Source organism: Podarcis liolepis, assembly GCF_965112155.1.
Source record: "Podarcis liolepis genome assembly, chromosome: 6".
Taxonomy (NCBI): domain Eukaryota; kingdom Metazoa; phylum Chordata; class Lepidosauria; order Squamata; family Lacertidae; genus Podarcis; species Podarcis liolepis.
Window position 1 is genome coordinate 96,042,653 of NC_139559.1, and position 60,948 is coordinate 96,103,600.

Sequence of the window (60,948 nt, forward strand, 5' to 3'; positions counted from 1 at the left end):
TCTTTAATAAAAAGTTTGTTCTCTTGCTCCTAGAAACGGTCAGCATGTGACAGAGGCCACATCCTGGGAACGGTTTGACTGGCCACCTAAACCAGGTGAGAGCAGCCAAAGAGTCTCAAATGCTCAGGAACTTCCCCTGTGTGCCAAGACAGGCTCCAGAAGATTGAGCGGACAAGACCAAGCGTGGGCCCAGTGGTCAAGAAGGTGGTTTCTGCAATGCTGTGGAGGGAAGTGAGGGGCAGATGGGGCTCATCCACCTATGAAGATAGCCCATCGAGGAGAAGGAAAACTCTGATCCTAATTTGCCTTGTGGGATATCTTTGGGAGCTGAAAAGGCTAAGGAGTAAACCCTACACAAATCTGGAGTGGAGTCCCTCAGGCGGGTGGATGGCGCCGTTTACAACCCCTTCTGACAACTCCTGCAGCCCAACTGGTGCCTAACTCTGCTTTCCTTGGAGACACATCTGCAAAGCCAAGAGGGAGTCTTGTCATCTGGGAAGCCCAGGACCTCCAGACACACTGCCCAGTCTTGCTCCCTGGAGAGGTCACTTTGGGACTGCTGACACCGTTGCTTGACTTTTGACCTCACCCCTGGAGGCGTACTCCATTGCTTCTCAAGACAGACAAATGCCAACATTAAAAAACTATTTGAAAGAATTTTATTTCATTCACAAAAGACAATCTGGCATGTGATTAGGACAGTGGTTTTCAGACAACGGGTGACACGTTTATTGATCCAGTTTGGAAGTCTCTGTCTTGTCTTCGCACATGCGCAGTTCCATCTAGGAGCAACAACAAGGGAAGGAGCCAAACTGTCGACTCCTGCAGCCAGACTCAGGATTTCCACTCATGCTCACAAACATAGGAAAAAGCACCGCCTAGGATAAAAGGATGATCACAGAATAGCATGTTTGTAAAGGAACTTGATTAGAATAATAATGATGATGATGATTTTTATTTTATTTTTCTATTTGGGTTTGTGGGGAAGGGGGGGACTGGGTCTTGGTGGGGAGGGAGCTCTGTGCTGGAGTTGCTGGTCTCACTGCTGTCGCTGCCCGGAAGAGAGAAGAAGAGAAAATATTTTTAATCTTTCCATTTCTTATTCTGTTGACAACCCATCTTTCCTTCAAGGATCTCCAGGTGGCTTACGCTATTCTCCCATTCTTTAATTACATTTACTTCCTCATTCCATTTCTCTTCCAATATCTCTTCCTCCTCCTCCTCGCAGACCAGGGGGTGGATTTTAGGGGCACGACAGCAGGAGGCCAGCAGCTCGCACAGCCTACCACACTGGCCATTCTCTCTTTCAACAGCCTTGGAGAACAACTGAGTAGGCATCTAGAGTGTCAACTGAACAGGCATGTGGATCAGCTAGTCACTGGACACAGTCTATTCTTTTGGAGGGGGCTTTCCCCAGTTTCCATTTATAAGAAGTTTGAAAGGTTGCCTCTTTATAAAGTCTGTTTCCTTGTGACGAGAGACCACACTGGAGACTCATAGTGTTTTTGAAATATAAAAAGGTAAAGGGACTCCTGACCATTAAGTCCAGTCGTGGCCGACTCTGGGGTTGCAGCGCTCATCTTGCTTTATTGGCGGACCGGTCATGAACAGCTTCCGGGTCATGTGGCCAGCATGACTAAGCTGCTTCTGAACCAGAGCAGCGCACGGAAACACCCTTTACCTTCCCGCCGTAGCGGTACCTATTTATCTACTTGCACATTGACGTGCTTTCGAACTGCTAGGTTGGCAGGAGCAGGGACCAAGCAACGGGAGTTCACTCCGTCATGGGGATTCGAACTGCCAGCCTTCTGATAGGCAAGTCCTAGGCTCTGTGGTTTAACCCACAGCGCCACCCGCATCCCTATTATTTATTTATTTAGATACTTGGGTTTGGAGCGAAGGGAGAACTGGGTCTTGGAGAGGCGTAGAGCTGTACTGGAGCTGATGGCCTCACTGATATCGCTGCCTGGAAGAGAAATGAAGAGAAATAATTCTTAATTTTTTCATTGATTACTACATTGATGACCCATCTTTCCTGCAATGATCTCCAGGTGGCTTGCGTTATTCTCCCTTCCTCCCTTCCTCATCCCATCCCTGAACTCTTCTTGAATCAGGGAGCTGCCTCCCCCCATCCCAGTGATCCAGATTCTCTCTGGCCTCCCTGTTCCTCAAGAACAAAGATCAACACTCCCCATCTATATATCGGTGGCATCCATCCCCTGGTCGCTTGGTCTTACATAAATTGTTTTCACCTTCACTAAAGATTCCTTCTGATCTTCATAACCATCACTTCATCCTCCCATTTCTTTTCCAATATCTCTTCCTCCTCCTCCTCACAGACCAGGGGATGGATCTTTGGCACGTGACAGCAGGAGACCAGCAGCTCATGCAGCCAATCTTTATAAACTAATCTAACCATGACTTGGTTCCCTATGTTTCTGAATCTTGAGGGATAGTAAAAGAAACAGAATGCAGAAGGAATTAGGAATCCTACTTATACTTTAGATGAAGAAAGTCTCTTCATTACACCATAAAACGTATTTCCTTTCTCACAAACTACCTCCTCAAACGAAAGATGCTCATCTTTAATTTTATAGTCCCTTTCCTCTTTTGTGCAGTTCTGCCCCTCCTTTCGCCACTTTTCTTCTCTTCCCGATTCTCCAATTAGTCCAGCCGTTTCTCCTAGACCACGCTATGCCATCTTTGCCATCTTTATAGGTTAGTGTTTAATATAAGTTCAATATTAAAAGTGTTGCCTTCTCTTTTACCTTTGTTTTCCAGTAACTTCCACTCTTTTACCGCAAACAGCGCTGAGAATCCAAGTCTTTTAACTCAGTCTCTTTTGCTGGGCTCATGCCACTTCAAAGTAAAAAACAAGTTAAGTCCTTGAATTCCGCTTCTTTTAATGGGCTAGTACTGCTGCTGCAGAGTGAAATTTGAATCTGTCTTCCTTTTCTTACTGGTACTTGTTAGAGAAATCTTTGCTTATGCTTACGTATAATGAGAAAGATTTCCAATATGTTTAAGATAAAATCTCCCGTTCTTTACTCTTTATGTGCTAGTCTTTCGGGTCTGTTTCTGAGCAGTTCAGTTTGTATAAATAAGTCTCACAGACCCTCTTCTCCTCAAGCTCTCCTTGTTAGCTGCCGTTCTTACCCTTTGGGACTTTGAGGCTTGCTGCTGAGGATTGCTCGTGTCCTTGAGTCTAGGTACTCTCTGTCGACTCACCTCCTGGTTAGGACGTGGGCTTCGAAGGGTTCCTTTTTTGACGCTGCTGGACAATGTCAACCCTGGGCCACGCCCAGAGCCTTTTTGGGGGTCGTGTAGCCTCCGCGTTGCCCCCCCCAAAGTTCCCTCTAACAGCTGCTAGGCGCGGAGAACCCGTGAAGCACATCCACAACGGAGGGCGGAAAAACCGGAAGCCCTTACATACCAGGTTTGGGAGGGGGATTTGGTCTGTGATAGGCTTTTTCCGTAGGGACACCGGTGGCCACAGAGCCTAGGGCTTGCTGATCAGAAGGTCGGCAGCTCGAATCCCCGTGACGGGGTGAGCTCCCGCTGCTCGGTCCCAGCTCCTGCCAACCTAGCAGTTCGAAAGCACAAAGTGGAAGTAGATAAATACCGTATTTTTCGCTTTATAGGACGCAATTTCCCCCCTCCAAAAATTAAGGGGAAATGATCAAAGCAGCAGAAATAAGAGATGATTGGATCCCTTTAAGAGCTCAAAGCATGGGTACCCCCAACAAAAATTTAAAATTCGGTTTTGTAATTTGGAACTAATGTGATTTGATTGGTTTGCTAATAAAAAATATATTATAAAAAAAACAAAAATTAAGGGAAAATTTGTGTGCACCCTATGGAGTGAATGCAGGCTGCGCAGCTAAGCCCAAAGCCAGAGCAGGCAAAAGGAGCGCTGTGCAGCGCTCCATCTCGCTGTTCTAGCTTGGGGTTAGCTGTGCAAAGCCTCCGCAGGGCACCCTGCCGCCCTGCGGAGTCTTCAAAGGCCGTCCCCGAAGCCAGAACAATGAGGCGGAGCTCACTGCGCGGTGCTCCGTCTCACTGTTCTAGCTTGGGGGTGGCTGCACAAAGCCTCCGCAGGGCAGCGGGGTGCCTTCACCCCGCTGCTCTGCGGAGGCTTCAAAGGCTGCACTCTGGGGGCTTCAGGCAGCTATCCGCAAGCCTTCCAAGCGCAGCAGGAGTTCCCGCTGCACTCAGAAGGCTTGCGGATAGCCGCCTGAAGCCTGGAGAGCGAGAGGGGTCGGTGCACACCGATCCCTCTTGCTCTCCAGGCTACGCTTCGCTGGAGAGGCGCTGCACAGTTTTCCCTCTCTGCGCAGCGCCCCTTCAGTGAAGCGGGAGGAGAGATCGAAGGGGCTCCGTTTCTCCTGCCGCTTCGCTGAAGGGACACTGAGCAGAGAGGGAGAGAATTCCCCCCCCGGTCTCCCCCTCCTATGATCCGGTGCGTCTTATGGTCCGGTGCGTCCTATAGAGCGAAAAATACGGTAGGTGCCGTTCTGTCGGGAAGGTAAACAGCCTTTCCGTGCACTGCTCTGCTTTTGCCAGAAGCGGCTTCGTCATCCTGGCCACATGACCCAGAAGCTGTACGCCGGCTCCCTCAGCCTATAGAGCGAGATGAGCGCGCAACCCTAGAGTCGTCCGCGACTGGACCTAACGGTCAGGGGTCCCTGTACCTTTACCTAGGCTTTTTCCAGATCTGCCTTACTGCCCTATGTTTCTAAATCTTGAGGGAGAGCAAAAGAAGCAGAATGCAGAAAGAATTAGACATCCTACTTACACTCAAGAAGAAGAAATCTTTATTTTGCCGGAAAACATCATTACTTCTCACAAACCACCTCCTTTCTCCTGAACTATCCTCAAATAGTTGCTCTTCCCAAAGTCCTCAGCCAAGTCACTCAGCAGGGGGACGTGTCACAATGGAGGCCCTGACCCTGTTGCTTTAGCTACCTTGCTTAACAATGTGAATTGTTCCCCTTAACATTAATTTTTCAAATAGATCTTCCAGTGGGTTTTTATTTTATTTATTTAGGAAGGATCTAGAGCTGGCTTCATCCAGCACAGTGCATTTCTGGACAGGACAGGAAACACCTTGCAAACACACACTTTTCAACATGGCGGTGTCACCCAGGAAAAACACTCCTGGCCTAGACTATGGCTGCTGTTTCTCAATTAATAGTAAAAAATGACCCTTCTCAACATCCTGTAATAAACTGTCCAGTATTAGGATGGACAGGAGCAGGACTTCACCCTTAGACCCCCTCATCCCCCTGTTTCTTTCTGTTTCTGCCCAGTGTCTTCTGCCAATCAACAGCTTTCCTTAGCTTGCAAGGAAGTGAAATGTTATGAGTTACTTGGTGCCAGACTCCCCTTTGCCATGAGTTTCTGGGTGCCAGGCACTGAACCCCTGGACACTGAACATCGGGGGAATTGATCTAAGCTGTACCCCAAGCACTACATTTGATTGTTGGTTATTAAAGACTGATTGAAACCATTTTATTTCATTCACAAAAGAAATTTTGACATGTGATTATGATAACAGTTTATATAATAAAGGTGACACGTTTATTGATCCTTTTTGTAAGTTATTATTTGTCTACTTTAATGTATTTTTTATATATATATTAATCAGTAAGGGGGTGGGGTGGGAAGCAGTGTTGCATATGAAACGGGTGGGTGGCTGTCATTAATCCAGATCAATTTCATAGAATCATAGAAACTTATAGCTGGAAGGGACACCAAGGGTCATCTAGTCCAACCCCCTGTGATGCAGCAATCTCAGCAAAAGCATCCATGGCAGACGGCCATCCAACCTCTGCTTAGTAACCTCCAAGGAAGGAGAGTCCACCACCTCTCATGGGAATCTGTTCCAATGCCAAACAGCCCTTACTGTCAGAAAGTTTTTATGAATGTTTAGTTGGAATCTCCTTTCTTATAACTTGAATCCATGGGTTCGAGTCCTACCATCTAGAGCAGGAGAAAAGAAGCTTGTTCCCTCTTCCATGTGACAGCCCTTAAGATATTGGAAGATGGCTGTCAGATCTCCTCTCAGTTTCCTCTTTTCCAGGCCAAACCTCCCCAGCTCCTTCAAGTGTTTCTCTTCAATCTTAGTTTCCAGACCCTTGGTTGTCTTGGTTGCCCTCCTCTGCACACATTCCAGCTTGTCAACATCCTTCTTAAATGATGGTGCCCAGAACTGGACACAGGACTCCAGGTGTGGCCTGACCAAGGTAGGAGAGAGTAGGACTTGGACTTTGTTTCATCAGGACCCTGGACTTCCATAGATGCAATCTAGAACAGCGTTACCATTTTCTGCTGCTGCACATTCCTTGTGGCTGAGGCTCAGGGTAACGCCCCCGGGACCTTTCAGTTCATGGTGTCCATGGAGGCGCAGGTCAATTCTGTGTCCAGGGCAGCTGTTGACCAGCTTCATCTAGTACGCAGGCTGAGACCCTATCTGCCTGCGGATTGCCTCGCCAGAGTGGTGCATGCTCTGGTTATCTCCCGCTTGGACTACTGCAATGCGCTCTACGTGGGGCTACCTTTGAAGGTGACCCGGAAACTACAACTAATCCAGAATGCGGCAGCTAGACTGGTGACTGGGAGTGGCCCCCAAGACCTACATTGGCTCTCAGTATGTTTCCGGGCACAATTCAAAGTGTTGGTGCTGACCTTTAAAGCCCTAAACGGCCTCAAAGGCCCAGTATACCTGAAGGAGCGCCTCCACCCCCATCATTCTGCCTGGACACTGAGGTCCAGCGCTGAGGGCCTTTTGGTGGTTCCCCCCCTGCGAGAAGCCAAGTTACAAGGTAGTGGTGCCTGCCCTGTGGAACCCCCTCCCACCAGATGTCAAAGAGATCAACAGCTACCTGACATTTAGAAGACATCTGAAGGCAGCCCTGTTCTGGGAAGCTTTGAATGTTTGACAGACTATTTTATTTTAATATTTTGTTGGAAGCCGCCCAGAGTGGCTGGGTATAAATATTAAATTATTATTATTATTATTATTATTATTATTATTATTATTATTATTATTATTAATTATGATGACTGTGAGGTGTTACACGTCATTAACTTCAAGCCACACTGCCATGCCTTTGAAGACACAAACCATCCCAGCTTTTCAGAGCTGGCTATCATGGCTTCTTTAATCTTTGTGTATTGCTCCACCATGTGCCTGAATCATATAAAGCACTGACTTTTACATATCTCTTGACCTCTAATTGCAAGAAGATCTTGTTAACTTGGATTATAATCTTTATAAATTGGAGTTGTGGAGCAGGTCCTTGAGAGGGGGGGGCTCCCACCATTCCTCCTCAGTCCCGCCCCTGACAACCATGTCGAGGGCTCATTTTGTGGGGCGATGTGAAACGTAGTGCTTTCACCCCCAAACCTTGCAGGGGGCATTCTCTGGGTGTTTGGTGCCACTTTGGAGTGAATCGGACAACGTCTGACTTTTGGAGAAATTGGGATCCCGTGAGTTAGGGCGCCAAAGGCTCATTTTTGGGGGTGCCATGAAATGTGGGGTTTTCACTGCCAAACATTTCAGGGGGTCTTTAGCAGGTGTTTGCCGTTGCTTTGTTGTGAATCCTAAGACATTGGGTTTTCAGCGAAATCGTGGCCACCATATCTATCCTGACAGATGATTTGGCCTGTCACCCTTGTGTGGAAGTAAAGGATGAGATTCCCCTACTACTTTGCCTGGGGTCTCCAATGTGGTGCACCCAGACTCCACTCACACTATTCCTATGCTGGGGAATTTGGGGGTGGTTTGTGGGGATGTTATGTACTGAGTTGAATAGGATCCAAAATGCTACAGTCTGATTGGTCCTAGAACAATAGGATCCAACATGCAGCAGTCTGATTGGTCCGCAGGAGCCACTCAATCCAGCTCCAGGTGGAAGTGAATCCACAACCTGATTGGCCTACAGGAGAATCCCAGAATTAGCCGATCACGTGCAGCCCATTGTGTAAATAATGTATATAAAGCAGATATTGTGGGGGAACTTTCATTCCTCGCTACCCTGCTTGTGGTTAACGCTTAGCTGGAATGAAATATTCAACGCAGCAACAGAGAAATTAAAAAAATAATTTATTTGTCAGACAAATAAATAAGAGGCACAGTGGTATATGGTTACCAAGCTCTGGCCTGCCCTCCTGCCATTATGGCCAGCACTTATATTTCCTTATTCCAGCCCCCTTTGCTCCTCCTATGGCTGCCTCTGTCCCATCAGCCTGGTTGAAATTCCTATTGGCTGATTGGTATAACCAATCACAAAAATACACTCATATCCTACTGTCCTTATATGGAACACAAAGAGCTATATATTGTTACATCTATAAATGACAAATAAGTATTAATATATCTTACATGCGTCTCAACAAGGAATCTTAATTACCAGCTCACCTCTTGCCTTCCTTGCCCTATTACCTTTTAAAACAAATGGTTAATCTTAAATTTTTATCTTAAACATATGTCAAGGATCTTGAGTTTCACATCAACATTGAAAGATCTCCTTCATTTGAAGGTTTCCAAACAAATATCTGACAACCATATATATCAGGACTGCTCTGATGGCGTCTTCTTGTCTGACAAGAGGCTGGACTGGTGGCTGACTTAATTTCAAGATAAATACAACTCTTCTAGCATTTGTTAAATCCTTTGCATAATTACATTTAAGCCAACATATTTCATACATTGATAGCTTTTTAGAAGGATAAACTTCCTAAAAGTAACAAGGAAGGAACAGTTTACAGCCTCAAAATAAAATAGGGAAAAAAAGCCTCTTCCCCTGTTTACACTCCCCCCCTTCTCCAGCCGGTTTGTTTTCCATGTGCTCTTGGCCTTTTGACCTTAGGCTCAAGTTTTAAGGCACATGGTTTTATTTTACTGTTTACCAAACTCTTAATTATGTAGGGTCTGTGTAACCTTGATCTTCAACCTGTAATTCCAGCTTTTACAACTTTGAGAAACTTGTCTCCTGCTACTGCTATAAATCAGGGAGGCCCTTGTTCAGGAGAGCAGGAAGATAAACAACTGCCAAAGTACTTAGCCAGCTGGTTTCTGCATGGCATGAAACTTTTGAAAGTCTAAGCCCATTTACCTGATCAAGATATAAGCCAATATATGCCTTGATTAAAAATGCAGTCTATATTCAGATGCCACAATCCCCCCTTTCAAGCTCAAGGACCTTGCTACCAAGCGTCCTTGATAGCTTGATCTTCCTGAGTTAAAGCTCTATATAGTGCCATGATATGAGGTAGAGTTTCATTTGAAACCATCTTGCTAATTGTACTCCTAAAACATGAGATGATACATGGCATCATACATAAAACCATCACTACTGTCAAGAAAAACAAGCAAGACAATAGTATCCTTTTGAGTCCTGTGACATTGGGTAACCATCCCATATCCCATCCTTCCCATGTTTGTACTGGGACATGTGCTATATTCTCCATCTTTTGTGGCCAACACACGGATTACCTCACCATTATCAGAAATGTTAAAGCAACAGGCATTCCCTGTCAAGTTCAAGACTCCACACAGGCCTCCCTGCCTGGCAAGTACATAATCCATTCCCATTTTCAGCTGCAAAATGGGGCTCTACTTTCATCCAACTGTTGTGCAATAAGTCTCAAACTCTGGGCCGTTGCATTGGTTACAAGTTCCACTACTGCTTGCAATCGAATTATTCTGTTTAGATTATAAATAGGATCCCGTGCCCCTTGTATGAGCTCACCAGGATTCCAGGAGGCAGGATCATAATAGGCTATAATGCGCTCTGGTGGCCAATCATCAGTATCGCTCCAACTTTGGGTACTTCCTCCTGCTATATGAGAAATATACTAGTGGGCAAAATCCACATTGGTGGTAATACCCATCCCAGGAAACAAGTCCCACTCCATTTGGAAGGGAGTTTCTTGTATGCCCATTCTCCACATATCCACCACAACCATCGGGTCTGAGGGTTTTGGTATGTGGAGTGCATAAGGCGAAATATCACAAGAGGTATAGAGTTCACAGTGCAGTATGTTAGATTGCCTTTCTTCTGTCACAGTTATGTTCCATACCACTTTCCATGCATGAATAAAAGGAAGTGCACAGGGCAAGGTATTCCGAGTTCGATAGGTAGTATCGTGTGCCCAGGTATTCTTAATATAATCCCAAGTATAGTGGCAATGAGAAGAGCCTACCATGGGAGAATCAGCTGCATCTGATGATTTATGTACACAGAATTCCCCTTGTACAGGTATAACTCGTAATGGTTTAGTTGAGTTCCATCCGGGGAAATTCTGTACTTCTGTTTGGTGTGGCATTTCGCTTACCATACCAATGGCATTTAATGGTATTGGTAATAGTGATAGCATAAATATTAGTCCCAATATAATTCCCCCAGTGACAGGAATGGGGAACCACCAAGACCAAAACATATATCCCAAGGATCCCCAATGTGTAATATCTCTGATAATTGTTCCACAAGGGGGCAGTCAATCAATTGTATAAGAGAATCTTCCCTTTCACAGCCGCTGGTTCAGACGCTCCTCAAACTTCAGGCGTGCGCAGGTCAGCCAGCTTCCAGGTTTGTGGCTGCAGCAGGCCGGTCGTCTAATGTTGCCCGTGACCCAGCCCGTTCCCCGTAGGGCTAGATACAGGGGTTTTTGGAGAGAGTCAGTTTAAGAGGATTAGAGGGGTCACCTTTGCACGTCCAACTGCCTTCGGACTTCTTCAAACGGGAGTGATGAATCCAGGGGGTCACCTCAGCTACCTTCACCGCTGTTGGAGTAGAGAGCAAGACGGTGTAAGGTCCACGCCACTTAGGTGCAAGTGGATCACGTTTCCACTCTTTCACCTATATGCTATGCCAGCCTGGAGCTGATGAATTGGCTTGGCAATGCTGCACGGCGTGCGCTCGAGGGCCCACCTGTTAAGATAAAAAACAAAACAAAACAAACAAACACGGGAGAGAGACAAAAACACGGGAGAGAGATTGCACTTGTCCCTGTGTCACATGTTCTCCTATTTGTTTGAGGTCAGTTGGAATATCCTGAACAAAGGAGGGCGGCCTCCCATACAGGAGCTCCAAAGGTGACAACTGAAGTCTTTTTGTGGGTGTGCACCGAACACGAAACAGTGTTATGGGTAACACGTCTACCCTCCTGAGACTTTAGACATATTAGTGGGCTTCTGGCATGCCCTGCAGATACCTTGCACAAGCGTCTGGCGATAGGTGGTAAGCCTGGCCAGGTGAATTGCATTGTTTGGATCCCAATTAGGATCTTCCAAGGGAAAGTTGTCCTGGAGATGACGGTCAATATTATAAATATTTCCCACTCTGGCCTGCTCACGCAAATATATCTGTGCCTTTTCAATTATGTCTCTCCTTTCCTCAGTGGTGAAGAGAGTATTCAGGAGCTGGCGACAACCTGTCCAAGTAGGACTGTTAGTATTTACTATTGAAGTCACCAAGTCCATCATAGCCTGAGGTTTTTCTGCGAAAGATAGGGTGTTTTCCAATTCATCAGATCCGTAGTTGTGAATGGAATGTACTGGACAGGCTCCTCAAGTGCATCAAATACTCTTCTGAGAGGGGCTACTACGTGATCTTTCTCTTCGCTTTGCTCTAGGGGCCTCAAATCATAGGGGATGGTATTTGTCCCAAGGCGTTCTTTCAGCAGCTTTATACGCCTGGCTGTATTGCTTGCTGACCGATTAAGGTCTCCCTGTAACTTCTGTAATAATTCTCTAGGACTTGGATGTACAGGGGTTTGGGGTAGGCAATCAGTTGTTCCACTAAAGGAGACTGTAGATGGAGTTCTACTGGGACTCACAGGTGGAATAACCACTTCTGCTTGGGCTTCATTATAGGACTCCAATGCCTCCTGAAGATATTTATCATAATCTATCAAGGAATCAAGTTCTGTGACTCCACCCCCATTATTCATTCCACTTTCTTGCCTTGGGGTTACAACTGGTGGAGGGTTTGAATTAGGCTCCCTTCAGTTTCTTTGGCGATGTTAGACCAAGGTTTGCTTACTAAATTTATATCAAAGGTTCCTTGAGATGGCCATTCAGTATTTTGCTTCGGCCACTCTAGTTCACATAACGTTCTCAGGCGCTCTGGCGTCATTTTGACTCCATATGCCCCTGAGAAGGCTTTCTTAAAATTATTTAACATACATTCAAGAGGTGTATTTCCCCCCTTTGAACCCCCAACTCCCATTGTATGGCCCTGTGAAGTATCCACTCAGTCACTCACACACACACCTTACTGGTAAACGAAGTAGTACTCACTCCACACTTAGGTCAGCTACACATTGTACTTTCTCACACATGCAATGCACCAGATACTTCAACCATACTCTACCTCCCAATCTTCCCTTTTCCCCCACCAGACCACCATCTGATATACCCAGCCACCTAGCGTACTCAGTTCCCCTTTACTGAGACGCAGAAGTTTGATCAGGACTTCTCTTCCTCCCAATTAATTGGAGGGCCAAAACCCCTTAGTGCACTTACCCTTAGCTGGTTCCCTGTTTATTTCTCTGGTCCCCCCCGGTCCGTCGCCGTCAGTGGGCAGGGTATCAGACAGACGAGACTGCTGCGTTCCCCTGGAAAAATTTTTCCAGTGCGCGCTGGGTAGGCACAGTTGTCCTCTCTCTTGTACCCCGTCCAGTGAGGCGAAGGGACTGCGTTCCAGCAGACCACTTATCCGAGTCGCAGGCACCATAAAATGTAGCACCCTGCTTGTGGTTAACGCTTAGCTGGAATGAAATATTCAACGCAGCAACAGAGAAATTAAAAAAATAATTTATTTGTCAGACAAATAAATAAGAGGCACAGTGGTATATGGTTACCAAGCTCTGGCCTGCCCTCCTGCCATTATGGCCAGCACTTATATTTCCTTATTCCAGCCCCCTTTGCTCCTCCTATGGCTGCCTCTGTCCCATCAGCCTGGTTGAAATTCCTATTGGCTGATTGGTATAACCAATCACAAAAATACACTCATATCCTACTGTCCTTATATGGAACACAAAGAGCTATATATTGTTACATCTATAAATGACAAATAAGTATTAATATATCTTACATGCGTCTCAACAAGGAATCTTAATTACCAGCTCACCTCTTGCCTTCCTTGCCCTATTACCTTTTAAAACAAATGGTTAATCTTAAATTTTTATCTTAAACATATGTCAAGGATCTTGAGTTTCACATCAACATTGAAAGATCTCCTTCATTTGAAGGTTTCCAAACAAATATCTGACAACCATATATATCAGGACTGCTCTGATGGCGTCTTCTTGTCTGACAAGAGGCTGGACTGGTGGCTGACTTAATTTCAAGATAAATACAACTCTTCTAGCATTTGTTAAATCCTTTGCATAATTACATTTAAGCCAACATATTTCATACATTGATAGCTTTTTAGAAGGATAAACTTCCTAAAAGTAACAAGGAAGGAACAGTTTACAGCCTCAAAATAAAATAGGGAAAAAAAGCCTCTTCCCCTGTTTACACTCCCCCCCTTCTCCAGCCGGTTTGTTTTCCATGTGCTCTTGGCCTTTTGACCTTAGGCTCAAGTTTTAAGGCACATGGTTTTATTTTACTGTTTACCAAACTCTTAATTATGTAGGGTCTGTGTAACCTTGATCTTCAACCTGTAATTCCAGCTTTTACAACTTTGAGAAACTTGTCTCCTGCTACTGCTATAAATCAGGGAGGCCCTTGTTCAGGAGAGCAGGAAGATAAACAACTGCCAAAGTACTTAGCCAGCTGGTTTCTGCATGGCATGAAACTTTTGAAAGTCTAAGCCCATTTACCTGATCAAGATATAAGCCAATATATGCCTTGATTAAAAATGCAGTCTATATTCAGATGCCACACTACTATGAGCTGAATATAGAGCATGAAATCCACTCTCGACTCCGAGTATATTTCAGGGGAAGAGCTGTTTGGGATATTTCCTGCTTGTGAATTATTATTTGTGTGTGTGTGTGTGTGTGTGTGTGTGTGTGTGTGTGTGTGTGTTTGTGTGTAAAACACATGCCTAAAGCTTTAAATCTGGGATGGGCATGGGCGTTCCGAGGTGGGCCACCAGGTGGCACTGCAGGCCATGCTCCAGCTGCTGCTGCTGCTACAGGTGCCAGTAAGTCTCGCATTTTCAACCTCTTCCTCCTCCATTGCACTAGCTAAATGATTCCTTGCTGGACTCCCATCGCTGAGGCCAAATGTACCTTTACCGAGCAAAATATCCTTTCGAATTCTACACCCAGCACATGGAACCTGACAAAGGGGCAATACAAGTGGACTCTCTGTGCCCTTACCACAGTAAAAAGACTGATACTGGTGAGCTGGAAAAATAAAAATGTGTCTCCCTTCTATGATTGGATTGAAGACTTCTACAAACTCACCACATATGAATAGATTTTTTTTATTAGGAATTTTTATAACAACAAAGACAAAACAAAACAATACCATAAACACAACAAACATATAACAAGTACAATTTCAAAATCTTATTTTCTTATACCTTACTTCCCCGACTTCCTCATACCTCCCCTTTCTGTATTCCAATTTCTAATCAGCTATTCAGCAAGTCCTTCCCTTATTTTGACTTAAATTTTGATTTTACTCTCTTTAACTTATCCAATACCGCTGATAACCACTTATTTTCAAATCCAACGTCATTTTAACATTCATTAATTTTACAAAATCTACTCCATATAGCATCTGGGGAATCACTTTTCCAACAAAAGCTTTTAGTGCCGGGATCACCAGTTGCCCTCCCCTCGAATAAAAAAAGCTGAGCAGAGCACCGATTGTCCTACGTGTTAGAAGGGCTACAGTCTTGAAGTGGGCAAGCCAGCTAGATGTAGCTTGGAAAGTGATACCAAGATATTTAAAAAAAAGACACTGTTCAATTTTGTGTTCATCTAAAGACCATCTAAATGTGTGGCGAGCTCTAGTAAATACCACAATTTTTGTTTTGTCATAATTGATCTTTAGAGAGTTTTGGGAACAATAAGCTGCGAGCCCCTCCAGCATGCTGTGTAGGCCCCTTCGAGTGACTGCCATGACAGCCATGTCATCCGCATATAGCAATATATTTAGGTGTTTGCCTTCCAGGGCAGGAGCTGATGACTTATACTTTGCCATATGTTGAACAATATCGTTTATATAGAAATTAAAGAGGAACGGTGCTAACAAACAGCCCTGTTTAACCCCTTTCTCCAGTGGCAGTGGATCAGTATAGTAGCCTGACATCCCAGTTCTAATTTTAACTGTGGTGTCTGAATGTAACTCTCTAAGTATTTTGAGAAGTCGTCTGTCAATATCTGTTTCATATAGTTTTTGCCATAATTTGTCCCTACAGATTGAATCAAAAGCGGATGTGAGATCTACAAAAGCCACAAAAAGTTTGCTCTTATGTACCTTTGTATACTTATCTATCATTGTCTGTAGTACCAGACAATGGCCTGTTGTACTATGGCCCTTTCTAAACCCTGCCTGTTCCGGGTTAAACAAGTTAGAGTGGTCAGCCCAGTCAACCAGTTTATTTAGCAGGTAGCGAGTATAAAGTTTATACACAATGTCCAGGAGACTTATGGGGCGATAGTTTGAGGGGTCTTGGGGGTCTCCCTTCTTATAGATGGGGGCTACCAGGCTCAGTTTCCAGTTTTCTGGGATTTTGCATGTGTCATTTATTACCGTAAAAAGTTGGGCCAAAATAGCAGCCCACCACTGGGCATTTAGTTTAAACACCTCAGGAGGAATCATATCCTCACCGGGAGCTTTGCCATTCTTGAGTGTTTTAATTAGCTGTAAGCATTCTGATTCGGTAACAGGATCCCAGCCCATTAATAGATCGTTTTTAAGAGGAGGAAACTGGCTCGGTTTAGCAATGTTTGGAGCTGTATATAGCTGGGAAAAATGTTGGTACCATAAATTAGATGAAATACTGTTGGTTACAATTTTCCCTTTGGGTGAAACTCCCTGAGCAATTATTTCCCAGAACTTTTTGTCGTCCCGCAATTTGATCGCTTTGTCAAGTGCCTCCCATTGTTCCTTTCTGTAGAGGGATTTCTTAAATTTTAGAGTGTTTTTATAATGAGAACGCCACCTGTGCAGGTTTTCCACTGAGGACAGGGTCCCTTCCTGTTTTACCTTATTTTGTAATTTCCTAAGCAAAGATCTTAGGTTCCTACAGTCTTTGTCGAACCAGGCCCTCGAGTTGTTTTGTTGTTTGGGAGGGTTGGAATTCGTGAGTAGTGGGAAGAGCGACTCTGAGACCTGCTGAAATGTCGAAAAGGGGTCAGAATTAGATGAGATACACTGGTCTCTCAAGGCCAGTAAGTCTGGTGAATGCAGGTGTAGTTTGATTTTAGATTCCAGGTCGCTGTTCCATTTACGCCTACGAAGGGCCAGAGTTGGAGGTGGGTCTGCACAGTGATTCCGGTATTGCGGATCCTCCAAACCACGGGGAATTAGTGAAATTGATATAGGAAGATGATCACTCTCAATTCTATTGAAAGTCCTGAAGCCCTGTGACCTCTCCAAGAGTTTTGGGGAGACCAGGATATAATCAATAACGCTTGCACCTCTAGGTCCAAGAAAAGAAAAGAAACCCCCTGACCTGTCCATATGGGTACCATGCAAATTATACAAATTATGTTTGAAGGCAGTCTCCATTAATGTAATACCTGCCTTATTCAAGACCCTATCTTCAGAGGACCAGGGAATAAACCAGTCTGCCTCTGGTAGGAACTGAGATTTAGAGCAGTACGTATTAATGTCATTTCCTATCCTGGCGTTGAAATCACCTGCCAGCAGGATATCCATGCCAGGGAGTTCTAGTTCAGCCTTCTCCAAACATAGCTCTAAATCTTCCCAGATTTGTGACGACTGGGGAGGGGTGCCTATGGGAGGGATATATATATTAAAGCAAAGGAAATCTCCTCCTTCACTGCTAGAAATAAGTAAGATTTGTAAATTGTTACTCTTCACCCACTGCTGTTGCCGGGCCTTGCACTTTAGCTTGGTAGAAACAAAAGTGACTAAACCACCACTAGGTCGGCCTCGGGAATTTGGTTTTATCGCAGGGGTAGCAAAGGCTTCGTATCCCTGTAAAGAAGGGACATGGAGATCTAGACACCATGTCTCCTGTAGACATATAATCTGAAATTTTGTAAGGAAATCCAGAAGGTCGGCGTCACCCTGCTTAGATAGCCATCCCGCCACATTCCAGGATAGAATGTGGAAATAGGGTGATGGTGGAAATAGTGGCAGTCAATCTCTTTTACGGTGGTTTGAGGCTCCTGAGTTAGGCTCCTCCTCTTTCTGCTCTGCTTGGTGGTTCCAGGTTTGAGGTCGCTGGTCCCTAGGTAGGTGTGATAGCTTTAACTGAGGGGCCAATAGGTTGATTTGGCCCAGAGGATCTTCGATGACACCGTTACAAATATCATGTTGTTCAGCTGATGTATCATGATGTTCAGCTGGTTTTTGCAGAGCAAGGGTTTTGCCGACCCGTATAGGCTGTACAGGTAGCAGGTCAACAACTGCATCTTGCGTCGGTACTGCTAGCGGGTCAAAATTTGACAAAAGCTGTGGATCTTGATTGCTTATTGGGCTTAGAATAATGGAAGCCTCCAATTCTGGCATCGAGGCATATGAGGACGAGAGCATTTCAGACTGGTCTTGCTTGGGTAGTCCTATGCCAGGCTCGTTGCACGTAGAGACCAGGGTACCAAGCGGGGGGTGTAGGAAATCAATTAAGTCATTTGCGGGCAGGCTTGCCACTCCCTGTGGGGTAATAGATCCCGGCTCCATTCCCCCGTCTGTTTGTTCTTTATGGCGCACAGGCCCAGCATCAACACGGACAGCACCTATCCTGGTGCATAGCGGTGTACGGGTCAGATTGGTGAATACCCTTGTGAAAAAGATGTACCATTTTCTTGTACGGTTTCTTAATTTTAGAATCTTTGCAACGAAATGGGCAGATCTAAAGTTAATAACCATACGTCTCATATAAGGTCCAGAAGGCAGCCATGAGATGTCCACGATATCTACGGGGCGTAATGTCTGCCCCAGCAGTTGGGTCAGGGAATTTGTGACCGAATGTTTATCCGCCCATTTGTTATAATTCAAGGGGTGGTTTCCCACCAGTACTGCAAGTTTGCTGTTCTGGAGTTGCAGACTTGAGTTATGTACTTGGTTGGGCAGGCATCTCACTTGTTTTTGTGCAAGGTTGGCCTGCACACTTGGGCAGGGGTGAGCGGAGTTTGCAATATTGTTAAGCTGAGGAAGTGAGGGGGGGCAACTGAACAAGCCAAAGACTTTTTCAATCTTCTTTTCGATCCCGTCCAGCCTTTTATATAAGTTGGTGATGGTATGTGTTATCAACTCAGTCTGGCAGATTAGCAGTTCCAGTGCCTCTCGGTCCTTGTTTAACTGGGCTGGTGATTGGGATAATTCAGGTGAAGTTTTTTGCAGGGACTCAAGAGTCTGTTCCATCTGTTCCTTCATACACAGGCTCGAGGCTAGTTGTGGGCCATCCACAATGCCGGCAGGCTCCTCATGAGTAGTACTGGGAGCAAGGACCTCATAGCTGTTTGCTGTGGGGAAGTTTCTACAGATCTCATTTAGGTCATTGTCAGGCAAGAAGTCCCTGATATTTGTCTGTTTTTTGGCAGTGCTCGTAACTTCATTGGAATGGTGCCTGCGGCGTTTCTTCCCTCTCATGTCGGCAAGAAAATAGGGAGAAAATTTCTCAAAATAGCAGGGTCAGGGCAGGTTGTGCTGTTAATGAGCCCTACTCCCTTTAACAGTCTTTATCTGCCGCGTTTTCTTGCAGATTTATGGGAGAAGTAGAAATAATCTGAACCATAAAACCATAAAACTTCTAGAATAAATGCCTTAAGGCATCTTAGATCCCTTAGAACCCATCAAAAAAAAACAAAAATTAAGGGAAAATTTGTGTGCGCCCTATGGAGTGAATGCAGGCTGCGCAGCTAAGCCCAAAGCCAGAGCAGGCAGAAGGAGCACTGCGCAGCGCTCCGTCTCGCTGTTCTAGCTTGGAGTTAGCTGCGCAAAGCCTCCGCAGGGCAGCAGAGTGAAGGCCCCCTGCTGCCCTGCGAAGGCTTCAAAGGCCGTCCCCGAAGCCAGAACAGTGAGGCGGAGCGCTGCGCAGCGCTCCGTCTCACTGTTCTGGCTTGGGGGTGGCTGCGCAAAGCCTCCGCAGGACAGCGGGGTGCCTTCACCCCGCTGCTCTGCAGAGGCTTCAAAGGCTGCACCCGTTGGCTTCAGGCAGCTATCCGCAAGCTTTCGGAGCGCAGCAGGAGTTCCCGCTGTACTTCGAAGGCTTGCGGATAGCCATCTGAAGTCACCTAGCAGTTTGAAAGTGGAAGTAGATAAATACCGTATTTTTCACTCTATAGGACGCACTTTTCCCCCTCCAAAAATTAAGGGAAATGATCAAAGCAGCAGAAATAAGAGATGATTGGATCCCTTTCTGAGCTCGAAGCATGGGTACCCCCAACCAAAATTTAAAATTCGGTTTTGTAATTTGGAACTAATGTGATTTGATTGGTTTGCTAATAAAAAATATATTATAAAAAAAACAAAAATTAAGGGAAAATTTGTGTGCGCCCTATGGAGTGAATGCAGGCTGCGCAGCTAAGCCCAAAGCCAGAGCAGGCAGAAGGAGCACTGCGCGGTGCTCCGGCTCACTGTTCTAGCTTGGGGATGGCTGCACAAAGCCTCCGCAGGGCAGCGGGGTGCCTTCACCCCGCTGCTCTGCGGAGGCTTCAAAGGCTGCGCTCTGGGGGCTTCAGGCAGCTATCCGTAAGCCTTCCAAGTGCAGCAGGAGTTCCCGCTGCACTCAGAAGGCTTGCGGATAGCCGCCTGAAACCTGGAGAGCGAGAGGGGTCGGTGCACAGTTTTCCCTCTCTGCGCAGCGCACCTTCAGTGAAGCGGGAGGAGAGATCGAAGGGGCTCCGTTTCTCCTGCCGCTTCGCTGAAGGGACACTGAGCAGAGAGGGAGAGAATCCCCCCCCCGTTCTCCCCCTCCTATGATCCGGTGCGTCTTATGGTCCGGTGCGTCCTATAGAGCGAAAAATACGGTAGGTGCCGTTCTGTCGGGAAGGTAAACAGCCTTTCCGTGCACTGCTCTGCTTTTGCCAGAAGCGGCTTCGTCATCCTGGCCACATGACCCGGAAGCTGTACGCCGGCTCCCTCAGCCTATAGAGCGAGATGAGCGCGCAACCCTAGAGTCGTCCGCGACTGGACCTAACGGTCAGGGGTCCCTGTACCTTTACCTAGGCTTTTTCCAGATCTGCCTTACTGCCCTATGTTTCTAAATCTTGAGGGAGAGCAAAAGAAGCAGAATGCAGAAAGAATTAGACATCCTACTTACACTCAAGAAGAAGAAATCTTTATTTTGCCGGAAAACATCATTACTTCTCACAAACCACCTCCTTTCTCCTGAACTATCCTCAAGTAGTTGCTCTTCCCAAAGTCCTCAGCCAAGTCACTCAGCAGGGGGACGTGTCACAATGGAGGCCCTGACCCTGTTGCTTTAGCTACCTTGCTTAACAATGTGAATTGTTCCCCTTAACATTAATTTTTCAAATATATCTTCCCGTGGGTTTTTATTTTTTTTATTTAGGAAGGATCTAGAGCTGGCTTCATCCAGCACGGTGCACTTCTGGACAGGACAGGAAACACCTTGCAAACACACACTTTTCAACATGGCGGTGTCACGAAGGAAAAACACTCCTGGCCTAGACTATGGCTGCTGTTTCTCAATTCATAGTAAAAAATGACCCTTCTCAACATCCTGTAATAATCTGTCCAGTATTAGGATGGACAGGAGCAGGACTTCACCCTTAGACCCCCTCATCCCCCTGTTTCTTTCTGTTTCTGCCCAGTGTCTTCTGCCAATCAACAGCTTTCCTTAGCTTGCAAGGAAGTGAAATGTTAAGAGTTACTTGGTGCCAGACTCCCCTTTGCCATGAGTTTCTGGGTGCCAGGCACTGAACCCCTGGACACTGAACATCGGGGGAATTGATCTAAGCTGTACCCCAAGCACTACATTTGATTGTTGGTTATTAAAAACTGATTGAAACCATTTTATTTCATTCACAAAAGAAATTTTGACATGTGATTATGATAACAGTTTATATAATAAAGGTGACACATTTATTGATCCTTTTTGTAAGTTATTATTTGTCTACTTTAATGTATTTTATATATATATATTAATCAGTAAGGGGGTGGGGTGGGAAGCAGTGTTGCATATGAAACGGGTGGGTGGCTGTCATTAATCCAGATCAATTTCATAGAATCATAGAAACTTATAGCTGGAAGGTACACCAAGGGTCATCTAGTCCAACCCCCTGTGATGCAGCAATCTCAGCAAAAGCATCCATGGCAGACGGCCACCCAACCTCTGCTTAGTAACCTCCAAGGAAGGAGAGTCCACCACCTCTCATGGGAATCTGTTCCAATGCCAAACAGCCCTTACTGTCAGAAAGTTTTTATGAATGTTTAGTTGGAATCTCCTTTCTTATAACTTGAATCCATGGGTTCGAGTCCTACCATCTAGAGCAGGAGAAAACAAGCTTGTTCCCTCTTCCATGTGACAGCCCTTAAGATATTTGAAGATGGCTGTCAGATCTCCTCTCAGTTTCCTCTTTTCCAGCCCAAACCTACCCAGCTCCTTCCAGTGTTTCTCTTCAAGCTTAGTTTCCAGACCCTTGGTTGTCTTGGTTGCCCTCCTCTGCACACATTCCAGCTTGTCAACATCCTTCTTGCCCAGGATGATGGTGCCCAGAACTGGACACAGGACTCCAGGTGTGGCCTGACCAAGGTAGGAGAGAGTAGGACTTGGACTTTGTTTCATCAGGACCCTGGACTTCCATAGATGCAATCTAGAACAGCGTTACCATTTTCTGCTGCTGCACATTCCTTGTGGCTGAGGCTCAGGGTAACGCCCCCGGGACCTTTCAGTTCATGGTGTCCATGGAGGCGCAGGTCAATTCTGTGTCCAGGGCAGCTGTTGACCAGCTTCATCTAGTACGCAGGCTGAGACCCTATCTGCCTGCGGATTGCCTCGCCAGAGTGGTGCATGCTCTGGTTTTCTCCCGCTTGGACTACTGCAATGCGCTCTACGTGGGGCTACGTTTGAAGGTGACCTGGAAACTACAACTAATCCAGAATGCGGCAGCTAGACTGGTGACTGGGAGTGGCCCCCAAGACCTACATTGGCTCTCAGTATGTTTCCGGACACAATTCAAAGTGTTGGTGCTGACCTTTAAAGCCCTAAACGGCCTCAAAGGCCACACTATACCTGAAGGAGCGCCTCCACCCCCATCATTCTGCCTGGACACTGAGGTCCAGCGCTGAGGGCCTTTTGGCGGTTCCCTCCCTACGAGAAGCCAAGTTACAGGGTAGTGGTGCCTGCCCTGTGGAACCCCCTCCCACCAGATGTCAGAGAGATAAACAGCTACCTGACATTTAGAAGACATCTGAAGGCAGCCCTGTTCTGGGAAGCTTTGAATGTTTGACAGACTATTTTATTTTAATATTTTGTTGGAAGCCGCCCAGAGTGGCTGGGTATAAATAATAAATTATTATTATTATATTATGATGATGACTGTGAGGTGTTACAAGTCATTAACTTCAAGCCACACTGCCATGCCTTTGAAGACACAAACCATCCCAGCTTTTCAGAGCTGGCTAGCATGGCTTCTTTAATCTTTGTGTATTGCTCCACCATGTGGCTGAATCATATAAAGCACTGACTTTTACATATCTCTTGACCTCTAATTGCAAGAAGATCTCGTTAACTTGGATTATAATCTTTATAAATTGGAGTTGTGGAGCAGGTCCTTGGGGGGGGGGGCTCCCACCATTCCTCCTCAGTCCAGCCCCTGACAACCATGTGGGTTACGGCGTCGAGGGCTCATTTTGTGGGGCGATGTGAAACGTAGTGCTTTCACCCCCAAACCTTGCAGGGGGCATTCTCTGGGTGTTTGGCGCCACTTTGGAGTGAATCGGACAACGTCTGACTTTTGGAGAAATTGGGATCCCATGAGTTAGGGCGCCAAAGGCTCATTTTTGGGGGTGCCATGAAATGTGGGGTTTTCACTGCCAAACATTTCAGGGGGTCTTTAGCAGGTGTTTGCCGTTGCTTTGTTGTGAATCCTAAGACATCAGGTTTTCAGCGAAATCGTGGCCACCATATCTATCCTGACAGATGATTTGGCCTGTCACCCTTGTGTGGAAGTAAAGGATGAGATTCCCCTACTACTCCGCCTGGGGTCTCCAATGTGGTGCCCCCAGCCTCCACTCACATTATTCCTATGCTGGGGAGTGTGGGGCAAGTTAAGATTTATCTGTGAAAGAGGACTTAGTATTTTTCTTGCTTTTTAGTGTAATGTACTATGAAAAGGTCTTAATGGAATTTTCTTTTTTAAATGGAATTTTAATGGAATTTTCTTTTTTCTTTTTTGTTGTTACCCTGTTTGCCAGTGTTTGTCCCTGGTAATTAACTGCCCTGATGTCTTTGTAAAACAGAAAAACAACTAAAAACCCACAATGATTTCACTGTGCACACAAGGTGTGTTTGAAAGTGAATGTGAGTTACAAGAGATGCTAACCCACTTGTTCTAAAGTGAAAGCCTTCTGAGACATAATATACAACGAGGTAAAAACGGTTTTGAAATATAATTTTAATAAAAAACCAGAGGCATTTTAATTAGGCTTAATTGGTGAGTACATAAAAGTGATGTAAACATGTGTATGTATGCCAAAACGGCTGCAAGGACACTTCTGGGTCAGAAATGGAAGCAGCAGGAACTTCCAACACTGGAAGATTGGCAGGTCAAGATGATGGAGTACGGAGAGATGGCCAAGTTGACGGGGAAGATCCGGAATCAGCGTGACGAACTGTTTCGTAAGGACTGGAACAAATTTATATTTTCTATGAAAGAAAATTGTAAACATTTGAAAATGTTTGTAGGCTTGAATTGAAAGGCTCTGTAATGTAAATATAAGGAACTGATTTACCGATAATAAGGTGAAATATTATAATTTGACAAGGGTAAATAAGTGCTTATAGAAATGCGAAGAATATGGAAAGTTATGTGGAAGTCAGAAAGAGGGAGGGAAGGAGGTCGATGCTCTTACAGAGTAATATATTAAGTCATAGAATTATGTAACAAAATGTGAATATGTGGAAAACTCAATAAAAAATATTTTTTTAAAAAATACAAGAGATGCTAGCCCTTTCTCCCTGCCTCTAGTATAGGAGCCAACTCCTAGGGACCAAGGTCCCTTCAGCCCACCCCCCCATAAAATATTTGAGGGGGCCCGCCTTCCCCCAAAGTTGATGGGCATTGCCATTCAAATGGTATGTGTGCACCATGTCATGTGATCGATTACACAGGACGGGGTTTACCTGGTCCCCCCACCTGATATTTTATTCAACTTGCCACCCCCTGGTCTCTAGGCCTTCACAGCACAATCCTACGCCTGCTTGCTGAGTCCCGTGAGCCTCACTCCCAATGCAAAAAGGCAGAGACACCCCTGGATTACTCAGTAGAACATATACATGGGGGAAAACAGAACTTCACTAGACTCCCTTACACCCCCACTGCACGTTCTTCCCCTATTTATTTTGAATTGCTTAGGGGGAGGCAACCTAATATTTTGACTGCTTTAGGGCCTCTAAAGGTCTTCATCTTCATGAAAGGAAGAAGTGAAATACTAAGGGCTGCCTATTTCAGGGAAAGGGCAAGGGAAGGGGGTGCTTCTACAAGTTTCACTGGGACCCAGAGGTGTGGATTGTAGTTCTGCGTAGGGATTCTAGCTGCAGCTAGCAGCAACTGACAAATTGGTCCATTTCAGTGTCCATCCATTTCTCATTTTCCCAGTCTTAGATTTGATCCTCCACATTTCTGCAGTACTTTCCATTTTTAAAGAGGAGTCCTCATGCAAATCCAGTGCTGCATGCAATTTTCGTAATGTTCGCATTTATGCAAGCACCTTTCCTGAATATAATGCATGCTTGTATGTTCTGTTTCTACACACACGCATTGTAGAGGTGCTTGGCTGCTTAACATGGCGGACTCAGAGACTACTTCGATGATGGAGGGCTTAACACCCAGCGCCTCACACACACACACCCCGCTTCCATGGAGGCAATAATGGACTCGGGAGATGATTGCGGGTCTCCTTTCTAATCGATACCCCTCAACAAGGTATGGAAGGCAATTCAGCCTCAGGCTACCCCCCTCCCCTCTTCCAGAGTCTCCTGCGAATGGGTGAGATGCTGCCATTGCCACAGACTGGAACAAGAAGCCCACTCCGCCACTGTTAGTGAGTGAAGCAAGCAGGGGCGTAAGCCCTGGTATTATAATATAATTGCAGTATTGGATCAGCACAGCTACCCAGATTATTGGACTCTCCTTGTTAGCATGGCTATATGACAGCTGTCCTGATGAGATTCTGTCCTTTAAAATATACTGTACTACAGCACCAGTGGTTATAGCGACAGTTCAAATCAAACTGATAATGGCTACAGTTTAATATGCAGAAGCACATATAAGCATATTCAGGATGGAACATAAAAAGGAGGAAGAATATGCCTCTTTTAGAAAGGATTTCCTCATAAACAAAACTTGCTGCTCCAAAATGTTTCAACATGGAATGCTTCTTTTCTGGAATTCAGACTCTTGGGGCTTATCCAGTTACCTTCCTCTGCCTTTTCCAGGAACAGTCCAAGCTTACCCTGTGATCTGCCATGTTAAGTTGTGGGTGAACATATCAGTGATTCTTCAAACAGCTCTTGTTTATTCACAGGCCAGAACAGAACTGAACTGAAGGGTTCAGCCAACCTGCTTATATAGAGCTCCAGTATCACACAACTGTAACAACTTTCTTTAACTATCCAATCACTGAACATCACTTTCAATCCCTTATTTGCATATGTGGACCTGAGTGAAAACTATCTACAGTATCCCCCTGCTGGCCCAGGGTGAGAACTTCAGTACATAACACACCATTTGTTCCGATTGAGCTTTAAAGAGTGGATTTTTGTGAAGAAAGCTCTGGGGCAAAAACCAGCAACAACAGTGCTCAATCAATGCTTTTAAGCATGGACTCTGCCTGAAAAGTGTGTGGCAAAAGGCAAGTGTGGATAAGCCCTCAATTTCATACACACACATACCTCAGTTTTCTCACTACCCCCCTCCAAAACACTCCATTCCCAGCTCAGTTCTCGTTGAACTACTTTTGGGGGAAGTCCCCCCTCCCGCAAAAAAAAAAAAAAAGATTTGTGTACTCTTGCAAACCTTGTGCATGTTCACAAACCCAAGTCTGATTATCTTTCCCTCTTGCATGCTGTTTTGACTACCTAAGGCCTGGGGCTCAGAGACTTGAGATCATCACTATCCGTAATGATGGAACTGTGCCAGCGCTCTCGTTTAAGGCACTAGCATCCCCTGGTGTACATTTGTGTACCATCTCTGCCAAACCCATACACAAATTCAGCCAATTTGTGGTACAGCAGAAAAGGGGAAGATCTACTGCACAATCAGAACTGCTTGCAAAATCTTCCAACCTTCCCATACTTCTCTGAGGGTGGGTAAGTAGGTGTGCTGTTTTGGATACTGCCTTCAGATGTGCAGTGGCAAAGGGGAGCTCAATCTATTAGCGGCTCAGGCCAAGTTCTCACAAACAGCAGCTGAGGAGGCAAACATGTTTCTGGGCTGCTCCACTTTAGATTGTAGGTGGGATTCCCGAGGTTGAGAGCTGCTACAGACAAAATATATAGACAGAGATTAATTCTGTACATAGAAAAAATTTATCAGGGGAAACTGAGGCTGCATTCAGACCTGGGGTTTATAAAGTTAGTGCTTCTGCACCAATTTCTAATGCTCTTTTTACACTCTAGTATCTTGTTGCGTTATGAAACTGTGGCTTTTTGATCAATATACATTTCTGTGTGCTGCTCTGGTTTGCCAGAAGCAGCTTAGTCATGCTGGCCACATGACCCGGAAGCTGTACGCTGGCTCCCTCGGCCAGTAAAGTGAGATGAGCACCGCAACCTCAGAGTCATCCGCGACTGGACCTAACGGTCAGGGGTCCCTTTACCTTTACTTACCAGAATTGTATGTATACAGGGGCAGGGGCGCCGACTTATAAAAAATATTGGGGGGGCCCATACCGGGGTCCTGCCCCGGGAAGTTTTCTAAATTTTAGATGAATTGCCACTCTCAAAATGGCGGCCAGGAATCACGCGGACCAACCCAAGATGGCGCCCGCCTCCCTTGCGGCCTGCTTGTCTGCGAGAAACCAGGGGCCTAGATGAGAAACGAGGTCAGAAGCGAGGGATAAGTTCCGGGAAAGATGAACAGAAGCCCGAGCGAGAGTAACAGCGACGGAGAAGGAAGACCTCCAAACCGCTGCTGCTGGGGGAACGAAAGGGGCGAGCCCCGGGCTGCCCCGACCTTAAGTGAACCTGTGAGGGCCCGCCCTTTGCGGCAGCCGATTGGCTGCCGCCGTGGGCGGTGAATATTAATGAGCTAGGGGGAATCCCCGCTTCTCGCGGGGCTGACGCCAGCCCCGCATGATTGTTGATGGGTCGAGAGCCCGCAATAATTTTCTTAAATTATTGGGGGGCAGAGCCCCCCCAAACGAATTTTTGAGGGGGCTCGGGCCCCCTCAAGCCCCATGGAGTCGGCGCCTATGTACAGGGGTGGCGCTGTGGTCTAAACCACAGAGCTTAGGGCTTGCAGATCAGAAGGTTGGCGGTTTGAATCCCTGCAATGGGGTGAGCTCCCATTGCTCCGTCCTAGCTCCTGCCCACCTAGCAGTTCCAAAGCACGTCAAGTGAAAGATAAATAGGTACCGCTCCGGTAGGAAGGTAAACAGCGCTTCCGTGTGCTGCTCTGGTTTCACCAGAAGCGGCTTAGTCATGCTGGTCACATGACCCAGAAGCTGTCTGAGGACAAATGCCGGCTCCTCGGCCAGTAAAGTGAGTCATCCGCGGCCGGAAGAAGATGGAAGAAGATTGGAAAATTTAAAGTTTTTATTAAAGTATATACTAAGTTTAAAGCTTATATGAAAATAACAAAACAAAAAAAATTGAGGGATAGAAAAACGGTGGATTGACACTTCATGGATTTAGCAGAAATGTTATGAGAAGTTAAGCATCTATAAGTTTTAGCTTTAAGGTTAAAATAAGGTTAAGAAAATTATGTTATGTATAATTTGATAGAGATTTAAGAGAAAGATGGAAAGGATTTGCTGAAATTACCAAATAGAAGTGGAATACAAGAAGGGAGGTGAGAGGAAGTCGAGGAAACAAGTGAATGAAAGAAAGGTTGTGTTTTGAAATGTTTTCTTTTTTTTCTTGTATTGTGTTACTGATTTGGTTTGTTTTATCCTTGTTGTGTTTTTCTTTTTTTGATTTGTTAAAAGTAATAAAGATCATTTTAAAAAAAAAATGTATATAAAGCAGATATTGTGGCGGAACTTTCATTCCTCGCTACTATGAGCTGAATATAGAGCATGAAATCCACTCTCGACTCTGAGAATATTTCAGGGGAAGAGCTGTTTGGGATATTTCCTGCTTGTGAATTATTATTTGTGTCTGTGTGTGTGTGTGTGTGTGTGTGTGTGTGTGTGTGTGTGTAAAACACATGCCTAAAGCTTTAAATCTGGGATGGGCATGGAAGTTCCGAGGTGGGCCACCAGGTGGCACTGCCGGCCATGCTCCAGCTGCTGCTGCTGCTGCTGCTCCAGGTGCCAGTAAGTCTCGCATTTTCAACCTCTTCCTCCTCCATTGCACTGGCTAAATGATTCCTTGCTGGACTCCCATCGCTGAGGCCAAATGTACCTTTACCGAGCCAAATATCCTTTCGAATTATACACCCAGCACATGGAACCTGACCAAGGGGCAATACAAGAGGACTCTCTGTGCCCTTACCACAGTAAAAAGACTGATACTGGTGAGCTGGAAAAATAAAAATGCGTCTCCCTTCTATGATTGGATTGAGGACTTCTACAAACTCACCACATATGAACAACCTGCAGATAAACGCAGACTTGCCATGGACAAATTCAATGATACAGTGGTACCTCGGGTTAACATACACTTCAGGTTACAGACTCTGCTTGTAGCCTTTTTAGCCTCGGGTGAGAAGAGCTTTGCACCCGGGACGGGGAAATGGGAGTGAACAGACACTCAAGGAATAGTTTCGGAGAAACAGCTTTATTTCTACCATCCATGAACTGGTAGAAGGAGCAAGTGTGATAGATTCACAAAACAAGCACGGGTTCCCAGTCATTTGCACAGAGCATATATTCCCCTTCCAGTTCCCTCCCCTTTCTCCTCCTCCTCAAGAGTCCTGCCCCATGACGAGTTTCCTGAGCATGAACAGAAAGCTCCTGTCTTGGGACTCTCTTGGACTCTTGGCGCCCTTCCCAGGAAAGGGGAATGAGAAGCCTGGCGTTCAGCGTGTCCAAGATATGTTTCTTTTCTCTTGCTCTATTGGCACAGTTCCCAGAAAGAAAAGTTGCAAGGTGAATGTACCTTTTGGCAAGGTCAGCTAGCCTGAGAAGCGACCTTGGTTACAGCAGAGCGAAATGCTTCTGATGCTTAGCTAATGCCTTTTAGCTGCTGAGAAAATGATTTTGAGAAGCTTTGAGAAGCCTTGAGCCTGCTTTGGGGGGGGGTGACTTCGGGCCTAGGTGGGGTCACCTGTCCTCACCTCCTTCATGCTAACCCAGAAATAATACCTCGGGTTAAGAACGTTGCTTCAGGATGAGAACAGAAATCGTGCTCCGTCGGTGTGGCAGCAGCGGGAGGCCCCATTTGCTAAAGTGGGGCTTCAGGTTAAGAACCCGGTCTTAACAGTGAGTCCGTAAGTGACTGTGGAGGCCAATTCTGGATCCCCACGTCCTTCCACAGTGGGGACATTGGATTCCGGGTGGGAGTTGATCACTGTGAGGGTTTGCCAAGCGTGCCTTCCTCTTAGCACATGTCTTCCTTTCGTCCTGAGTTCGAGCGTCTTCAAAGCACATGACACCTTTGGTAAAAGCTGTTCTCCAATTGGGGCACTCGCAGGCTAGTGTTTCCCAGTTGTCGGTGTTTATACTACATTTTTAAAGATTTGCCTTGAGAGAGTCTTTAAACCTCTTTTGTTGACCACTAGCATTACACTTTCCATTTTCAAGTTTGGAATAGAGTAGTTTCTTTGGAAGACAAGAATCAGGCATCTGAACAACATGACCAGTCCAATGAAGTTGATGTTGAAGAATCATTGCTTCGACACGGGTGATCTTTGCTTCTTCCAGTACAGTCATACCTCATGTTACATTTGCTTCATGTTACCTTTTTTCAGGTTGGGTCCCGCGGTGACCCGGAAGTACCGGAAAGGGTTACTTCCGTGTTTTGCCACTCGCGCATGCGTAGAAGCGCTAAATCGTGTCAACATGATTCATGGTGTCAACATGACTGTGATGTGTTACAAGTCATTAACTCCAAGCCTCATAGCCATGCCTCAGAAAACACAAACCACCCCAGCTTTTCAGAGCTGGCTATCGTGGCTTTAATCTTTGTGCATTGCTACGCCTGATGGCTGAACCGTATAAAGCGCTGACTTTTATATATCTATTTTCACTGCCAAATGTTGCAGGGGGGCATTTTCCGCAGTTTGGCGCTGCTTTAGAGTTAATCGGATGACGTCAGGTTTTCGGTTAGAGCGCCAAAGGCTCATTTTGTGGGGCGCTGTGAAATGTGCGGTTTTCCCTGCTAAACATTGCACGGGCCATTTTGCCAGTGCTCGGCGCAGGAATCCCTTTCCCATAATATACATTTTAGACAGCACTTTTACAGTATGCAACAGGTCTCTCTCCATTTGTGATATTTGGCAAAATCTTGATCCTGAGGGTTAGGGCGCTGAGGGCTGATTTTGTGGGGTGCAGGAAAACATAGTGTTTTCACTGCCAAATGTTGCATGGGGCCTTGTTACAACAGCATATGGCTCTGCTTTGGAGTTAGTCGGACAACCCCCGATTTTTGGCCAAATCTTGAAACTACTGTTTAGTGTCTGATGGCTCATTTTTTTTGGGGGGGGGAGCTGTGAAACGTCTTTTTACAGGGGCTCTTCCTGGAGCACCGCTTTGGAGTTAATCGGATAATGTCATATTTCTGGCGAAATCTTTACCCTGCAGGTAAGGGTGTCGAGGGCTCATATTGTGGGGCGCCATGAAACGTAGTTTTTTCACTGCCAAATGTCACATGGGGCCTTCTCCAAGCATTTGGCGAAACATAGTGTTTTCTCGACAAACGTTGCAGAGGCTTTCCCCTGCAGCTCAGCACCCTTTGTAATTATTCGTCGGACCTTGGATTTTTGACGATATCTTAACCCAGCAGGTTAGGGCGCTGAGGGCTCATTTTGTGGGGTGCTGGGTAATGTAGTGTTTTCTTTCCCCCCCAAAAAAATTTATTGGTTTTTTCACAAAAATTTAAACACAGAGACAGATAGACAAACAAACATAAATCATAACCTTGTTAAGACTAATCTAATTAACATTGTTAAGTGACTTCCTTGTATCCCCCTGGTTGGATTTCAGTGCATATCATTTTAACGGTTTTCCAAATCAATATTCTTATAAAATTAATTTAATCACTTAACATCTTTCTTACTTCCCAGTTCAGTACTAAACATATTAATTCGTCACATATTACATATTTAAATCCTACGCCAATCCGCTATATGCAAGCTTTTTCCAATTAATTTAACTTAACATATTTAACTAAATAGTCATTAAATTTTGTCCATTCTTCCTGATACTCCTCCTCCTTCTGGTCATGGACTCTTCCAGTCCGATCGGCTAGCTCCAAAAAATCCATCATCTTCATCTGCCATTCTTCCACTGTTGGTACTTCTTGCGTTTTCCAATTCTTAGCTAACAAAATTCTTGCTGCAATTGTGGCATACAAAAATAATTTAACATCTTTTGGGGGCAATTCCAAACCTGTTATTCCAAGAAGAAAGGCCTCTGGTTTCTTTATAAATGTATATTTCAACATTTTTTTCAATTCATTATAAATCTTTTCCCAGAAGTCTTTCACCTTGGGGCAGGTCCACCACATATGATAGAAAGTACCTTCGTTTTCTTTACATTTCCAGCAATGGTTATCACAGTTATGATAAATCTTTGCTAATTTAACAGGGGTCAGATATCATCTATACATCATTTTCATTATGTTTTCCTTTAGTACAGTACATGCAGTGAACTTGACCCCTTTCTTCCACAATCTTTCCCAATCCTCAAACATTATGTTATGTCCTACATGTCTTGCCCAATCTATCATCACTGATTTAACTTGTTCATCCTTCGTATGAAGCCTCATTTTTTTGGGGGGGGCGCCATAAAACGTGGGGTTTTCACTGCCATGGATCACAAAACGGCTGCTATTTTGTGCAAAGCTGGTAGACTGAGAAACTAGTATTTTATTTTTATTTTTTAAAAGATAAACTAAAGGTGTGTGCTTACAGGTAAACAGATACCAGTGTGCATGCCCATTATGACCTCAGGCAAGAATCAAGAAAATACAGTTGGTCCCTCTTAACTGACATTCTTAACTGAACAGAAGTGAAGGGAGGGGCTGGTTCTGGAGCAAAGCTGTTTAGATTGGGTTTGGGTGGATGCGAAGAGGATGCCTCCAACTTCTTGGGCTTTGCTTCTCAACCTATTCTGCCTTCTGGGACCCCCCAGCCCAAGACCAACCACCTCTTGGATAGGTGAGCATGCAGATATTTTGGAATGTGAGTGTGGGGCAGGATGACCGCGTATGAAAGCTCATTTGAGCACAAGTGCCGGCCCCCCTTTTCTCTCCCATGGAGGCCCTGAACTGGCCAGCTCTTTGTTCAGGGCCAAAAAAGGGAGAGAAAAGGGAACCTCAGTTACTCTTTGCCTTCTGAGGACAATGTCTCACTCCCAGAGCCCCAAGACTTACGGCTGCTGCTCTAACAGTCTCAGGACACCCAAGGGATCATGAGCAAAGCACACAAGCCCTGCCCGCCGGATATGAAGCACTCTCCTGAGAGAATTGGGGTTTTTTAATTGCCTGAACAGAGTTTCAGCCCTTGGGGAATTTGATTTCTTAAACATACACCTTCCCCTTCCTTGTGTCCCTGGGGAGAAAAGCCAATCCTGCTTTCTTCCTTTGGTAATTTAATCAGAGGAAATAAACTCTTTCAGTGGTCTAATAGATTTGCTGAATCATGAATTCTGTACATGCACAGAAGCTATACCTCTTGAAACCCCAAAGATGGGCAAGATGGGGCATTTCTCTCCACCTGGCTCCACCGGATATTGCTGATGGCCAATGAAAGCCCAAGTAGGGATTCCTAGTGGGGGATGTTGCTGTGGTATAGTGGAGGAGCAGGGCCAGGAGGCTAACTTGGACACCTGAGAACACAAAAAAGCAGCAGCAAAACAACTACATGTTTCCTTTTAAATGGGCCTTCCTGCTGAGTGTAAAGCATAGATCCTCCTTTTTAAAGGGAAAAGGGAGAGAAGGCTTCTCCCAAAGTGTTAGAAGGCCACAAATAATGTAACAATAGAACAAAACAAATGTGCCGTTTCATGTGATACAGAATCCTATGTGCAAATCTGTTTGAGAAATTCGTACTAAATAAGAAAAATAAATAAAGGTGTGTGCTTGCAGGTAAACATATTGGAGATTTTCTGCAAGATCATGTGAGATCTCACTGAAGTCTTGCAAGATGTCTAGGAGAGCAAAATATGTATTGAGATTTGGGAGAGATCTTGCATGCTCTTTCAGGGACCAAAGCCATCACTGCTGCAGCGCCAAAGGCAGGTGGCTAAGGGGTGGTGAGTGTCCCACGGGGCGAAATGGGATGTACCCCCCCCTCAAGCTCAGGATTCCAGAACTAACAACTGTCAGTTGGGAGGGACGGAAGGCAAGGACCCACAGCCCAGGTGGGGCTCGCTAGCTTGGGGAGGAGGTGTGTGATTCCTCAGCTGGAGTAGATGCAGGACAGTTGAGGCTCACATGCCTCATCACCGCAAAAGCTATAACTGGAAAGCTGAATTATGATTTTCAAGTTTATACATTTCAATAATTTTGCAGTCATTTTAGCATTTCAAAACTTGACTTCCTTCCCCCTCTTTCTGCAGTTCCTTAAATTGATTCTTCATATCTTATGCATATCCAAATTACCTCAATTTCTTCATTTATGCATCTGCTATAAATAGATAATCTTATTAAACTGCAGGTTATTCCAATAATCCTGCCAATGTTCTTATCTGTTTACAGTTTGTAACTATTCATTCAACCATTTCCATTCTTTAATAAAAAGTTTGTTCTCTTGCTCCTAGAAACGGTCAGCATGTGACAGAGGCCACATCCTGGGAACGGTTTGACTGGCCACCTAAACCAGGTGAGAGCAGCCAAAGAGTCTCAAATGCACAGGAACTTCCCCTGTGTGCAAAGACAGGCTCCAGAAGATTGAGCGGACAAGACCAAGCGTGGGCCCAGTGGTCAAGAAGGTGGTTTCTGCAATGCTGTGGAGGGAAGTGAGGGGCAGATGGGGCTCATCCACCTATAAAGATAGCCCATCGAAGAGAAGGAAAACTCTGATCCTAATTTGCCTTGTGGGATATCTTTGGGAGCTGAAAAGGCTAAGGAGTAAAGCCTACACAAATCTGGAGTGGAGTCCCTCAGGCGGTTGGATGGCGCCGTTTACAACCCCTTCTGACATCTCCTGCAGCCCAACTGGTGCCTAACTCTGCTTTCCTTGGAGACACATCTGCAAAGCCAAGAGAGGGAGTCTTGTCATCTGGGAAGCCCAGGACCTCCGGACACACTGCCCAGTCTTGCTCCCTGGAGAGGTCACTTTGGGACTGCTGACACCGTTGCTTGACTTTTGACCTCACCCCCAGAGGCGCACTCCATTGCTTCTCAAGACAGACAAAAGACAACATTAAAAAACTATTTGAAAGAATTTTATTTCATTCAAAAAAGACAATCTGGCATGTGATTAGGACAGTGGTTTTCAGACAACGGGTGACACGTTTATTGATCCAGTTTGGAAGTCTCTGTCTTCTCTTCGCACATGCGCAGTTCCATCTAGGAGCAACAACAAGGGAAGGAGCCAAACTGTCAACTCCTGCAGCGAGACTCAGGATTTCCACTCATGCTCACAAACGTAGGAAAAAGCACCGCCTAGGATAAAAGGATGATCACAGAATAGCATGTTTGTAAAGGAACTTGATTAGAATAATAATGATGATGATGATTTTTATTTTATTTTTCTATTTGGGTTTGTGGGGAAGGGGGGAACTGGGTCTTGGTGGGGAGGGAGATCTGTGCTGGAGTTGCTGGCCTCATTGCTGTCGCTGCCCGGAAGAGAGAAGAAGAGAAAATATTTTTAATCTTTCCATTTCTTATTCTGTTGACAACCCATCTTTCCTTCAAGGATCTCCAGGTGGCTTACGCTATTCTCCCTTTCTTTAATTATATTTACTTCCTCATTCCATTTCTCTTCCAATATCTCTTCCTCCTCCTCCTCGCAGACCAGGGGGTGGATTTTAGGGGCACGACAGCAGGAGGCCAGCAGCTCGCACAGCCTGCCACACTGGCCATTCTCTCTTTCAACAGCCTTGGAGAACAACTGAGTAGGCATCTAGAGCGTCAACTGAACAGGCATGTGGATCAGCTAGTCACTGGGCACAGTCTATTCTTTTGGAGGGGGCTTTCCCCAGTTTCCATTTATAAGAAGTTTGAAAGGTTGCCTCTTTATCAAGTCTGTTTCCTTGTGATGAGAGACCACACTGGAGACTCAGTGTTTTTGAAATATATCAAGGTAAAGGGACTCCTGACCATTAGGTCCAGTCGTGGCCGACTCTGGGGTTGCAGCGCTCATCTCGCTTTATTGGCGGACCGGTCATGAACAGCTTCCGGGTCATGTGGCCAGCATGACTAAGCTGCTTCTGAACCAGAGCAGCGCACGGAAACGCCCTTTACCTTCCCGCCGTAGTGGTACCTATTTATCTACTTGCACTTTGACGTGCTTTTGAACTGCTAGGTTGGCAGGAGCAGGGACCGAGCAACGGGAGTTCACTCCGTCGTGGGGATTCGAACCGCCAGCCTTCTGATAGGCAAGTCCTAGGCTCTGTGGTTTAACCCACAGCGCCACCCGCATCCCTATTATTTATTTATTTAGATACTTGGGTTTGGAGCGAAGGGAGAACTGGGTCTTGGAGAGGCGTAGAGCTGTACTGGAGCTGCTGGCCTCACTGCTATCGCTGCCTGGAAGAGAAATGAAGAGAAATGAAGAGAAATGAAGAGAAATGAAGAGAAATGAAGAGAAATGAAGAGAAAAAATTCTTTTTTTTTTTTTTATGCATAATTTTTATTAGTTTCCAAAAATCAAAACACAAAATAAGCTAATTCAATATTCATATCAATTCACCAAAAGAAAGATAAAAGACTTCCTTCAGTCATTTCACGAATCGTCCAAAATAACAGTAAACAGTATATCCGCATTTCCGTATTTGTAATGCCTTAAGTCATTCTCATTCTTCCATTTTTTTTTTTTTTTGGCATTACCCTTTACCTCTTACAGAGCACCTCTGAAACCTACTAGTGTTGTCTGTTCATCAATTAGGCTTTCCAGATATTTCGTAAAACTTTCCCAATTTTTAACAAATCTCTGATCTTTTGTATATCTGATTTTACCTGTCATCCTGTCCATCTCCACATAATCTAATAGTTTAGTTCTCCATTCCTCCGTTGTCGGTATACTCTCTTGTTTCCAGTTTTTAGCTATCAAGACCCTTGCTGCAGTTGTTGCGTATTGGAACAATTTGTAATCTTTCTTCTTTATCTCCTTTCCTACCAAACCTAGTAGAAACGCCTCGGGTCTTTTAGCAAAGGTGTATCTTAACATTTTCTTCAGTTCATTATATATGCTCTCCCAAAACTCTGTGACCTTTCGGCATTCCCACCACATATGGTAGAAGGTCCCCTCCCTTTCCTTACATTTCCAACATTTGTTGCAGGATCCATACATTTTGGCTAGTTTAACCGGAGTTAGGTACCAACGATAAAACATTTTCATTAAGTTCTCTTTAAGTGACACACAAGCTGTGAATTTAAGATGTTGTTTCCAGAGTTTTTCCCACTCTTCTAAGTAGATGTTACGACCAAAATCTCTGGCCCAGTGCGTCATTACCGCCTTGACCTCCTCATCAGCTAAGTTCCAGTCCAATAAATACTTGTACATTTTTGATAATATTTTTGAATTATTCCCCAAAATCTCAATTTGAAATCTGGAACTTTTGTCGGCGTAGCCTTTATCTTTGGCGTCTTTCCTAAACATATCGTTTATCTGGTGGTAGTGCAGCCAATCGTATACTAGAGGTTTAACCTGTTCATACGGCCTTATTTTCCACTTTCCTTCCTCTTTCATTAACAGTTGTTCATAGGTTGCCCAATTGGCTCCCATATTGATCTTTTTGATAGCCATAACCTCTAACGGGGATAACCATTGGGGTGTTCTGGGTTCTAGCATGTCTTTATACCTTTCCCAAACCTCCAACAGAGGGCCCTTGAATATATGATTCCCAAATCCTTTGTGGCCCTTCTTCCGCCCATGCCACAGATAGGCGTGCCACCCATATCGGTTATCGTGGCCCTCTAAGTCTAACACTTCACTGTCTTCTAGTTTTATCCATGCCTTAACCCAGCATAAACAAGATGCCTCATAGTATATTTTCAGATCAGGTAGGGCGAAGCCTCCCCTTTCTTTAGTATCCGTCAAGATTTTAAACTTTACTCTCGGCTTCTTCCCCTGCCAAATAAATCTAGAAATCTCTCTATGCCAGGCTTTAAATATCTTTGTACCTTTGATAATCGGGATGTTTTGAAAGAGAAATAAGATTCTTGGTAATACCGACATTTTGATTGTGGCTATTCTGCCCCAGAATGACAGTCTAAGCCGACCCCACGTTTCTATGTCCTTCTTAACGCCTTTCCAAACCATTTCGTAATTGTTTTTAAATAAATCTATGTTTTTTGGCGTTACCCATATCCCTAAGTATTTCACCTTCTTTGTTACATCTATTTCTATTTCTCTTTGTAGTTCCTCGATTTCATCTGCCTGCATATTTTTAACTAATATTTTTGTCTTCCTTTTGTTTAATTTAAAGCCTGCCACTTCTCCGAACTGATCGAATTCTCTGAGTACCTCTTTCGTTGAATCCAATGGATCTTCCATTGTTACGACCAGGTCGTCTGCGAAAGCTTTGGTTTTATATTCGTGCTGGCCGACCCTGATACCTTTAATTCTTTTATTGTCTCTGATGGAATTCAATAAAACCTCCAATATCATTATAAATAACAGTGGGGACAGTGGGCATCCCTGTCTTGTTCCTTTAGTTACTGTTAGTTCTTCCGTCTCTACATTGTTTATTATCAATCTTGCTCTTTGTTCCGTGTATATTCCTTTTATCCCATTGAAGAATTCAGTACCTACTTCCATGTGGTCCAATTGCTTCAACAGGAATTCCCAATTAACGTTATCAAACGCTTTCTCAGCGTCTACGCATAACAGTAAACCTTGTTTGTCACACCTTTCTGTTAGATATTCTATAATATTTATGATATTTCTTAAGTTGTCTTTCATTTGCCTCCCCGGCAAAAAACCGGCTTGGTCTCTATGGATACTATTTACCAAAATAACTTTAAGTCTTCTAGCCAAGACTCCCGCAAAGATCTTATAATCTATATTTAGTAAGGAGATCGGCCTGTAATTTTTAATTTGCTTTAAATCTGTATCCTGCTTTGGAATTAATGTGATCAATGCCTCCTTCCACGTTTCCGGTATTTCTCTTTCCTTTAAAATGTTGTTCATTACTTCTTGTAGTGGGTTTAGCAGGACTGATTCCATCTCTTTATAGTATCTGCTAGTAAACCCATCTGGGCCTGGGGCTTTCCCATTTTTTAAGTCTGTTATTATTGCTTTTATTTCCTCCGCCTCAATTGGGGCGTTTAGTTTCTCTTTGTCTACTGCGGTGATCTTATTAATGTTCTTAGCTATTAGATATCTCTCTATTTCCTTCGTCTGATTCCTTTCTATGTTTCTAAAAAGTTCTCCATAGTAGTCCATGAAGGCTCTCCTTATTTCTTTAGGTTTGTCTATCTCTGTTCCTTCCACCACTATCTTGTTTATTGTATTTTGTTCCTTTCTTTTTTTTAGCTGCCAGGCTAATAACTTCCCTGTTTTGTTTGCATGTTCGAAGTTCCTCTGACGCAATCTTTTAATTTTCCATTCTATCTCTCTATTTATCAACATTGTGTATTGGGCTTGTAAGACTTTAATATTCTCTTTTATTTTCTTATTTTTTGGGTTTTTAATCAATTTCTGCTCGTTCTCTGCTAGTTGTTGCATAATTTCTTTTTTCCCTTTTTCCCTTTTTTTGTTCTTGATTGCACTCTGTTGGATAAAAAAACCCCGCATCACCGCCTTGCCTGCATCCCATACCACCTTTAACTTTGTATTATTGCCTAAGTTATCTTCAAAATATTCTTTTAGTCTGTTTTGGGCCTTTTCTACTACCTCTTGGTCATCCAGCAGATAATCCTTCAGTTTCCATCTGATTAATCTACTTTCTTGCCCTTTCAATTCCATTTTTATTGGGTTATGGTCCGAAATTGTTCTAGCCTGGATCTCCACCCGTGCTGATCTTGGGACTAGCTCTTTCGAAATCCATATCTGGTCTAATCTGGATGATGAATCATTAGGTTCTGAATGGAAGGTATATTGCTTTTCTAGAGGGTATTTAAACCTCCAAATATCTACTAAATTGCAGTTTTGGGCCAGGGAGAAGAAAGTTCTGGGCAGTTTCCCATCTTTACTCTTTGTATCCCTCAATCTGTCCAGTTCTAACGACACCGTTCATATCTCCTAATAGTATGATTTTCTGATCGGCGTAGTCAGATAATCTTTCTTCCAACTTCCCATAAAATTCTGACTTATTTACATTAGGCGCATATATTCCGACTATTATTATCTTTTCTCCCTGCCAATTTATTTGTATTGCTAATATCCTTCCTTCCTCATCTTTGAATAGATGTTTCGCTTCAATTCTTTTGTTTATATAAATAACCACTCCCCTCTTTTTACTCTGGTCTGAGGATATAAATTCATTCCCCAGTCTTTGATTAATCAGGGTTCTTTTGTGTTTCCTCGCTATGTGTGTCTCTTGGAGACAGATGACGTCTAAACTTTCCTTCTTCAAAATGTGCTCAATTCGGTTTCTTTTTCCTTTATCGTTCATCCCATTAACATTCCAACTAAACACCTTTAATGCCATCACGATTTAATTGCAGGGAAGGGGAAAAAAAAACAAACAACTATTGATTCCTTTTATGCTTCCTCTTCAGTCCCTCCCCCCTCCTCCCCCTCCTCCCCCGAGCCCCCCGCCCCCCCCCAAGTCCTCCCCCAATCCTGTCCCCCCCCCTTTGCCCTCCTCTCTATGTGGTTTAAGCTCTTTATATTTCCTTAGAAATTTGTCTGTTTCTCCTGGATTTGTCAATTTTTGTCTCTTACTCCTGTAGGTAAAGGAGACGCCTTCCGGAAACTCCCACTTAAACTCAATATTATTTCTTTTGAGTATCTGTACCAATTCTTTATAGGAGTCTCTGCGTTTTAGAAGCCTAACAGGAATATCTTTAAAAATTATTATGTTGTTCCCTCCAATGTTAAATCTTTTCTCTCTATTCTTATGTAGAATCTTGTTTTTTATTTCTTTATCTTTGAATATAATTAGGCAGTCTCCTACAAATTTTTTATTTTTTGGAAGCTTGGCTTTCAACCTGAAAGCCGATTGTATTGCCTTTTCTACCTCTTCTGATGGCATCTCCAGCCAGAGGGCTAGTTCTGTTGATAGTTTTCCTTTTATGTTTTCTCCCTGGGCTTCAGGTATACCTCTCATCCTAAGATTAGCCTCCCTCTGTCTTAGTTCGTTCATTGCAATCCAATCTTTCAAATCTTCTTGACTTTTATTCAAATCCAGTATCTCAGCTTTGATTCTTTCTTCCTCACGTCTTACTTCCTTCAATTCAACTTTTGTCTTTTTCAGACCCTCCTCTACCGTCTGTGTCCTCCTAAATACTTCTTTCATTTGACTTTTCAGTTCGTTAACTGTTTCGTCTAACTTTTTGTCCACTTCCCCAATTCTATGTTCTACTTGTTCTAGTTTGCGCTCAACACTTTTCTCGCTCTCTTTTATCTCCGCAAACATTCTTAGTATCTCTGCTCTGAAGTCCCCTTCTTGCTTTGATCCCTTCCTGTCCCCTGGCGTGCCCCCTTCGGGTCTTTTCCCAGTATTTGACATTCTTAAATTTGGAAGGAAGCCTGAACTTAAAATACAATATGGTTATAGCAGTCCAGAGCAATTACCTGTTTGTCTATTTGACCCCGGCTCTTAGTTTTTAACAGTCTTTAAATCATACAGAGGTCGGCATATTTAACAGTCATTTAAGAGTCTTTGAGTTGCATGGAGGTTGGCTAATTCTTTTCGCCCCTTTGCATCCTTGGGGAAGTCTGTAAAAGTCTTAAAGTCTTAGAGTTCAGAAAAAAAAGTTAGAGAGTCTTGCATTCGCTATAAGAAGTGTACTTTCAGTCGGCACAGATGGCACCATGAGTTCTTAAAGTTTTCTAGGGAAATTAGTTCTCCTTCAAAAGTTCCCAGTCCGTTCTGTCTGGAAGAAACCATAGAGGGGAAAATTGAGAGAAAGGAGGGGGGAGGGGGGTAGGGAGACCAGGGGGGACGGGTACAAGACTGCAGGGGTGGGAGAGAGGTGGGAGAGAGCAAAGAGGGGGGGATAGGATCAAAATGAACAGTTTCTATCGCAGTAAACACTCTGTCCACTAGGTGGCTCTCTCTCTCTCTGCTGGTTTTGGAGGTAGACACACCGCATGAATAAACTAAGTAGTCCGGCAGCACAGAGTAGAGAGTTGTTTCCCAATCATACCCCGTCGTTAAGCAGTCATCAGAAATTAGGAGACACAAACACATCCAACTCTTCACCTTATACCAGGAGATGGGTGGAGGCACCTCCGCAAAAAGTTTTAGATCAGGTACGTCTGTGTTGCTAATTTGCAGCTGTGTGCGTTTTCCTCTCGCTAATGGCGCCGCTGACGCTTCACTTCCGCTTTCTCACTGAGCTTTGCGTAGTGGGGATGGCGTTCCAGCGTCTCTCTCGTTTTTACAAATGGCTTCTGAACCAGAGCAGCGCACGGAAACGCCCTTTACCTTCCCGCCGTAGCGGTACCTATTTATCTACTTGCACTTTGACGTGCTTTTGAACTGCTAGGTTGGCAGGAGCAGGGACCGAGCAACGGGAGTTCACTCCGTCGTGGGGATTCGAACCGCCAGCCTTCTGATAGGCAAGTCCTAGGCTCTGTGGTTTAACCCACAGCGCCACCCGCATCACTATTTAGAGACTTGGGTTTTGGGCGAAGGGAGAACTGGGTCTTGGAGTGGGGTAGAGCTGTACTGGAGCTGCTGGCCTCACTGCTATCGCTGCCTGGAAGAGAAATGAAGAGAAAAAATTCTTAATTTTTTCATTGATTACTACATTGATGGCCCATCTTTCCTGCAAGGATCTCCAGGTGGCTTGCGTTATTCTCCCTTCCTCCCTTCCTCATCCCATCCCTGAACTCTTCTTGAATCAGGGAGCTGCCTCCCCCCATCCCAGTGATCCAGATTCTCTCTGGCCTGCCTGTTCCTCAAGAACAAAGATCACCATCTCTCACCATCTCTATTGGCATCGGTGGCATCCATCCCCTGGTCGCTTGGTCTTACATTAGTTGTTTCCACCTTCACTAAAGATTCCTTCTGATCTTCATAACCATCACTTCATCCTCCCATTTCTCTTCCAATATCTCTTCCTCCTCCTCCTCACAGACCAGGGGATGGATCTTTGGCACGTGACAGCAGGAGACCAGCAGCTCACGCAGCCAATCTTTATAAACTAATCTAACCATGACTAGGTTCCCTATGTTTCTGAATCTTGAGGGATAGTAAAAGAAACAGAATGCAGAAGGAATTAGGAATCCTACTTATACTTTATATGAAGAAAGTCTCTTCATTACACCAGAAAACGTATTTCCTTTCTCACAAACTACCTCCTCAAGCTAAAGATGCTCATCTTTAATTTTATAGTCCCTTTCCTCTTTTGTGCAGTTCTGACCCTCCTTTCGCCACTTTTCTTCTCTTCCCGATTCTCCAATTAGTCCAGCCGTTTCTCCTAGACCACGCTATGCCATCTTTGCCATCTTTATAGGTTAGTGTTTAATATAAGTTCAATATTAAAAGTGTTGCCTTCTCTTTTACCTTTGTTTTCCAGTAACTTCCACACTTTTACCACAAACAGCGCTGACAATCCAAGTCTTTTAACTCAGTCTCTTTCGCTGGGCTCACGCCACTTCAAAGTAAAAAACTAGTTAAGTGCTTGAATTCAGCTTCTTTTAATGGGCTAGTACTGCTGCTGCAGAGTGAAATTTGAAACTGTCTTCCTTTTCTTACTGGTACTTGTTAGAGAAATCTTTGCTTATGCTTACGTATAATGAGAAAGATTTCCAATATGTTTAAGATAAAATCTCCCGTTCTTTACTCTTTATGTGCTAGTCTTTTGGGTCTGTTTCTGAGCAGTTCACTTTGTATAAATAAGTCTCACAGACCCTCTTCTCCTCAAGCTCTCCTTGTTAGCTGCCGTTCTTACCCTTTGGGACTTTGAGGCTTGCTGCTGAGGATTGCTCGTGTCCTTGCGTCTAGGTACTCTCTGTCGACTCACCTCCTGGTTAGGACGTGGGCTTCGAAGGGTTCCTTTTTTGACACTGCCGGACAATGTCAACCCTGGGCCACGCCCAGAGCCTTTTTGGGGGTCGTGTAGCCTTCGCGTTGTCCCCCACAGTTCCCTCTAACAGCTGCTAGGCGCGGAGAACCCGCGAAGCACATCCACAACGGAGGGTGGAAAAACCGGAAGCCCTTACATACCAGGTTTGGGAGGGGGATTTGGTCTGCGATAGGCTTTTTCCGTAGGGACACGGGTGGCCACAGAGCCTAGGGCTTGCTGATCAGAAGGTCGGCAGTTCGAATCCCCGCGATGGGGTGAGCTCCCGCTGCTCGGTCCCAGCACCTGCCAACCTAGCAGTTCGAAAGCACAAAGTCGAAGTAGATAAATACCGTATTTTTCGCTCTATAAGACGCAATTTCCCCCCTCCAAAAATTAAGGGGAAATTATCAAAGCAGCAGAAATAAGAGATGATTGGATCCCTTTAAGAGCTCAAAGCATGGGTACCCCCAACAAAAATTTAAAATTCGGTTTCGTAATTTGGAACTAATGTGATTTGATTGGTTTGCTAATAAAAAATATATTTTAAAAAAAACAAAAATTAAGGGAAAATTTGTGTGCGCCCTATGGAGTGAATGCAGGCTGCGCAGCTAAGCCCAAAGCCAGAGCAGGCAGAAGGAGCGCTGCGCAGCGCTCCGTCTCGCTGTTCTAGCTTGGGGTTAGCTGCGCAAAGCCTCCGCAGGGCAGCAGGGTGAAGGCCCCCTGCTGCCCTTCGAAGGCTTCAAAGGCCGTCCCCGAAGCCAGAACAGTGAGGCGGAGCACTGCACAGCGCTCCGTCTCACTGTTCTAGCTTGGGGATGGCTGCACAAAGCCTCCGCAGGACAGCGGGGTGCCTTCACCCCGCTGCTCTGCAGAGGCTTCAAAGGCTGCACTCCGTTGGCTTCAGGCAGCTATCCGCAAGCTTTCGGAGCGCAGCAGGAGTTCCCGCTGTACTTCGAAGGCTTGCGGATAGCCACCTGAAGTCACCTAGCAGTTCGAAAGTGGAAGTAGATAAATACCGTATTTTTCACTCTATAGGACACACTTTCCCCCCTCCAAAAATTAAGGGAAAATGATCAAAGCAGCAGAAATAAGAGATGATTGGATCCCTTTCTGAGCTCGAAGCATGGGTACCCCCAACCAAAATTTAAAATTCGGTTTTGTAATTTGGAACTATTGTGATTTGATTGGTTTGCTAATAAAAAATATATTATAAAAAAAACAAAAATTAAGGGAAAATTTGTGTGCGCCCTATGGAGTGAATGCAGGCTGCGCAGCTAAGCCCAAAGCCAGAGCAGGCAGAAGGAGCGCTGCGCGGTGCTCCGGCTCACTGTTCTAGCTTGGGGATGGCTGCACAAAGCCTCCGCAGGGCAGCGGGGTGCCTTCACCCCGCTGCTCTGTGGAGGCTTCAAAGGCTGCACTCTGGGGGCTTCAGGCAGCTATCCGCAAGCCTTCCAAGCGCAGCAGGAGTTCCCGCTGCACTCAGAAGGCTTGCGGATAGCCGTCTGAAGCCTGGAGAGCGAGAGGGGTCGGTGCACAGTTTTCCCTCTCTGCGCAGCGCCCCTTCAGCGAAGCGGGAGGAGAAATGGAAGGGGCTCCATTTCTCCTGCCGCTTCGCTGAAGGGACACTGAGCAGAGAGGGAGAGAATCCCCCCCCCCCGTTCTCCCCCTCCTATAATCCGCTGCGTCTTATGGTCCGGTGCGTCCTATAGAGCCAAAAATACGGTAGGTGCCGTTCTGTCGGGAAGGTAAACAGCCTTTCCATGCACTGCTCTGCTTTTGCCAGAAGCGGCTTCGTCATCCTGGCCACATGACCCGGAAGCTGTACGCCGGCTCCCTCAGCCTATAGGGCGAGATGAGCGCGCAACCCCAGAGTCGTCCGCGACTGGACCTAACAGTCAGGGGTCCCTGTACCTTTACCTAGGCTTTTTCCAGATCTGCCTTACTGCCCTATGTTTCTAAATCTTGAGGGAGAGCAAAAGAAGCAGAATGCAGAAAGAATTAGACATCCTACTTACACTCAAGAAGAAGAAATTTTCATTTTGCCGGAAAACATCATTACTTCTCACAAACCACCTCCTTTCTCCTGAACTATCCTCAGATAGTTGCTCTTCCCAAAGTCCTCAGCCAAGTCACTCAGCAGGGGGACGTGTCACGATGGAGGACATGACCCTGTTGCTTTAGCTACCTTGCTTAACAAGGTGAATTGTTCCCCTTAACATTAATTTTTCAAATATATCTTCCAGTGGGTTTTTATTTTATTTATTTCGGAAAGATCTCGAGCTGGCTTCATCCAGCACGGTGCACTTCTGGACAGGACAGGAAACACCTTGCAAACACACACTATTCAACATGGCGGTGTCACCAAGGAAAAACACTCCTGGCCTAGACTATGGCTGCTGTTTCTCAATTCATAGTAAAAAATGACCCTTCTCAACATCCTGTAATAAACTGTCCAGTATTAGGATGGACAGGAGCAGGACTTCACCCTTAGACCCCCGCATCCCCCTGTTTCTTTCTGTTTCTGCCCAGTGTCTTCTGCCAATCAACAGCTTTCCTTAGCTTGCAAGGAAGTGAAATGTTATGAGTTACTTGGTGCCAGACTCCCCTTTGCCATGAGTTTCTGGGTGCCAGGCACTGAACCCCTGGACACTGAACATCGGGGGAATTGATCTAAGCTGTACCCCAAGCACTACATTTGATTGTTGGTTATTAAAAACTGATTGAAACCATTTTATTTCATTCACAAAAGAAATTTTGACATGTGATTATGATAACAGTTTATATAATAAAGGTGACACGTTTATTGATCCTTTTTGTAAGTTATTATTTGTCTACTTTAATGTATTTTTTATATATATATTAATCAGTAAGGGGGTGGGGTGGGAAGCAGTTTTGCATATGAAACTGGTGGATGGCTGTCATTAATCCAGATCAATTTCATAGAATCATAGAAACTTATAGCTGGAAGGGACACCAAGGGTCATCTAGTCCAACCCCCTGGGATGCAGCAATCTCAGCAAAAGCATCCATGGCAGACGGCCAGCCAACCTCTGCTTAGTAACCTCCAAGGAAGGAGAGTCCACCACCTCTCCTGGGAATCTGTTCCAATGCCAAACAGCCCTTACTATCAGAAAGTTTTTATCAATGTTTAGTTGGAATCTCCTTTCTTATAACTTGAATCCATGGGTTCGAGTCCTACCATCTAGAGCAGGAGAAAAGAAGCTTGTTCCCTCTTCCATGTGACAGCCCTTAAGATATTGGAAGATGGCTGTCAGATCTCCTCTCAGTTTCCTCTTTTCCAGGCCAAACCTCCCCAGCTCCTTCAAGTGTTTCTCTTCAATCTTAGTTTCCAGACCCTTGGTTGTCTTGGTTGCCCTCCTCTGCACACATTCCAGCTTGTCAACATCCTTCTTAAATGATGGTGCCCAGAACTGGACACAGGACTCCAGGTGTGGCCTGACCAAGGTAGGAGAGAGTAGGACTTGGACTTCCTTTCATCAGGACCCTGGACAGCCCTGTTCTGGGAAGTTTTGAATGTTTGACAGACTTTTTTATTTTAATATTTTGTTGGAAGCCGCCCAGAGTGGCTGGGTATAAATAATAAATTATTATTATTATATTATGATGATGACTGTGAGGTGTTACAAGTCATTAACTTCAAGCCACACTGCCATGCCTTTGAAGACACAAACCACCCCAGCTTTTCAGAGCTGGCTATCATGGCTTCTTTAATCTTTGTGTATTGCTCCACCATGTGGCTGAATCATATAAAGCACTGACTTTTACATATCTCTTGACCTCTAATTGCAAGAAGATCTCGTTAACTTGGATTATAATCTTTATAAATTGAAGTTGTGGAGCAGGTCCTTGGGGGGGGGGCTCCCACCATTCCTCCTCAGTCCAGCCCCTGACAACCATGTGGGTTACGGCGTCGAGGGCTCATTTTGTGGGGCGATGTGAAACGTAGTGTTTTCACCCCCAAACCTTGCAGGGGGCATTCTCTGGGTGTTTGGCGCCACTTTGGAGTGAATCGGACAACGTCTGACTTTTGGAGAAATTGGGATCCCGTGAGTTAGGGCGCCAAAGGCTCATTTTGGGGGGTGCCATGAAATGTGGGGTTTTCACCGCCAAACATTTCAGGGGGTCTTTAGTAGGTGTTTGCCGTTGCTTTGTTGTGAATCCTAAGACATCGGGTTTTCAGCGAAATCGTGGCCGCCATATCTATCCTGATAGATGATTTGGCCTGTCATGAGATTCCCCTACTATTCCGCCTGGTGTCTCCAATGTGGTGCACCCAGCCTCCTCTCACACTATTCCTATGCTGGGGGATTTGGGGGTGGTTTGTGGGGATGTTATGTACTGAGTTGAATAGGATCCAAAATGCTACAGTCTGATTGGTCCTAGAACAATAGGATCCAACATGCAGCAGTCTGATTGGTCCGCAGGAGCCACTCAATCCAGCTCCAGGTGGAAGTGAATCCACAACCTGATTGGGCTACAGGAGAATCCCAGAATTAGCCAATCACGTGCAGCCCATTGTGTAAATAATGTATATAAAGCAGATATTGTGGGGGAACTTTCATTCCTCGCTACTATGAGCTGAATATAGAGCATGAAATCCACTCTCGACTCCGAGTATATTTCAGGGGAAGAGTTGTTTGGGATATTTCCTGCTTGTGAATTATTATTTGTGTCTGTGTGTGTGTGTGCGTGTGTGTGTGTGTGTGTGTGTGTGTGTAAAACACATGCCTAAAGCTTTAAATCTGGGATGGGCATGGAAGTTCCGAGGTGGGCCACCAGGTGGCACTGCAGGCCATGCTCCAGCTGCTGCTGCTGCTGCTGCTACAGGTGCCAGTAAGTCTCGCATTTTCAACCTCTTCCTCCTCCATTGCACTAGCTAAATGATTCCTTGCTGGACTCCCATCGCTGAGGCCAAATGTACCTTTACCGAGCAAAATATCCTTTCGAATTATACACCCAGCACATGGAACCTGACCAAGGGGCAATACAAGTGGACTCTCTGTGCCCTTACCACAGTAAAAAGACTGATACTGGTGAGCTGGAAAAATAAAAATGCGTCTCCCTTCTATGATTGGATTGAGGACTTCTACAAACTCACCACATATGAACAACCTGCAGATAAACGCAGACTTGCCATGGACAAATTCAATGATACAGTGGTACCTCGGGTTAACATACACTTCAGGTTACAGACTCTGCTGGTAGCCTTTTTAGCCTCGGGTGAGAAGAGCTTTGCGCCCAGGACGGGGAAATGGGAGTCAACAGACACTCAAGGAATAGTTTCAGAGAAAAGCTTTATTCTGCCATCCGGGGTGGCAGAAGGAGCAAGTGTGATAGATTCACAAAACAAGCATGAGTTCACAGCCATTTGCGCAGAGCATATATTCCCCTTCCAGTTCCCTCCCCTTTCTCCTCCTCCTCAAGAGTCCTGCCCCATTGTGATGAAATTCCAGTGCCTGTCTTCGGAGAACTTCCTGACATTAGTGAGGAAGATGCCCCCACTGCTGAAGGACATGAAGAAGAAGTGGTTCTTGAAGATGATGCTCCACATCCATTTTCCCAAAAGGAGTTGAATGATCTAGTTCGCGACCTCAGCTTGTCAAAGGACTCTGCCGAACTGTTGGCAACCAGATTGAAGGGGGAAAAACTCCTCTCTGACATCAGCTTCTTCCACAACAGGCATCAAGAGTACCTCCGTTTTTTCTCAGAAGAGAAGGACTTGGTGTACTGTGCAGATATTGCGCAGCTTCTGCTCAAGCTTGGAGTGCCACAGTACGAACCCAAAGGTTGGAGACTGTTCATTGACAGCAGCAAGCGATCACTGAAATGTGTTCTGCTACACAACGGCAACCAGTTTGCCTCTATACCCCTGGCTCACTCGACTACACTGAAGGAGAACTATGAAGCAGTGAAGTATGTGCTGGAGAAAATTGGTTATGCTCAGCATAAGTGGTTTATTTGTGTTGACCTGAAGATGGTGAACTTTTTGTTGGGACAACAGTCTGGCTTCAACAAGTACCCATGTTTTCTGTGCATGTGGGATAGTAGGGACCGTGCTCAGCATTACGCGAAGAATGACTGGCCTGTGCAGGAGGAATTGGTGCCTTGCAAAGAAAGGAACGTCATCAACGACCCTCTGGTGGACAGAGACCGAATACTCTTCCCACCGCTGCACATCAAGCTCGGCTTAATCAAGCAGTTCACCAAAGGCTCTGGACAAGGATGGTGACTGCTTCACTTGTGCCAGGATTGACCATGGAGAAGTTGAAAGCTGGCATCTTTGACGGTCCTCAGATCCGTCAGCTCATCAGAGATCCAGAGTTCCGAAACTCAATGAACGAAATGGAACTGGAAGCGTGGAAGGCATTTGTTCTGGTAGTGAAGAACTTTCTAAGCAACAATAAGGTCAGAAACTATGCAGAACTTGTCAACAACATGCTGACTGCTTTCAGAAACCTGGGCTGCAACATGAGCGTCAAGATGCACTACCTATTTTCACATATGGACCGGTTTCCTGAGAACCTGGGTTCAATGAGTGACGAGCAGGGGGAGAGATTCCATCAGGACATGAAAGAGATGGAGACCAGGTATCAGGGTCGCTGGGACGCAGTCATGATGGCTGACTACTGTTGGACTCTGAAGAGAGACCTCCCTGCCGCTGAGCATTCCAGGAGTTCCAAGAAACGGAAGTTCAAGCCCTGAAGTTTGAAAAATGGTGAAGCAACATGCAATTTATGTGTACTTAACTTTTTCAATGCCCACCATTCAGTTTACAGTAATCGATGTTTCTATCAGGTAATCATTATATGTTCTTGGAAAAACATTATTTTCTCTTAAAAACATATTTAGGATGATATGTGTTGACAAAAATCAGCTGATAATGCCACAAAATGTAATCGATTTTGTCACAAGATCTGATTTTTTACAAATCAACATAGCACAACAACCTGACCTGAAGGAGAGAAACGGATGCCATTTCCTGATTCAGCAGTGCAAAAAGACCCTAAATCAATTGTAGAAATCTAGACAACATTCAAAAGGTAAAAAATTGTTGCCCAGTTTATAATTTAACATCTTTTGGGGGCAATTCCAAACCTGTTATTCCAAGAAGAAAGGCCTCTGGTTTCTTTATAAATGTATATTTCAACATTTTTTTCAATTCATTATAAATCTTTTCTCAGAAGTCTTTCACCTTGGGGCAGGTCCACAACATATGATAGAAAGTACCTTCATTTTCTTTACATTTCCAGCAATGGTTATCACAGTTATGATAAATCTTTGCTAATTTAACAGGGGTCAGATACCATCTATACATCATTTTCATTATGTTTTCCTTTAGTTAGTACAGTACATGCAGTGAACTTGACCCCTTTCTTCCACAATCTTTCCCAATCCTCAAACATGATCTTATGTCCTACATGTCTTGCCCAATCTATCATCACTGATTTAACTTGTTCATCCTTCGTATGCCACTCTAACAATGGGAAATGTAGTGTTTTCAAAGCCCCCCCCCCCCAATGTTGCAGGGGGCATTCTCTGGGTGTTTGGTGCTGCTTTGGAGTGAATCAGATGACATTGGACCTTTGGAGAAATCGTGACCCTGTGGGTTAGGGCACTGAAGCCTCATTTGGGGGGGGGGCGCCATAAAACGTGGGGTTTTCACTGCCATGGATCACAAAACGGCTGCTGTTTTGTGCAAAGCTGGTAGACTGAGAAACTAGTATTTTATTTTTATTTTTAAAAAGATAAACTAAAGGTGTGTGCTTACAGGTAAACAGATACCAGTGTGCATGCCCATTATGACCTCAGGCAAGAATCAAGAAAATACAGGTGGTCAATCTTAACTGACATTCTGAACTGAACAGAACTGAAGGGAGGGGCTGGTTCTGGAGCAAAGCTGTTTAGATTGGGTTTGGGTGGATGCGAAGAGGATGCCTCCAACTTCTTGGGCTTTGTTTCTCAACTTATTCTGCCTTCTGGGACCCCCCAGCCCAAGACCAACCACCTCTTGGATAGGTGAGCATGCAGATATTTTGGGATGTGAGTGTGGGGCAGGATGACCGCGTATGAAAGCTCCTTTGAGCACAAGTGCTGGCCCCCCTTTTCTCTCCCATGGAGGCCCTGAACTGGCCAGCTCCTTGTTCAGGACCAAAAAAGGGAGAGAAAAGGGAACCTCAGTTACTCTTTGCCTTCTGAGGACAATGTCTCACTCCTAGAGCCCCAAGACTTACGGCTGCTGCTCTAACAGCCTCAGGACATCCAAGGGATCATGAGCAAAGCACACAAGCCCTGCCCGCCAGATGTGAAGCACTGTACAGAGAGAATTTGGGTTTTTTAACTGGCTGAACAGAGTTTCAGCCCTTGGGGAATTTGATTTCTTAAACATACACCTTCCCCTTCCTTGTGTCCCTGGGGAGATAAGCCAATCCTGCTTTCTTCCTTTGGTAATTTAATCAGAGGAAATAAACTCTTTCAGTGGTCTAATAGATTTGCTGAATCATGAATTCTGTACATGCACAGAGGCTATACCTCTTGGAACCCCAAAGATGGGCAAGATGGGGCATTTCTCTCCACCTGGCTCCACCGGATATTGCTGATGGCCAATGAAAGGCCAAGTAGGGATTCCTAGTGGGGGATGTTGCTGTGGTATAGTGGAGGAGCAGGGCCAGGAGGCTAACTTGGACACCTGAGAACACAAAAAGCAGCAGCAAAACAACTACAAGTTTCCTTTTAAATGGGCCTTCCTGCTGAGTGTAAAGCATAGATCCTCATTTTTTAAGGGAAAAGGGAGAGAAGGCTTCTCCCAAAGTGTTAGAAGGCCACAAATAATGTAACAATAGAACAAAACAAATGTGCCGTTTCATGTGATACAGAATCCTATGTGCAAATCTGTTAGATTGAGAAATTTGTACTAAATAAGAAAAGAAAAAATTAAAGGTGTGTGCTTGCAGGTAAACAGATTGGAGATTTTCTGCAAGATCTTGTGAGATCTCATTGAAGTCTTGCAAGATGTCTAGGAGAGCAAAATATGTATTGAGATTTGGGAGAGATCTTGCATGCTCTTTCAGGGACCAAAGCCAGCACTGCTGCAGCACCAAAGGCAGGTGGCTAAGGGGTGGTGAGTGTCCCACGGGGCGAAATGGGATGTACCCCCCCTCAAGCTCAGGATTCCAGAACTAACAACTGTCAGTTGGGAAGGACGGAAGGCAAGGACCCATAGCCCAGGTGGGGCTCGCTAGCTTGGGGAGGAGGTGTGTGATTCCTCAGCTGGAGTAGATGCAGGACAGTTGAGGCTCACATGCCTCATCACCGCAAAAGCTATAACTGGAAAGCTGTCCTGGCCAGGCCTGTGTCCTTTGGCTCCAGTTGGGAGCGAGACGGATGACGTCTGATTTTTGGCGAAATATTTTTTTTAAAAAAAATTATGATTTTCAAGTTTATACATTTCAATAATTTTGCAGTCATTTTAACATTTCAAAACTTGACTTCCTTCCCCCTCTTTCTGCAGTTCTTTAAATTGATTCTTCATATCTTATGCATATCCAAATTACCTCAATTTCTTCATTTATGCATCTGCTTTAAATATATAATCTTATTCAATTGCAGGTTATTCCAATAATCCTGCCAATGTTCTTATCTGTTTTCAGTTTGTAACTATTCATTAAACCATTTCCATTCTTTAATAAAAAGTTTGTTCTCTTGCTCCTAGAAACGGTCAGCATGTGACAGAGGCCACATCCTGGGAACGGTTTGACTGGCCACCTAAACCAGGTGAGGGCAGCCAAGGAGTCTCAAATGCTCAGGAACTTCCCCTGTGTGCCAAGACAGGCTCCAGCAGATTGAGCGGACAAGACCAAGCGTGGGCCCAGTGGTCAAGAAGGTGGTTTCTGCAATGCTGTGGAGGGAAGTGAGTGGCAGATGGGGCTCATCCACCTATAAAGACAGCCCATCGAGGAGAAGGAAAACTCTGATCCTAATTTGCCTTGTGGGATATCTTTGGGAGCTGAAAAGGCTAAGGAGTAAACCCTAACCAAATCTGGAGTGGAGTCCCTCAGGCGGTTGGATGGCGCCGTTTACAACCCCTTCTGACATCTCCTGCAGCCCAACTGGTGCCTAACTCTGCTTTCCTTGGAGACACATCTTGTCATCTGGGAAGCCCAGGACCTCCAGACACACTGCCCAGTCTTGCTCCCTGGAGAGGTCACTATGGGACTGCTGACACTGTTGCTTGACTTTTGACCTCACCCCCGGAGGCGCACTCCATTGCTTCTCAAGACAGACAAATGACAACATTAAAAAACTATTTGAAAGAATTTTATTTCATTCAAAAAAGACAATCTGGCATGTGATTAGGACAGTGGTTTTCAGACAACGGGTGACACGTTTATTGATCCAGTTTGGAAGGCTCTGTCTTGTCTTCGCACATGCGCAGTTCCATCTAGGAGCAACAACAAGGGAAGGAGCCAAACTGTCGACTCCTGCAGCGAGACTCAGGATTTCCACTCATGCTCACAAACGTAGGAAAAGGCACCGCCTAGGATAAAAGGATGATCACAGAATAGCATGTTTGTAAAGGAACTTGATTAGAATAATAATAATGATTTTTATTTTATTTTTCTATTTGGGTTTGTGGGGAAGGGGGGGACTGGGTCTTGGTGGGGAGGGAGATCTGTGCTGGAGTTGCTGGCCTCACTGCTGTCGCTGCCCAGAAGAGAGAAGAAGAGAAAATATTTTTAATCTTTCCATTTATTATTATGTTGACAACCCATCTTTCCTTCAAGGATCTCCAGGTGGCTTACGCTATTCTCCCTTTCTTTAATTATACTTACTTCCTCATTCCGTTTCTCTTTCAATATCTCTTCCTCCTCCTCCTCGGAGACCAGGGGGTGGATTTTAGGGGCACGACAGCAGGAGGCCAGCAGCTCGCACAGCCTGCCACACTGGCCATTCTCTCTTTCAACAGCCTTGGAGAACAACTGAGTAGGCATCTAGAGCGTCAACTGAACAGGCATGTGGATCAGCTAGTCACTGGGCACAGTCTATTCTTTTGGAGGGGGCTTTCCCCAGTTTCCATTTATAAGAAGTTTGAAAGGTTGCCTCTTTATAAAGTCTGTTTCCTTGTGACGAGAGACCACCCTGGAGACTCAGTGTTTTTGAAATATATCAAGGTAAAGGGACTCCTGACCATTAGGTCCAGTCGTGGCCGACTCTGGGGTTGCAGCGCTCATCTCGCTTTATTGGCGGACCGGTCATGAACAGCTTCCGGGTCATGTGGCCAGCATGACTAAGCTGCTTCTGAACCAGAGCAGCGCACGGAAACACCCTTTACCTTCCCGCCGTAGCAGTACCTATTTATCTACTTGCCCTTTGACGTGCTTTCGAACTGCTAGGTTGGCAGGAGCAGGGACCGAGCAACCGCCGACCTTCTGATAGGCAAGTCCTAGGCTCTGTGGTTTAACCCACAGCGCCACCCGCATCCCTATTATTTATTTATTTAGATACTTGGGTTTTGGGCGAAGGGAGAACTGGGTCTTGGAGCGGGGTAGAGCTGTACTGGAGCTGCTGGCCTCACTGCTATCACTGCCTGAAGAGAAATGAAGAGAAAAGATTCTTAATTTTTTCATTAATTATTACATTGATGACCCATCTTTCCTGCAAGGATCTCCAGGTGGCTTGCGTTATTTTCCCTTCCTCCCTTCCTCATCCCATCCCTGAACTCTTCTTGAATGAGGGAGCTGCCTCCCCCCACCCTCAGTGATCCAGATTCTCTCTGGCCTCCCTGTTCCTCCTGAACAAAGATCAACACTCACCATTGGTAGTAGCATCTGTGGTATCCATCCTCTGGTCCCTTGGCCTTACGTAGATCGTTCTCACCTTTACCCTTCTTTCCTTTCCATCCTTCATTACACTCACTGTGTCCTCCTCCTCACAGACCAGGGGATGGATTTTTGTGGCACGACAGCAGGAGACCAGCAGCTCACCCAGCCTTCTCAGACTGCAGAATCTAGGGAAGAAGAGGGAAAATAGTCAGGAAATGGGTTCTAGATGCTTCCTTGATACTCTTTATCTGGCAGATAAACCTACTTTCAGAAACCTCTCATGGCGATTGCAGCAAGCAGCTGAAACCAGAGAGGAGGGCATCTTGTCAAGAGACCCTCCAGAACTGGGAGATCCCTTTCTTGTGGTGATGCCCGCAAGGGAGAAGGCAAGCCATTTCCCTCAAAGGATCTAAGAGGGTCCTGAGGTCAATCTTTAAAAATTAATCTAACCATGATATGGTTCCTTATATATCTGAATCTTGAGGGATAGCAAATGAAGCAAAATGCAGGAAGAATAAGAGATCCTACGTATACACGAGATGAATAAATTTTCATTTTTCAGAAAACACAATTCACACCAACAACCTATTTTCTTTGAACTATCCTCAAATAGTTGCTCTTCCCAAAGTTGTCAGCCAAGTCAGTCATCCGGAGAACGTGTCACAATGGAGGACATGACACCGTCACTTTAGCTACCTGGCTTTACAAGGGACATGGCTCCCTTTAATGTTCATTTTTAAAAATATATATTTTAGTGGGTTAAGCAGTTTTGTTTAGTTTATTTTAAAAAGTTCGATACCTCTTCCTTTTCATGTAGCACAGTGATTTAGGCATTCTACTTACGCTTTAGATGAAGAAAGTCAATTCGTTGCGCTAAAAAACATGTTTGCTTCCTCAAAATCTTCCTCCTCTCGTCTGAACTATCCTCAAATAGTTTCTCATCCCAAAGTCCTCATCCCATCCCTGAATTCTTCTTGAATGAGGGAGCTGCCTCCCCGATCTCCAGCCAGCGGGATTTTCTCTGGCCTCCCTGTTCCTGATGAACAAAGATCAACACTCCCCATCTAAATTGGTATCAGTGGCATCCATCCCTTGGTCACTTGGTCTTACATAAATTGTTTTCACCTTCACTAAAGATTCCTTCTGATCTTCATAACCATCACTTCATTCTCCCATTTCTCTTCCAATATCTCTTCCTCCTCCTCCTCACAGACCAGGGGATGGATCTTTGGCACGTGACAGCAGGAGACCAGCAGCTCACGCAGCCAATCTTTATAAACTAATCGAACCATGACATGGTTCCCTATGTTTCTGAATCTTGAGGGATAGTAAAAGAAACAGAATGCAGAAGGAATTAGGAATCCTACTTATACTTTAGATGAAGAAAGTCTCTTCGTTACACCAGAAAACGTATTTCCTTTCTCACAAACCACCTCCTCCTTCTCCTAGACCACGCTACGCCATCTTTGCCATCTTTATAGGTTAGTGTTTAATATAAGTTCAATATTAAAAGTGTTGCCTTCTCTTTTACCTTTGTTTTCCAGTAACTTCCACTCTTTTACCACAAACAGCGCTGACAATCCAAGTCTTTTAACTCAGTTTCTTTCGCTGGGCTCATGCCACTTCAAAGTAAAAAACAAGTTAAGTCCTTGAATTCCGCTTCTTTTAATGGGCTAGTACTGCTGCTGCAGAGTGAAATTTGAATCTGTCTTCCTTTTCTTACTGGTACTTGTTAGAGAAATCTTCGCTTATGGTTAAGTATAATGAGAAAGATTTCCAATATATTTAAGATAAAATCTCCCGTTCTTTACTCTTTATGTGCTAGTCTTTTGGGTCTGTTTCTGAGCAGTTCACTTTGTATAAATAAGTCTCACAGACCCTCTTCTCCTCAAGCTCTCCTTGTTAGCTTAGTCCAGTAATTAAGGGGATGGAGAAAGTGAGAGATTTTGCTGCCGTTCTTACCATTTGGGACTTGGAGGCTTGCTGCTGAGGATTGCTCGTGTCCTTGCGTCTAGGTACTCTCTGTCGACTCACCTCCTGGTTAGGACGTGGGCTTTGAAGGGTTCCTTTCTTGATGCTGCCGGACAATGTCAGCCCTGGGCCACGCCCAGAGCCTTTTTGGGGGTCGTGTAGCCTCCGTGTTGCCCCCCCCAAAGTTCCCTCTAACAGCTGCTAGGCGCGGAGAACCCACGAAGCACATCCACAACGGAGGGCGGAAAAACCGGAAGACCTTACATACCAGGTTTGGGAGGGGGATTTGGTCTGCGATAGGCTTTTTCCGTAGGGACACGGGTGGCCCCAGAGCCTAGGGCTTGCTGATCAGAAGGTCGGCAGTTCGAATCCCCGCGACGGGGTGAGCTCCCGCTGCTCGGTCCCAGCTCCTGCCAACCTAGCAGTTCGAAAGCACAAAGTGGAACTAGATAAATACCGTATTTTTCGCTCTATAGGACGCACTTTTCCCCCTCCAAAAATTAAGGGGAAATGATCAAAGCAGCAGAAATAAGAGATGATTGGATGGGTACCCCCAACAAAAATTTAAAATTCGGTTTTGTAATTTGGAACTAATGTGATTTGATTGGTTTGCTAATAAAAATTATGTTATAAAAAAAAAATTAAGGGGAAATGTGTGTGCGTCCTATGGAGTGAATGCAGGTTGTGCGGCTAAGCCCAAAGCCAGAACAGAGAGAAGGAGTGCTGCGCAGCGCTCCGTCTCGCTGTTCTAGCTTGGGGTTAGCTGCGCAAAGCCTCCGCAGGGCAGCGGGGTGAGGGCACCCTGCTGCCCTGCGGAGGCTTCAAAGGCCGTCCCCGAAGCTAGAACAGCGAGGCGGAGCGCTGCGCAGAGCTCCGTCTCACTGTTCTAGCTTGTTCTAGCTTGGGGATGGCTGCGCAAAGCCTCCGCAGGGCAGCGGGGTGCCTTCACCCTGCTGCTCTGCGGAGGCTTCAAAGGCTGCACTCCGTTGGCTTCAGGAGTTCCCGCTGCGCTCCGAAGGCTTGCGGATAGCCGCCTGAAGCCTGGAGAGTGAGAGGGGTCAGTGCACACCGATCCCTCTTGCTCTCCAGGCTCCGCTTCGCTGGAGAGGCGCTGCACAGTTTTCCCTCTCTGTGCAGCGCCCCTTCAGCGAAGCGGGAGGAGAAATGGAAGGGGCTCCGTTTCTACTGCCGCTTTGCTGAAGGGGCACTGAGCAGAGGGGGGAGAATTTTTTTCCCCCTGTTCTCCCCCTCCTATGGTCTGGGGCGTCTTATGGTCCGGTGCGTCCTATAAAGCGAAAATACGGTAGGTGCCGTTCTGGTGGGAAGGTAACCAGCCTTTCCATGCACTGCTCTGGTTTCGCCAGAAGCGGCTTAGTCATCCTGGCCCCATGACCCGGAAGCTGTACGCCGGCTCCCTCAGCCTATAGAGCGAGATGAGCGCGCAACCCTAGAGTCGTCCGCGACTGGACCTAACAGTCAGGAGTACCTTTACCTTTACCTAGGCTTTTTCCAGATCTGCCTTACTGCCCTATGTTTCTAAATCTTGAGGGAGAGCAAAAGAAGCAGAATGCAGAAAGAATTAGACATCCTACTTACACTCAAGAAGAAGAAATCTTTATTTTGCCGGAAAACATCATTACTTCTCACAAACCACCTCCTTTCTCCTGAACTATCCTCAGATAGTTGCTCTTCCCAAAGTCCTCAGCCAAGTCACTCAGCAGGGGGACGTGTCACGATGGAGGACATGACCCTGTTGCTTTAGCTACCTTGCTTAACAAGGTGAATTGTTCCCCTTAACATTAATTTTTCAAATATATCTTCCAGTGGGTTTTTATTTTATTTATTTCGGAAAGATCTCGAGCTGGCTTCATCCAGCACGGTGCATTTCTGGACAGGACAGGAAACACCTTGCAAACACACACTTTTCAACATGGCGGTGTCACCAAGGAAAAACACTCCTGGCCTAGGCTATGGCTGCTGTTTCTCAATTCATAGTAAAAAATGACCCTTCTCAACATCCTGTAATCATCTGTCCAGTATTAGGATGGACAGGAGCAGGACTTCACCCTTAGACCCCCTCATCCCCCTGTTTCTTTCTGTTTCTGCCCAGTGTCTTCTGCCAATCAACAGCTTTCCTTAGCTTGCAAGGAAGTGAAATGTTATGAGTTACTTGGTGCCAGACTCCCCTTTGCCACGAGTTTCTGGGTGCCAGGCACTGAACCCCTGGACACTGAACATCTGGGGAATTGATCTAAGCTGTACCCCAAGCACTACATTTGATTGTTGGTTATTAAAAACTGTTTGAAACCATTTTATTTCATTCACAAAAGAAATTTTGACATGTGATTATGACGACAGTTTATATAATAAAGGTGACACGTTTATTGATCCTCTTTGTAAGTTATTATTTGTCTAACGTATTTTATATATATATTAATCAGTAAGGGGGTGGGGTGGGAAGCAGTGTTGCATATGAAACGGGTGGGTGGCTGTCATTAATCCAGATCCATTTCATAGAACCATAGAAACTTGTAGCTGGAAGGGACACCAAGGGTCATCTAGTCCAACCCCCTGGGATGCAGGAATCTCAGCAAAAGCATCCATGGCAGACGGCCACCCAGCCTCTGCTTGGAAACCTCCAAGGAAGGAGAGTCCACCACCTCTCGTGGGAATCTGTTCCAACGCCAAACAGCCCTTACTGTCAGAAAGTTGGTTTTTTTTTAATATTTTATTAAGTTTTCAAATACAAAGTTACACTAAAGAAAAAAGTATAAGAAAAAAGAAAAAGAAGAAAGAAGAAAGAAAACCAACCATTCAGAACATTTTTCACATAACTAACTGGACTTCCTCACATCTCCCCCACCCTGCATTCTTTTTAATAAAAATATCAACAAATTATTACCTTGTTTCGTACCTTATTTTGTACTTTTCAAATACTATACCTCTAAATTTAAAGTACTTTTTATCAATTACTTTTATCTTAACTTAAACATAGTATTCCCTTAAATTTTGACCTTTTCTTACTTGAAACTTAATTTCCTGTTTCACAAATCGAGTTGCTGAAGCTAAAGTTTCCAAATCATACAAATTCTTAACACTCATACAACTTATATTGTTTTTGTAAATAGTCCTTAAATTTTTTCCAGTCCTCTTCCATTGTTTCTTCTCCCAAG

The 60,948-nt window shown here is 45.1% G+C and overlaps 1 protein-coding gene and 3 long non-coding RNA genes across 8 annotated transcripts in view; 2 read left to right on the forward strand and 2 right to left on the reverse strand.

Moving 5' to 3' along the window:
• LOC310710211 overlaps nt 1-957 on the forward strand; it is a 2,765-nt gene extending 1,808 nt beyond the window's left edge. Inside the window, exon 2 of the long non-coding RNA XR_014527891.1 lies at nt 34-957. This is a non-coding gene — a long non-coding RNA (uncharacterized lncRNA). The remainder of the gene's footprint in view (nt 1-33) is intronic.
• LOC310710212 lies at nt 643-3,896 on the reverse strand. Its single transcript, XR_014527892.1, has 2 exons — nt 3,584-3,896; nt 643-1,711 (listed from the first exon to the last, which is right to left on the reverse strand). It is a non-coding gene; the product is annotated as an uncharacterized lncRNA (long non-coding RNA).
• A 30,618-nt stretch (nt 3,897-34,514) lies between these two features.
• On the reverse strand, nt 34,515-58,311 carry LOC310709894. 5 transcript variants are annotated; one of them, XR_014527705.1, is made up of 4 exons: nt 56,930-58,311; nt 55,409-56,840; nt 44,122-44,191; nt 42,566-43,917 (listed from the first exon to the last, which is right to left on the reverse strand). It is a non-coding gene; the product is annotated as an uncharacterized lncRNA (long non-coding RNA). The 5 variants fall into 5 exon arrangements; XR_014527702.1 differs by lacking the exons at nt 42,566-43,917; nt 44,122-44,191 and adding an exon at nt 34,515-35,282 and having other exon boundaries at nt 55,334-56,840; XR_014527703.1 differs by lacking the exons at nt 42,566-43,917; nt 44,122-44,191 and adding an exon at nt 42,347-42,503.
• LOC310709789 (uncharacterized protein) lies at nt 47,881-55,116 on the forward strand (the record flags this gene model as incomplete). Its single annotated transcript, XM_083509829.1, has 3 exons — nt 47,881-47,920; nt 49,343-50,780; nt 53,695-55,116. 2 exons carry the CDS (start codon nt 47,881-47,883, stop codon nt 50,212-50,214), a joined length of 912 nt encoding a protein of 303 aa, XP_083365955.1. The 3' UTR covers nt 50,215-50,780; nt 53,695-55,116.
• Nucleotides 58,312-60,948: the final 2,637 nt, after the last annotated feature.